This window comes from Pyrus communis, chromosome 3 (assembly GCF_963583255.1).
Source record: "Pyrus communis chromosome 3, drPyrComm1.1, whole genome shotgun sequence".
NCBI lineage: Eukaryota > Viridiplantae > Streptophyta > Magnoliopsida > Rosales > Rosaceae > Pyrus > Pyrus communis.
The window spans coordinates 20,773,674-20,834,621 of NC_084805.1; the positions used below are offsets into that span (position 1 = coordinate 20,773,674).

The following is a 60,948-nucleotide window of genomic DNA, read 5'->3' on the forward strand; positions in this document are numbered from 1 at the left end:
TTATGCATTAATGTTTAACAATTAGAGAATATTAAGTTTAAAAAAAATTGAAGAGATGAAAAAAATAAAAAAAAGAAATTGATTAGTCTGGCTCACCTAAATCAAACCCACATAAAAAATTAAAAGATCCAAGGCAATGTAGAGCGAATTTTGAGTTTCATAGAGCAAAGTGAGATTAAAATCGAGTTCAAGAAGGCATAGCTAAAAATAAGCCAATAATTAAGGAAAAATGTATTTCACGGTTTATTGCTTGAGCGAAGCTGCCCATCGTCTTGCTTAGGGGTGGGTTCGGTTCCAAACGGTTCGGTTTTTTGCCAAAACCGAAACCAAACCGAAATTTCGGTTCGGTTCATTTTTTTTTTCAATTTTTTTTCGGTTTCGGTTTTTTCCGGTTCGGTTTCGGTTTTTTTTCGGTTTTTTATTTTTATTTTTAAATGATGTAAATGGAAGGAACCTACCTATCAACCTCCCAGTTCTCATATATCAGAGAATTGAGAGCCTCAAAATCCTGCATATATTCAAGTAATTCAACTACTTGTGATCAAGCAGAACGAATTCAAATTTTCAAAAGTTAAGCAAATACATAAACATATATTCTTCAAGGAAATGTACATCGCCAGGATTCAAAATTCAAAAACTTTAAAATTTACAAAATCATGAAATAACTCAACAAATTAACTGATCGATGCAAATCGAAAAAAAAAAGAAGCAATTGGGTTCTTCTAAATACCATAATCAGACTTCAATAGCGCATGCCCAGTGCCCACATTCAAATTCATAGTCAAGTCCACAATAGATCTAGAAAATTCCAAAACATATTTAGAGAAAAATACAAACTTTTTCACCTTAAATTACATAAATTTCAAATGGGTAACCATACAATTAAAAACCTATGAACTGGCAAATAAATAAAACCACAACTTTGTTGCAGCGATATAGCCATGATCGTCACAAGCTCTTTCAATTCCTCTTTTTGTCGGATCTCGAAAAGGGCGAGGGAAAATCATGGTTTGGAAGAAGGAATCCGCAAGGAGGATAGGAGAAGATTGGAGAGAGAATGATTTGGAGGAAGAGAGGAAGGAGAGGGAGAGGGAGGGAGAGAGAGAGAAAGAGAGGAAGCAAAGGCAAAGAGGAAGCAGCGGACGGAACAGAGAGGTGTTTGAGATCTGAAATGAAATGGGAATGAGACAGCTAAGGTTTGTAAAGTTAAGAAATTTTATAAAGCATTAAACATAAGAAACCTATAAATAAATTACTGGTACAATTATAACAACATAAAGCCTACAGTCAAGTTGGCTTGCAACAACCAACCCCAACCCGTAGGGAAAGGGTTCAAACCTTGACGGCAACATGTAGTTTTTAGTATTTATATATGATTTTTTTTTTCGGTTCAGTTCAATTCGGTTCGGTTTCCAAACCTCAAAAACCGAAACCGAACCAACCAAATTCGGTTCGGTTCGGTTTTGTAGTTTCGGTTCGGTTTTTTTTTCGGTTCGGTTTTTTCGGCCTCGGTTCGCTTTGGTTTTCGGTTTTTTGAACCCACCCCTAGTCTTGCTCACTACTCTCTTACCAGCTCCATTGAGGTCTCTTGGTTTGAAGAGCCTCCAAACATTTTACTTGATGTTTTATTTAAAGATTGTAATCCTTAAGTGGTTGGTTTCTTTCTTGGCCAACTTACTTGCTATTATCTCTTTGGCTTTTGAAATATATCTTTGCTTTCAAAAAATTAAAAAATAAAAATATACTGAAGACCTCTTGTTTGGACTCGATTTTATACTATCGGCCCGAGTAATCGAGACCATTGAATGACAAAGTGGTTGAAATAATTTTCAATTATTATTAGGAAATTATGTTGTGATTTTAATCATGATATCTCTTAATAATATATTAATTATTTAAATCTAATATTTGTCTAAATACCCATTGATTTCAACATATGGGATATTGGGATACACACGACAATGAAGCAAGGAAGGATGGGATTATGCATGCATACAACTACAAATGGATGAATGTATGTGTGACTTAATGCGGTAGGGTGATAGGCTTGGTGATGTGACAAACCTAGGTGTTGTTTTTGTTGAAAAGTCATGGATAATCATAAAGGACCCTGAGAGTTTGTCATATGGGTTTTGATAGAGAATGGTCTCTTAAAGTGATCAGGTTGTGTTGCAAATAAAATGCAATTTAGTATGCATGCACGGTTGCACCTGGACTAACATGGTGGAGAAAGAGAAGTTTTAGTTGGAATAGGATGCTTTCATTTGGTAAGGTCACGTATGCGGAAATATATATTTATTTTTCCAAGGGAAATTAGGAGATAGCCTTTATCGTATCTTAAAGATATTTGATAGCCAAGATGATTAGAAACCAGTTTGACAGAGTTTGAGTTGCAAAGGAACTCTACACGATTATCTAGCCGTGCCAAGCAACTATGTCGGTCCTATAAATATAGGTGCAATGGCAACGGAAAAGCGACCTCCAATTCAACACACAACTGCCCTGCGCAAACCTCTCAAACATCTTGAGATTTTTTTTTATTTTCTTTTTCCACCAACATACCTTCAGTTTGGATAAACAGCACTGTGAAGGCAACCGGCGAACATCTTCAGTTTGGATAAACAACATTGTTTCCTTAGAATAAGCCGATCGAGGAGCACTTTCAGTTTGGTTAAACAGCACTGCGTCAAGAAGGGTTCCCAAATCCTTATTGGCAGATGTCATCTCATTAGCCATCTTGGCGAAGTGAGGTGTTACAGGTTACTGCATTCGGAACTGAAAGCCGAAATATTGAAATTCGTAAAACTAACAGCCTTGTCTTCAGTCTTGAGAACTTGAAGGCTTAGACTTGTTCTTTCCTCGGCCACAATCGCAAGATCGAGAAGTCAGCAAAGTGCTCAACGCAACATTAACAAATTTTACTCCTCGGTCGAGCTCGGCTGATGAGTTGGCATGCTTTGCATTCAATCGAATGACATAGTTAGCTCATTAGTTACTCGGCCTGCATGCCACGTAGGCTTTGTAATTTTTAAGGTCAACATTTTGGCACGCCCAGTAGGACCAAGTGCTAAAACTACGAAGTTCATATGATATATCAAGATGTCAATTCGGCTCCATTTAGCCGATTGCACGAGCTGCTTGTGCAATTGAAAAGAACCAATGAGGAGAATAGAAAACGCCTTGAGGAGGATAAAAAATCGTGGGAAGCGGTGAAAGTTCTTCGTGGTGTGAAAGCTAGGCAAAAATCATTCGCCTACATGTTGAGAATAAAAGCTCTTGTTACCCTACAAGAGCAATGAGTAAACGAAGACAGGGCTCGATTTAATGCCTGGTGAGATGAAGAACATTTTCCTTACGTTTCTGATTACAGATCAATTCCATTTGAAAAATGGTTAAGTCCTAAGGCCGAGAAGCAATTTTTTGCACCGGCCACAATCAAAAGTCTGTTTCAGGAAACTGCCAAGACGGTCGAAGAAACACCTAGGCCACTTGTTGTCTCGATCGAGACTGAAAGCGTGGTAGGCCTAGAAGAAAAATTTCAAGTTTCTGCGCCAAAAATCAATGATTCATCAAAGGAATGTTCCAATGATGAACAAGACCGATACATGGCTTCAGATGAAAAAACCACATCAATTGATATGGTCATTGAAGACATAGGTCTCGCCGAAAAAACTTCGCCAATAGATATGATTATTGGCGATAAAGTTGATATGGAAAAATCCAATTCGGCTAAGTTGTTCGAGTTAAAAGCCGAAATTAATGAAGCAATTATGCCTGGGGGGCATAATAATTGTCCGACACTTTCGGCGGCCGAAAATGAAAAATATTTCACCAAGTCAAAAATATTTGGAGAAAATTCTTTATTCGGCTTAAAGCGAAATCAATTTGAGAATTTTGATGTTAAAAGATCTCGACTTGCAATAAAACATCGTTTGCCTCCTCCACTTTATAGTTTAGCCACTTTTGTTTTCTTTTGCTAAAAAAAAAAAAAAAAAAAAGGAAGGGTGAATAAATTATTTTCTTAACCATTCAGCCGTTCAGGCCGATGCCAAGAAAATAGGGGTGTGACACTGCTATTTGTTGTGTGCATTGTGCTTTCAATGGTGCCATGCAAATAAAAATCTAGCATACATGAGCTTTGGTCGAAGTCGGCGTAAATCTGGCATACATGAGCTTTGGTCTAAGTCTGCGTAAATTGAATTTGGTGGTCTGTAGGCAGTAGGAGGGCCAAAAATGTGTGGGATTTCCTGCTAAGCGATTTGTCTAGAAACAGCCGAGTGCAACAACTAAGGATAAAATCCTCGGTCATTACTCGGCCTCCCAATTTTTCAACTAGTCATGATTACCAAGTTAGCAGTTCTTGTACTCGGCCATAACTTTCCTCGACCTCGGCCCAAATGAATTTTCTTGACCTGAAAGGCCAAGCTACCAATATTATTGCTTCTTTGATCATAGCTTTGGTCATCAAGTCGATGCGGCAACTTTTCCACAGATACAACTTTTCTACCATCACAGATGGGCTGCTGAAGACAAATGGTACCCATTAAATCTTAATAAATAGAATGCATGCACGTATGCATGTGCATGAAAGGGACAAGGGGATTGATGGTTGCATACTTTGTTAATAAAGTGGTTTTCCCATTTTCCTTTGACCAAAAGAAAAGGAAAGTGGGGGATTGGAGGGCTATCAAAAAAAAAAAAAAAAAAAAAAAAAAAAAAAAATATATATATATATATATATATAAGAGTTGGCCATAAGGTTTTATAGTGGAAGGTGGGTTGTCAAATCCAAGAGTCAGGATATTTAATAAGCTTCGGCCTTGGATCAGTATATATATACATAGGCAGGCCGAGCTGCCAAGGAAAATTCTTCTCGACCTCAGTCTAGTTTTTCTCGGCCTCAGCCTATCTTACACTCGACCCTAATTTCTCTCTACCCCTTTCCAAATTCTTCTCAACCTTCTGGCAAAGTTGCCGAGCCTAGTATGGAGTTGTGGCAATCGAGAAAGGTCATAATGTTGGTAAAACATACATGTTATTGTTAAGAAACAAAGTTTCTTTTTCGGCGGTACGATGGGATTTTGTTGGTTTCGAACAATTAATTTCCTTAATCATTTGGGTTACGAGCTGAAGCTCAAGGAAATTGGGGGGCAATGTTTGGACCTGATTTTACACTATCAGCCCGAGTAATCGAGACCGTTGAATGACAAAGTGGTTAAAATAATTTTCAATCATTATCAGGAAATAATGTTGTGATTTTAATCATGATATTATCTGTCACATCCCGGCCCAGGGTGGATAACTTCCCGGACCCGCTCCACCACCGTAGCACGATATTGTCCGCTTTGGGCTTACCATTTCATCACGGTTTTGTTTTTGGGAACTCACGAGCAACTTCCCAGTGGGTCACCCATCATGGGATTGCTCTAGCCCCCTTCTCGCTTAACTTCGGAGTTCCTACGGAACCCGAAGCCAATAAGCTCCCAAAAGGCCTCGTGCTAAGTAGAGATGAGAATATACATATAAGGATCACTCTCATGGGTGATGTGAGATGTCACAATCCACCCCCCTTAGGGGCCCGGCGTCCTCGTCAGCACACATGCGACCATGGTTAGGCTCTAATACCAAATTGTCACATCCCGGCCTTGGGTGGATCACTTTCCGGGCTCGCTCCACCACCGTAGCACGATATTGTCCACTTTGGGTTTACCATTCCCACACGGTTTTGTTTTTGGGAACTCACGAGCAACTTCCCAGTGGGTCACCCATCATGGGATTGCTCTAGCCCCCTTCTCGCTTAACTTCGGAGTTCCTATGGAACCCGAAGCCAGTGAGCTCCCAAAATGCCTCGTGCTAAGTAGGGATGGGAATATACATATAAGGATCACTCCCATGGGCGATTTGGGATGTCAAAATATCTCTTAATAATATATTAAATTATTTAAACCTAATATTTGTCTAAATCCCCATTGATTTGAACATATGGGATATTGGGATACGCACGACAATGAACCAGGCAAGGATGGGATTATGCATGCATGCATACAACTACAAATGGATGAATGTATGTGTGACTTAATGCGACAGGGTGATAGGCTTGATGATGTGACAAGCCTAGGTGTAGTTTTTGTTGAAAAGTCATGGATAATCATAAAGGACCCTGAGATTTTTTCAGATGGGTTTTGATAGAGAATGGTCTCTTAAAATGATCAGGTTGTGTTGCAGATAAAATGCAATTTACTATGCATGCCCGGTTCCACCTGGACTAACACGGTGGAAAAAGAGAAGTTTCAGTTGGAATAGGTTGCTTTCATTTGGTGAGGTAACGTATGCAGAAATATATATTTATTTCTCCAAGGGAAATTAGGAGATAGCCTTTATCATATCTTAGAGATATTTGATAGCCAAGATGATTAGACACCAGTTATGAATTGATTTTTGACAGAGTTTGAGTTGCAAAGGGACTCTACACGATTATTTAGTCATGCCAACTACGTCGGTCCTATAAATACAGATGCAATTGCAACGGAAAAGCGACCTCCAATTCAACACACAACTGCCTTGAGCAAACATCTTGAGATTTTTTTTTTTCTTTTTCCACCAACACACCTTCAGTTTGGATAAACAGCATTGTGAAGGCAACTGGTGAATATCTTCAGTTTGGATAAACAACACTGTTGCCGTAGAATTAGCCAATCGATGAGCACTTTCAGTTTGGTTAAACAGCACTGCGTCGAGGCCGACTAGTTACCTATCCAAGTCTCGGTTAAGAAGGGTTCCCGAATCCTTATTGGCAAAGGTCATCTCATTAGCTATCTCGGCGAAGTAAGGTATTGCAGGTTACTACATTCGGCACATTGAAAGCCAAATTTGATATTGAACTTCGCAGAACTAGCAGCCTTGTCTTTGGGCTCAAGAACCCGAATGGTCGAAACTTGTTCCTTTCTTGGCTGCAATCGCAAGATCAAGAAGTCAGCAAAGCGCTCAACGCAACTTCAACAAATTTTACTCCTCGGCTGATGAGTTGGCACGCCCCTCATTCAACCGAATGACGTAGTTAGCTCATTAGTTACTCGGCCTACGCACCACATAGGCTTTTTAATTTTTAGGGTCAACACTTCTAATAAAAGGGAAATATAAAAGAAATAATTTCAACACACTCCTTTCTCTCTCTCTATACACTTCTTTTTATTTCGAGAGATTTTTTAATGTGCTCGAAATATAGCATGAAACACCACATGTCATTAGAGCATCTCCAATGGAGATGTCAAATTGTCCAAATCAGCAATAACAGTAACAAAAGACAACATTAATGTTTTCCAACTGAAAAGCCAAATCTGATGTGGCATGATATGAATTGACATCTCCCCTTTTGCTGCCAAATTTGACAGCACCTTTAGATGTTTTTAATTAATTATTAAATGCTTTTTATTAATTTTTTTTATTGATTTAAAGCATGATCCTTTTGTTTCTTTTCATTCCCAATGCAAAGAAAATACATATGAATTAGTATTTTATGTTTAAAATTTGACATATCGGTTGGAGAGCAAAAGTTTAAAAGATGTTAAAGTGTCATGTAAGAGCATTTCTAAAGGAGATGTCAAAAGGTAAATGTAAGAGCATCTCTAAAGGAGATGTCAAAAGATAAATGTCAAATGTTAATTTGATGGCTGATGTGACAATGTCAGATTTTCTCATTTTCCAACCGATATGTTTCTTTGTTTTAAATGATATTTGTATGATCTATTTTAAAAAGAAATCAATTAAAATACATTTTTCAAGATCTACAATTGATGCATTAATAAGACCCACATAATAAAATAATTTTAAAAAATTGACATCACTTTTTCTCATATGTCAAATTTGACATATGAAAACTCATATGTCAATCCACATATGATTAACATATCAGTTGGAGCTCACTCCTACCTTCAAATTTGATTACATGGAATTCCGCCTAAGATTTGACATTGGAGATAGTCTAAGCCTTCAAATTTAAATTTTAGGTTTAAAATTTGACATCTCCTTTGGAGATGGTCTTATACAATCGGAAGAACATTTCAAAAAAAAAATTTTACTTCAATTATATAATAACATGTGGTGTTCCACTCTATGTTCCGAGCACACTGAAAATTTTCTCTTCTATTTGGCGAGTTGTAGTCTTTGTTGCATGAATACTTATGACAAGCTTTGACTTAAATTACATACGTACTCTTTACAATACACACACAATACGTAGTGTTCTAAAAATCTCCACTTAGCGCTGCCTAGACCCCACCTAGGGGTTAGGCAGCTGGCCACTGCCCCGATTAATGCCTAAGCATTTGAAAATTAAAAAAAGAGCGCCTAGACCTGCTGGGGCGCCCGCCTAAATCACCTAGGACCTAGGCATCCGTCTAAACCTGCCTAGGTTGCATCTCACTTAGATAGAAAATAGATAACTTTCATTTTGTATTTTATATTTTTAGTAAATTGTATGAGACTTGTTGAATATTTAAAAGAATACACATTATATGATTGTTCTCCATGTTTTCATTATGTTCTAATACTACATAATATATATGACATTTATTTTATAATTTATAATGAAATTATATATATTTTAAGTATAAACTGACACTTATTACACAAAATATAATAGATTTAGTTAAATCTGTCTCATCCGCCTAGGTCCTGTTTAGCAGCTTAAACGCTATACGTTAGGCTCAGCTCGCCGTCCGATTAATACCTAACGTCTTTTTGAAGATTGGCAATACGTACTCATTACAATACACATGCATACTTAAGCCCTCTCCAAAACGGCGACCGGAAGGCCGCCTTTCATCTTCGCGGTGAGGTAGGACAACAGCTCCGGCTGTGCCCCGCCCTCCCTCTCCCGCGGGACCACCTTAAACCTCTTCAAAACCGCGCTCACCACCCTCTTCATCTGCAAAAATGCCATCTCCTTCCCCAAACAAATCCTGGGCCCCGCCTGAAAAACCGGATAGCTATACGTGTCCCTCCCAACAAACTTCCACTTGTGGGCCCCCCTCTCCACTCTCTCCAGCCACCTCTCCGGCCTGTACTCCGCCCAGTCCGCCCCCCAGAGCTCCTCCATGCGCCCCATCGCGTACACGTGGTACATCACACTCATCCCCTTCTTCACCTTCGTGCCGTCCGGCAAAACGTCGTCGTTTGCCGCTTGTTTGCTGTCGGTGGGAACCGGCGGGTACAGCCTCATGCTCTCGCACAGCGCCGCGTGGGTGTACACCATCTCCTTCACCTCGTCGTAACCTTTTCCCGCTGCCGACTCAGACGACGCCGCTTCGTTGATCTCCCTCAAGATCTCGTTTTCCACACGTGGGTTCTGCGAGAGAAGCCAGAAGAACCAGGTTAGAGCCGCCGACGTGGTGTCCCGGCCTGCGAGGATGAAGCTGATGACGATGTCAGTGACGAACTTTTCGTCGGTGTGGCCAGAGCTCAAGAACCGGGAGAGCAGATCTACAGATTCCAACGCCTTCGCCTCGTTCAGATCCCGCTTCTTTTCTCTGACAATGGTTTTCGCGAACTCGCGGACTTCCGATACGACGGCACGGAGGCGCTTTTCGGACCCGATTCCGAGAGCCCGTTTGAGTTTCCATACTGGGTGCGGCAATCTGAACCTGTCGCTGCTGATTTGCAAGGCTTCGTCGAAAGCCACTGCGAATTTGGCTTCGGGCAGATAGGGCAGGAGGTAATCCGGGTCGTACCCGAAAGCAATTCGACAGATGTTGTCGAAACCGAAGCGCTGAAGAATGTCTTGGAAGTCCAGGACTGAACTGCTGGCGGCGGAGGCGGAGAGAATTGGAATAAGGCGGTTCGAGAGCTCGGTGTCGACCACCTGTTCGACAAATTTACGCAGAGACTTGGTGTTGAACTCGTGGCTGGAGACTTGGCGCTGGAACTTCCAGTTATCTCCATCAGCGTTGAAAATGCCGTCGCCGAGGAGCTCGGCGAGGGTGGTGCGGAAGGTCTCACCTTTTTGGTAGTTGGGGAAGTTGGTCTTCAGGATGTGCTGGACAACGGTGGGATTAGCGGTGACGACGAAGCGGCGGCCGAGAGAGTGGTGGAGAGTGAAGGTGTTTGATGGGGAGGTGCGGAGGAGGTCGGTGAACCACGGCAGTCTGCGGCGGTGGTTCTTATAGAGAGATGGGAATGTGCCGATTATTGGGTATGATTTGGGGAGCTTGCTTGTTTTGGGGTTCGGGTCCGATGAAAACCTGAAGAGGATGGGAAGGAGGAGGAGGAAGGCGAAGGTTAAGAGCTCAAGAAACATGGCTGGCCGATATAACGCAGAAAAATGAAAGGGTTTAAAGGTGTCGGACGATTTGCAGTGGTTGTTGTAGTGCTGCTGATTTGCGGATGATTTGGCAGCAAGATTTGGGGGTTAATTTATAATGTCTGAGTTTGTTCTGTTTAAGCAAATTATCAGACTAATCACTTTTCACTGGAAATTTACAAAAAAATATGGTCTTTTATGAACAGTTTTTAGTGTACTTTTCAATGAGTCAAGTCGATGGCGCAGCCGCAGGTACATGGATGGTGGGTCTTGGATTTAAAATAAAGGAAAGAAAATTTTGGAGAAACACCATCACGCATGGTCGTTGATGACCTCGAGAGAATATTCTGCTCACTTACGTGGGTTTTATCGGAGATAATGAAGGAGTGCGGATGTGTGCTAGCTTTTTGATGTAAAAATACTAATGTTTATTTTCTTTTTCTAATTTATTTAAGGACAAACTTAGAAGTTTAGTGGAAAATATTTAATCAACTCTTTTCCAGGCAGATTGATCTTAAACTTTGGATAAGATCTGAAATGACGTCTATTTGCAAACAGAATGAAACACGGTAACCACATTTGTAATATTAAGACCACGATGACCAAAATCGTTTTCTAACCTAATTGTCGCATTATATTTGGGTCAATAGCTCTTACCAAAAATTCCAACACCAAAGTACCCAAATCGGAAAAAGAAAAACACTAATTACTCTTATCTCCGCATTTTGTCCATAATATGGGTTAAATTATGCAATTTATTTAAGTGGTGGACCTAGAACATGGAAGACGACGTAAGCAAAACTGTCACCCAAAAAGACAATGAAGGGTGCATGTACGAAGGCTTCAAGGGTAAATCTACGGGCACGGCAGAATGGTCTTGTTGAAAGCCAAGATCCAAGGGTCCCAGCCCTAGGACGACACTATTTCTGGCCTTCCCGGAAGTGGGAAGTAGATGGAAATCAGAGGAAATCCAACTTCAATGTTTATGTGCATTCACACCCCACAAAAGCTTTTGTTCATACTACTCGTATCGATTCGTTAGTTTGATTGTTATTCACTATCGTATAACGACACATTACCAGATTAACTAGATCGTCTAATTATTTACTATCGTATATCGGCATAGTTATCAATTATTAATACATTGTTGATATTATTGATATTATCAATTTGTTATTCAAATTTGACGTGATAAGTAATTGATAATGTGACATCCATTTTATTAGTTGACTCTGCTTTTGACCTAAGCATTTCTCCCATGAAACAAGCGTATATGTGTCAACTCTTTCTCTGGGCTCGGAAGGGGTAGATAACCGTGACTTATCACTAGTTGCTTCTATTTTTCTAACTCTCTCATCGGATGAGGCGTTACATGATGAGATAGACAAAGAGGATTGACATTTGCCAAGTTTTTCTCCCGTGAAACAACTCAATCCTCCCTCTATATCTCTCCTCAAGTGAAGCAGTACATGATCACGTGAACCGCTACATGACCAGGGAGGCAAATAGACATGATGCACACACACAACAGGTAAAGTTACTCCATTGCATCCTAGTTGGTGTTAAATGATGAGTTAGTTAGAGAGACGTGTTGTACACGCTCGGCATGTAAGTTTGTGGGAGGATAAAATTCGGTTTCGATTCATGGACCAATACCAATCACCCAGAGGTGGTGTTGTGCAAGATAAACTGGGAGGAAAACACATAAGGAATATACAGATACACGTGTCTAGATAATTGCCTCCACTATAGAGGACCATTAAGGAAGTGGGAAAGGAAGTAACTGCCTCCACTACGGAGGACCATTGAGGAAGTGGGAAAGGAAAACATGACGTGGTACTTGTTCCCGAAGCATGTAGTCATATTACGAAGGACCACTAAGGAAGTGGGAGAGGAAGAGAGGTCGTGGTACTTGTTCTCTAAGCATGCAATCCTATAAATATGGAGAAGGGCCAAAGAACAAGGTATGCCATCAGAACCCTTGAAAAACCAGAGAATAGAAAATCAATCGACTGACTTGAGCGTCGGAGTATCTCTTGCAAGTACATCGCCCAAACAAGCTACGGGGAATGACTATTTGGGGACTCCTCTAATGAAGGATTCGGTGAACGTGAGGATTGCGGTCAACAAATCTAAGGAGGTATTTCTTCCCATAAGAAATTTCGCTCCAATAGTTGGTGTCATTTATAGGAACACGAAACAAAATCAAGCTACAAATATGACTGGATCCACACAAGAAGTTCGGAATCCCTTCTGAGATGCAGAGACTTGATCAGTGCATGCGAGGTCTCAATCCCAAAATAGTGAACCCAGTCTCACCATGGAATAATTTAGAAGGCTAATGAGGGAATTGCATGAAACAAAAAAGACAGTAGATGAGGCGTTGAAAAAGGCTGAAACGAGAAATGCAGTGGAAGATGTGACCAGCACCAAGAGACAGCGTGTAGAAGAGGAAGATAAGGAGGGAAGCTCTAGTAGTGCGTCATCCATCAATCGTGTTGAGGTGACAAAAAGTCGGGGCAAATAGGATCACAAGGGAAAATGATTGAAAAAGGTAAATGATGTTGATTTGTGAGAACAAATTGAGAAGATTGTGAAGGGATAAAATCCACAGACCTCGACAGAACTTGCCTTAAAAGCGACCAGAGGGATCCATAAATCGCCGTTCACAAAGGACATCCTAAAAGCTAAAAAACCTGCCAAGTTTACCCAACCAAAGTTCCGGTTGTTTGAAGGCATAGCTGATCCCGTCGAGCACATTTACCACTTCCAACAGTAGAGAACACTTGAAGGAGACGATGAGGCCCTCCTATGCAAGTTGTTCCCCTCAAGTCTTTCAGGATCATTTTTAACTTGGTTCAGATAACTGAAACCAATGTTTATTGGAAGTTTCACGGAACTTTATGAAGCATTCATATCTTAATATGTTTGCAATTGGAGGCCAAGAAAAGATGTTACGATCTTGTTCAGCACCAAACAAAATATTGGTGAAAGCTTCAAAAGCTATATGACTAGGTTTATGGAAAAGATGTCCACCCTAGAAGAATATGATTCTTACACTGCGTCTTTGGTATTCCGAGAAGGGGTGTTGCTCGGAACGAAGATACGTAGGTCATTAATCGAAACTCCACCACTGGACATGAGGGAGGTGGTGACCCGAGCTGATGGAATCATCAGACTAGAGGAAAAGGAACTTATCCGGTCAAAGCAGGCCACAACCACTATTGTTGCATATCCAGCGGGCACTTCCACACCTATTCAAGATAGGTGAATGGGTATTGAGAAAGGTTATGGAAAACACAAAAGATTTGAATGAAAGGAAGCTTGGATGCATATGGTAAGGACTATATGAGGTGACCAAAACCTTCAGAAATGGAGCTTGTAAACTCAGGCACGTTGAAACAAGTCAATATATGCCGCGCCCATGGAATGCAATTCATTTGAGAAAGTACCATTTCCTTTTCATGTTTATGTTTTCCATATTTGAATTAATGTTTCTAGCAATGTTGAAGGGTAAATCCCTTCTTGTCTTCCTTGCATGTCAAAGGGTGTATCCCTAGATGTCTGTTGACATCTCCTTATTGTATGATAAATAAAGTAGCACTTCATTCTAATCTTCGACTAAAGTCTAAAGCTGGATAACATAAACCATGGATTGAGGATCGAATCGAGATCGAAAACATAAGATCGATTGGGAAAAGAAAACCCAAGACCGGATAGGCGGAGACCCAATCAAGATCGAGAATCTAAGATCAAGTGGGAAAAGAAAACCCAAGATCGAATAGGCAAAGACTCAATCAAGATCGAAAATATAAGATCGAGTGGGAAAAGAAAACCCAAGATCCAATAGGCAAAGGCTCAATCAAGATCGAAAATCTAAGATCGAGTGGGAAAAGAAATCCCAAGATCAAATGGGCAAAGGCCCAATCAAGATCGAATAGGTAAAGAACTGATTAAGAGTAGAATCCAAGGATTGAACTGTTTTTGAGATCAATAACGAGATGAAATCTGATTTTCCTCCTCGAACACGTCATGTGTTTGTAGAGGAAAATGAAGCATTACATGTGCAAAAGTAAAAGCTCAAGCAGTGGGACATTGTTTTTCCAGCTCGTAAAAGGGAATATCTTTTATTTAAAAAAGGAAAACCTTTTGGATATTGGATACATAGTGCGATAAAAGATAAGAATGAAAGAAGAAATAAACCTATGGGTAGAAGGTGAAAACAAGGATAACATCACTACTAGATATTCTAATAGTGGTTGGACCTAAGGGCCAAACTTATTACAAGCAAAATAACATCTAGTCTAACGAGATGAGGAAACTATCCTAATTTATGGAGGGAAAGGTCGTTTTAGCCTTGGAGCAGAAATAGTGAATGCCTTGTTTAAAACCATCATGTATGACATCTGAGTGAGCAGTGGACACGGCACAATTAGCAGCCATCAACTCCCTCTTGAAACGATCCCCTTGGTGTTCAACATGTTGCAAGTATCCTTTTAAAGTTTCACGCTCGTCCAATAACAAGGAGTAGTCAAAACACAGGGGGCAACATGGGTGGCGAGGGGAAGGTGCACAGGAAGGACCCACTTCATCTCTTACATAAGGGATGGGAGAATGAGCAACAAAGTCAGGAGCTCGAGTTGTGTAACTCCTTTTTGGATAATTCAGCCTTGGAGAGATCCTTCCATCGACAACGGAATCTAGAGCCCATTTTTCACTCGACCTTGTTCGAGACCGGTACGTGGATTCACGAAAAGTGTTAGGAACTTTAGAAGAGTGAAAGGCCCTCATTGGCGAATGAGAAAAGGAATTAGAGCATAGCTCGATAACATTCCTAGAACCCCTGGAACCTTCCGAGAGCTTCCCTTTTTGGGAACATCAACACAAAGCCGAAAGTTGAGATTCACTATTTGATTGTTAGCCATGAGACCCAGGTACTACCTACTTGCTCTTAAACACCTCTTTATATAAAGACGTTTCGAGGTTGCTAGAGACAAGAATTCAAAATCTAGGATGATCGTATCTTATTGTGATAAGTTAATCTCTCGTTTGAAAACTCAAATTTAAGGATAAAGGATATTGATCTCATTTGGTTAAAACTGAAAATCAAAAGGAACGGCTAGGAAGGGTTGGGAAACAGAAGGGCGAAGGCCCAACTTGCAAACGACAATTACGCTAAGATACAAGCAGATATAATAAGTAAAATATGATGACGTAAATACAAACACAAATGGGGTTATAGCCCATGAGAACGGATCACAAACATAAATGGGGTTTTAACCTATAAGAACAGATTACGCGATGACATGAGCTACTGAGCGCCAAAACGAGGGCTTATATATATAGACATATATAAGATTGGATTGGGCGTTTGTCATAATCCGATTATTATGAACGCAGTATACACCAAAATATTGGTAGAAACCATTCACAACCAGACAAAGCACACTATGTACAGGTGGGCAAACTAAGCTTTGGAGCTACTATATATATATATATATATATAAACTGCAAGTTAAATTCATTAGCATCTTTATTATCTGCAAGTTAAATTCATAATCAGTCTTTCATTTTACAGTTTATCGTCCTCATAATTGTTTGTTTAAACTCTCCAACCAAACAGTAAGACGTGGTCCAAACAATAAGTCCCAGGTAGAGGTATGAGTGGAGCGCATGAGCGAGGAAAGGGTTTAGCGAATACGGGAGGAAGGTGAATGAGTATTAGGTTTCTGTATTTTGTTTGCTTGATTTGTGAATTCTATGAGTAGATTATTCAGATCTCATTCAATGGCCAGCACTAGCTTTAGATTCAGTTTAGGTGGAATACCTGATATTGTTAATGAAGAACAAAAACTTGATTTTCAAACTGATGATAGTATAGACTTTGGAGATTAGAACATCCCCAAGGTTTCAAGTAAAAACATTTACATTAAGAAATGGTCAGTAGCCTTATTTAGAAGTGAACATCATGTTAAAACAGTTGAAAAAGCATATGCTCTTAGCAAAGAACATGAAACTTGTCAGTTGTTTTCTCCGGAACAAATTAAATCTCGTAAGAAAGATGGTCATAACTATATCCACATTGGTTAGTTCAGATAGCCGTAAAACCTTTAACACGTAGAGGCCTTAACACCTTTATTTTGTTGTGTCTCCGAGATGCTAGATTCACTAACTTCAGTGATAGCATACTTGGAATGATCGAGTCAAGTCTCTATAATGGACCTATCCATCTTGATTGTTTTCCAGATCTCACCATAAGCCTTTCAGACCCCCACATGCTGAAAGCACTTACTCTCAACATCAAAACTTCAAGGTATCAAGTCCTTGAAGGCACACAACCTTTGGCCTTAATTTACAGAGTATCCTACAAAGTCACTGGCACAAACATGAATTTTCAAGCTTTAACCAAGAGTCCTAGAGACCATACATTTTTAATCTAAACTAACCAAGAAAATGCAAACATTAAAGTTCCCAGAACCATTAGGTGGTCAGATATCAGTCTACCTTTAGATTGGTGTTTGATTAATAAAAGTAAACCAGTAGCTATCCAAAATAGCCTAGTTAATTTAGACAACATAGAACAATACTTTGATGGAACTGTTAACATCAATTTTGATCATCCAGCCAGAAAATCTTGTCAGTTTCCCCAGTCACAAAGATCATTTGCTCATAGCATAAATTCTTTTTCTGGATCCATACCAACCGATAGAATGGGTCAAGATCAAGAGTTAATCAATTCAATAGCCAATAGGAAATTAAAAGTCGTAGCCTCCAGTTCATCAGTAACCCAACAAGAATTAATTAATGATTTAATTAATATCAAATTAAAATCAGTAGAAACAACCTCTTAGGTCACACATCCAGTTTACCAACCCCAAACCCAAGATCAAGGAGAACAATCTTCTCCAACAGAATCTAATTTTGACGCTTATCAGATTCATCATCAACTTTTAGTTTTGAACAAACCTTTTAAACCTGATAGGAAAAAGCTCAATGCTAATATTGAAGCTGAAGAAAATATTCCAAGAAGGAATATTTTTAGAAATAAATATACAACAGAAGAAAAATTAGAAATTCATAAAAAATGGAAAGAATTTATGCAAGCACACAAGCTTAAAGTATTTTTCTTCGATTTTATTGAAAATTATTACGAGTCTAAAAAGAAATTAGAAGTAATAACTAAAGAAAATTGGCTTAAGGAAGATAAGACAATAGTCTCCTCTAGTCATCCTCCACAAGAAAAGATTTTAATCACTACTACTAATACGCAAATCCCAGTAGCTCCTTTTAAACTTCCCAAGGAAGATGCAAGAGTAAAACCAGTCATTGAACAAAACAATTTTACTACCCAGAGTCTCCACACCATTGGAAAACAGTTAGATAAAATTGAAACAAAAGTAGATAAACTTTCTCAGCCAAAGTCGTTAATTAGGGAAAAGCCCCTGGTTAACTTCCCAGAATCTTCTTCAAAGGCAATAACTTTAAAAACAATTTCCACAAGTCAAAAAATTGACCCAATGTTATCAGAATTAAAACAAGAAAAGACAATTCATGTCTTACAACATCCCAATGATTCTTCATCAGGAATCTCTCCAACCTCCTCTGAGTCAGAAGATGATTCAGATTCCATACGAAAAGTTGAACGAGCTTTTCAAAACCTTGAACTCAAAAGGATTACCAATAAAAGAGTCAACCCTACATCCCTCACCAAAAATTGGTATCTCAGGCCAACACCTCCAGATATCCAGTTTGAAGAAAGAAATATCCAAAATCAATTCTCAGTCTCTTTTGATAAACTCTATGAATGGAACATAGATGGTTTGTCAAAACAAAAACTTCTAAACAAACTTCAACATATCTTCATGGTTGCTAATAGCTATATTACCTATCATAATCTCAGCCAAACACAAGTTGTCGAATTTTTGGTCACTGGATTTGCAGGAATGCTCCATTCCTGAGGGGAGAAACATATCACTGAACAATCCAAAAATGAAATAAAAAACGCTGTTAAAAAAGATGAAGAAGGAATACCAATCTTTGACGAGCAAATTGGACAAGGAGTCCCAGATGCAGTCAATACATTACTCTTCACAATAATAGAACATTTCATAGGAACACCTAGTAATGTTACTTCCAGAATCCATGATCAACTCAGCAATCTGAGATGTCCAACTCTAAGCGATTAGAGATGGTATAAAGATGTGTTCATGTCTAGTGTCATGCTCAGAGAAGATAGTAATCAGCCCTTTTGGAAAGAAAAATTTATAAACGGATTACCAAATCTTTTTACACACAAAATTAGAAGTGTCTTAGTTAATGAAGAGGGGTCATACCGTATAATACCCTTACTTATGGAAATATAATTAATATTATCCAGAAGGAAGGATTAAAAATGTGTGAACAATACGGATTACCTCCTATTTCTCCCTCCAACAAAAACAAATTCCAGGTTTGTCATAAGTACTCCAACAAGTACTCAAGTAGATCTTATCCCAAATATAATAAATACATATGCAAAAATAAACATTTCGAAGCTAATAAGTTTTATGAAAAACCTAAAACCAGCAAGTGGAAGAGGAAACCCTGTGGAAAAATCCACTCCAAGAACCCAAAACAAAAAGGAAATTGCTACAAGTGTGGCAAGTATGGCCATTACGCCAATGATTGTCGTGTTAAGAAAACAATCAGTCAGTTGAAGATCTCTGAGGAAAAGAAGCTTCAGTTAATCAGAGTCTTAGAGCTCAAGGACACAAACCATAGTCAATCGGAAGATGATTTGGAATTATCCTCTTCTGATAATAGTTCATCAACCAACCTTTCATCCCCCGACATCAAGTTAGGATGTACCGATGCTTGGTGTAACAAAATCTCAGTGCTTAATAAGCAAGAAGAACAAGAAGATCTTCTTATAGAACTAATAAGTAAAGTCGATGACCCTGAACTAAAATCTTTTTATCTTAAGAAACTTAAGAAGTTAGTTTTTTTCTGATGAATCCGGCACTAGCCAACCTCAACCAACTCCAAAAATCTCTCTTAGCACAACCTTGGAAAGGTTTAATAAGACTAAGAAAGAAATCACAATCAAAGATCTCCAACGAGAAGTTAATAAAATCAAATACGAAATTAGGTTTTTAAAGTCAAAAAACCTAGAAATTCGTACACATCTCAGTAGAGTCCTCACTCAAACCCTTGCTGACAACCATGATGAAGGACAAAGCAGTTCTTCTTCAGATCATCATTCTGATGCTCATTCGAGCAAATCATCTTCAAAAGATTTAATCTTAGGTCTTTTAGACAAGATAAGAATCCAAAAATGGTATTCTAAAATCAAAATAATAATTGATGATTTTCGTATTGAAACCATTGCTTTGATAGATTCGGGCGTAGACTTCAATTGTATTCAAGAAGGGTTAATACCTACTAAATATTATCATAAGTCCAATGAAATACTTAGTGCTGCAAACCAATCACCAATGCAATTAAATTTTGAAATCCCAAAAGTGTATGTTTGTCAAAATGATATTTGTTTGAAAACCTCATTTGTTTTAATCAAAAATATTTCTAACCCATTCATATTAGGTCTCCTTTTTATGGCACTCATATATCCTTTTAAGGTTCATCGCAATAGGATTACCACCCACTTCTTAGGACAGAAAGTCACATTTGAGTTTTGTAAGGAGACAGATCTCAAAAAATTAAAACACTTACAGAAAAATAGCGTTTCGCGATCCCTCAATTTAATCACTCGTAAAACACAACAAATTAATTTCTTAAAGGAAGAAATTAATCACAAAATAATTGAAGAACAATAAAAAATAAGTCTTTGTTAGAAGCCATTAATACTTTTCAAATGAAACTTGTTAATGACATATATTCAGATATTCCCAACGCCTTTTGGCATAGGAAACAACACATCGTTAAGCTTCCTTATATCAAGGAGTTTAATGAATCCAAAATCCCAACCAAAGCCAAACCAATTCAAATGAGTCAAGAAGTTTTGGAATTCTGCAAAACAAAGATACAAGAGCTTCTTAATAAAGGAATTATCCGTAAAAGTAAGTCACCATGGTCATGCCCTGCATTTTATGTTCAAACGAACGCAGAGTTAGAAAGAGGTACCTCTCCCCCCCCCCCCCCCCCGGTGATTAGTTATTAATTATAAACCTTTGAAAGAAGTTTTGGAATGGATTCGATATTCAATCCCCCAACAAAAGAGATTTACTAAAGAGACTTTCTCAAGCAGTTATATTTTCAAATTTTGATATAAAATCAGGTTTTTGGCAAATTCAAATCCATGAATCTGATAAATACAAAACAGCTTTTGTAACTCCTTTCGGACATTATGAATGGAATGTAATGTCTTTCGGCCTTAAGAATGCCCCAAGTGAATTTCAAAATATTATGAATGAAATTTTTAATCAATATAGTCATTTTTCGATTGTTTATATTGATGATGTGCTTATTTATTCAAAATCAACAGACGAACATTGGAAACATTTGCACATGTTTGCTATAATAATTAAGTCCAATGGATTAGTTGTATCTGCATCCAAGATTAAACTGTTTCAGACTAACATTAGGTTTTGAGGATATAATATCCATAAATCTACAGTTCAGCCTATTGATAGAGTCATTCAATTTGCTGATAAATTCCCATATCAGATTATTGATAAAACTCAATTACAACGTTTTTTAGGTTCTTTGAACTATGTATCTGAATTTTATCCTCATCTTCGTCAGTAGTGTAAACCATTGTTTGATCGTCTCAAAGATAATCCTCCAACATGATCTACCATTCATACTTCCATTGTTAAACGTATTAAAACTCATGTTAAGACTTTGTCTTGTCTTGGCATTCCAACTCCCAACTCTTTTAAGGTAGTTGAAACCGATGCATCTGATATCGGTTATAGAGGTATCCTCAAGCAGCAAACTTCTTCCATGTCTCCTGAACAAATTGTTTGTTTCCATTCAGGAGTACGAAATTCTGCACAAAGTAATTATAATACTATTAAGAAAGCGATATTATCTATTGTATTATTCATTAGCAAATTCCAAGATGATTTATTAAATCAAAAATTTCTAGTCCGTGTTGATTGCAAATCTGAAAAACATGTTTTACAAAAAGATGTTCAAAACCTTGCATCCAAATAGATTTTTGCACGGTGGCAAGCCATACTAAGTATTTTTTATTTTGATGTTGAATACATTAAAGGCAGCCACAATTGCATTCTTGATTTCTTAACAAGAGAATTTCTGCAGGGGAAGAATGGCAGGAAACAGCAGTAGCCAGAGAAGGCTTCTAGCCACTCTTCCACCTCCACCACCAGTAAAACACGAATTTATTCCCGATTCCTCATCGGCCTTAGCCATCACCAACAAATTCACTCCATTAGGATCCACTATAGGGAATTTATGACCAAATTACCAAACGGCTTTAACCAGTTCATATGATCCATATTCATCCATGCCAACCCCATCATCATCCAAACCACCTAGCTCTGCTAAAACATCCATATATGTCAAGAAAAACCTAATGGAATACCTATTTTGCATCCCCCATCACATTGACAAAAAACAACCCCCAGAAAAAATAGCCAAAACTACCCTCCAAATTCCCATCATCTCCTAGCTGAACATTTCAAAACCCTTAAATATTATCAGGCCATTCTCTCTAAGACTGAAAGTATTGCTATTAAGCCCATTTACAATACCACCCATGAACGCAAAATACTCTACCATTCTCTTCATATTGGTAGATTTCTTACCGAACAAGATTGGGGAATCCCCCTCTATCAAACCAAACAAATCCATTCCCAACATGCTCTCATCCCAAACAACCATTATAATTATTTTGATTACATTCAAGCTTGGACTAATATATTTCTTCATCAAACAGCTGATTTCAGCCATTCATGGTTTGTAACCTTTGACAGAAATTTCAAGCTAGTCCTTCAAGCATGGTTTTCCAATTGGTGGTCAGTCCATGGCCCGACAGCCAGCCTACTACCTGAAGAACTCATGCAGGTTTTATCATCTGGTTTCCAGCAAAGATTTGACAGAAGTCGGTTCGATGGCAATTACCCTTCTATCATTGTTCATGGCCAAATACAAGGTCCTCTGGATCTTCAGATGAAACTACGAAGCCAAAACAGGCCAAATCTACATGTCTCAGTGGGTCAAATGGTGGGACAAATTCGACTGTAAAAAAATTATCAGTTTAGTCTCATCGGAATTCCCCATTGTTCCTATCCCAATGGTGCCTCTACCAGCTCAGAAGGCATTGCTAGAAATCCTAGAAAACATCCAATCCTTATCAGACATTAGTCCTTCATCCTCCCTTAAGGGCAAAACTAAGTCATCCAAATCATCTAAGTCTACAAGTTCGAAGAAAATAGAGAAATCCTCGCAACTTCAAGATTTGGCAGATAAGCTTATGGTAGAAGCAGCCTTGCTACTCAAAGAAGAAGAAGAAGCAAACTCAGACTCATCAGACACTTCCTCTCAACCCATCAAGTGGTCCGATTATCAAGATTCTCAGGGTCCATTTGAAATTTGAATTTTTCAAAATGTAATAATTTGTAATCATTTCAAGGGTTTTACCCATGTAAATTGCACAGTCTCAGCCATGTGATCAACAGTAGCAGCAATCATTCCGACAAGGAACTATTCATCAGCAGTAGCAGCAGACAAGTCACTATTCATGAATAGTAAAATCACTTTTTACTATTCATCCATCATTTCGAAGATAGACGCGTGAATACACAGTAAAAGTTTTCATCATTCGCCAGCTTTAATAGCTAGCAGCACATGCAAGCTAGAATCCCAGCTCAATTATCTCAACCTCAATCATTCCTCTCAGCAGTATAAAAGAAGAGCTCATTTTCCGAGCAAAGGGACTTTAGTCGCCAAAAGCTAGAACTTCTCTTGAAATATAAGTGATTTAGCTCCATCCCAACACTAAATATCAAACATTTGTATTTTAATTTTCAATCAAGGATGCCTGCGAGCACCATCTGTTTTCTAATTAATCGTCAATAAATGAAATTGTAAGCTGGTTTCCAATTTGAAATAAAATTTATTTTCAAATTATATCCTTGCATCATTAATTTAAATTCACTATTTTCATTATGAAAAATATTTTCATCACCACTGATTTTAATTGGCATTTATGTTTATCCCCCAGTCAATTTATTGAGTATCTCAAGTTCAAGGTAAATACCGATTAATCATTTGTCCAATTCTTCTTATTTGTTTATCATAACTTGTATCATGGCATATTTAGCCCAGAAGTTTATGAACCTCATCTTCTTCTTTTCCATCTAACATCTCTGATGATAATTGTGATGGTGATTGTCTATTGATGGTGATTGTCTATTTCATAATCATATATAGCTTCTCCCCCATTTGGTATGTGTGTGTGTGTGTGTATTAGACTTTCGGCCTACACGTGCAGACTAGGTGTACAGCCTAGTATGGTGGATCTTATGTGTGAGGAGGAAATAATATTAGACTTTCGGCCTACACATGCAGACTAGGTGTACAGCCTAGTATGGTGGATCATATGTGTGAGGAGGAAATAATATTATGGGTCATATGTGTGAAGGATAGAGGTTTATAATATTTTTATATCCTGAGAAAAGCAGAACATCTAGTTTGAACGAGAACGAAGAAGGAAACAAACTAAGTGTGCAGACAAAATGGGATAGAGATCTGTAAAATAAATACGTATAAGTGTCAGTCAACTTTTGTCGGTCCTTGTTCATAAATTCTTGTTTGTAAATCATACGAAAGTGTCATTGCCAATCCTCATTCGAAAATCCTCGTTCGTAAATCATATGAAGGTGTCAATTCTCGTTTGTAATCATACGAAGGTGTCAGTTCTCGTTCGTAAATCATGTATCAGCCCTCATTCATAAATCCTCGTTCGTACATCATACAAAGGTGTTAGTTCTCGTTCGTAAATCATGTGTAAGATCTCGTTCGTAAATCCTCGTTCGCAAATCATACAAGGTGTCAGTCCGCTTTCGTGGGAAGGTGAAGCCCTCATTCATAAATGATGCAAAGATGTTAGTTGATTTTCGTAAAAGTATGCAAAGGAGTCTGTTGGCTTTCACAAGTTACGCGATAGTCGACTTTCATATATTGTGGTTTAGGTGTCAATAAATTGTGCATCAGTCCATGTTCGTAAATTTTGCAGAGATGTCTATTGACACTCGTAAATTATGCGAAGATAAGACAGGGCGAATAAAGCTAGTAGAGCATCCGTAAGTTAGGCGAACAAAACGAGGGCTTTGGTGGATTTACCTTCAATAAATTTATCCTTAGAAAAAAGTAACTTTCACAAATTTGGCCTTAGCAAGAAGTGCTTAAAGTTTCAGCTTGGCTTAAAGAGTATAGTTTCAAGGCCTCATGCGATCGAAAAACTTAGTTTTTCCCTATTTTACATGCGTAAAAAAAGGAAAAGGGGGGCATTGTGGGAGGATAAAATCCGGTTTCGATTCATGGGCCAATACCAATCACCCAGAGGTGGTGTTGTGCAAGATAAACTGTGAGGAAAGCACATAAGGAATATATAGATACACGTGTCTAGATAACTGCCTCCACTACGAAGGACCATTGAGGAAGTGGGAAAGGAAGTAACTGCCTACACTACGGAGGACCATTGAGGAAGTGGGAAAGGAAGACATGACGTGGTACTTGTTCCCGAAGCATGTAGTCATATTACGAAGGACCACTAAGGAAGTGCGAGAGGAAGAGAGGTCGTGGTACTTGTTCTCTAAGCATGCAATCCTATAAATATGGAGAAGGGCCAAAGAACAAGGTACGCCATCAGAACCTGAGAAAAACCAGAGAATAGAAAATCAATCCACTGACTTGAGCGTTGGAGTATCTCTTGCAGGTCCACCACCCAGACAAGCTACGGGGAAGGACTATTCGGGGATGCCTCTAACGAAGGATTCGGCGAACGTGAGGATTGCGGTCAACAAATCTGAGAAGGTATTTCTTCCCATAAGAAATTTTGCTCCAACAAAGTTCCTCCCGTCTTTTATCATCCATAGCAAGAAATTTTTAATGAGGAATATGCAGGTACTTGAACAATTTGGGAAAACTGGAGAAAACTACTCTAAACTTACTAGAAAAGACCTGCTTGAATTTACAATGGAAGTGGTTTGGCTAAAAATGGAGCCTTAACCTTGACAACAAAAAATATCAGCTACACAAGATGCTAATTTTACAGCCTTATCAATAAATTTGAACTTGAAAATTCCTGCCAGTTCTCCAAACAAACGATGGGGAAAATCGGACCTAACAGAGGAAAAAGAAGGCCGATGGAAAATTGTGCGCTTACGAGATGATAACGCCATGTCCTAGTATAGACCTTTTTTTGGTTTTTCCTTCCAAGAGTTTTGGCTGGTACCTGTACATGAAATCATTTTGATTTTTCATGACTGTGGGTGACTGAAGGAATGCAATTGATTTCTTCACTTTTGCACCGAAATGCTCGGCTGATGTATCAATACTTCTGCCTTCCAAATTTCAAATGTACCTGACAAAAGGAATGCATGAATGGTAAAGCAAATGTTGGAAAACACATTAAGCAGCCGAAAAAGGGAGGGAAACTTGAACAGAGCAAAAGCACATTTTAGTCCTTGTATAACATACGTACCGTGTAATTTTCCATTTGAAGTTAGGGAACAGACTGATTTCTGAAAGCTGCGCCAATTTTTCGCAGTTCTCGCAGCTCCTGAGCTATCTCTTGAACAAACTCTAGCCCTTCCTGTCCATTTTGAAGAGAGTAAAGCATGTGCTCAAGAAAATCATGATCAGTCTCGAGCGCCTCCAACCTGTCATTAAGGTCTGACATTTCGTTTTCCAGAACATCCAATTCAGAATCTTTTTTGTCTTCACAGTCTAAACTATCGCAATGAATTGGTCCCTCTTGTGGAGCAGCGCTTCCGTTAGATATATGTAAATCGTTTGGCGTCTGCACAACTTCCTCTTCAATCTGACCATTTAATAAAAGCCTAAATTTTTTAGGCGTCTGTACTTGATTTGGTTCATCATCTGTATGCTTTCTAGAATGCCCACCATTAGGCATGTTGGTGGAAGCCCCATTACAGGAGATTTCGGAAAGCTTCCTCTCCAAGCTCTTCAAACAATTTGAAATGTACAATTTTTCATCTTCAAACTCCAAAAGTGTTGTCTCAGAAAAAAGGCGTTCATTGCTAGCTTTAGGTACCTCGGTAACTGTTGAGTTACCAGTAGCTTCGACATCACTTTTTACTCTGGGAACAACAGCTTCAGGTACCAAAGTACTGTCCACTGTGTCAATCTTACCCTTCAAATCATAACTTTTTGCCGGCATTGGCATACTGTCCATTGTCGATTCATCTGCGATATTGAACTTAGAAAATTCTAGCTCTGCTTCCAAGTCCTGTATTTCTTTCTCCTTTTCAACCAGGAGATTGTTGGCTTTTTCGAGTGCATCTACATCAAACTCGGCCTGCTCTTCCATCATTCTTAAATACTGAAGGGCCTCCATATGGACTGCAGCTTTCTCTTCCTGTAGCTTTGTGATCATGGCCATTGCCTGATTTGCAGCAATTTCAGCGGCATTCCTTTCTTCGTCTAATTCCCTGAACAACTCCTTTATGCACTTTCTATAATAATCAACCTGTCGTTTTAACCAATCAACAATACTTTCACCTTCAATTTCACTGACATATCCTTCATCCAGAGATTCAAGACCAGATTCTACTGACCATGATGTTTTAAGCCCCGGATTTGGATTAGAATTGGAAGCATCAGTTACCTGTTTTTCATCACCACCACCACATACCCCTGAAATTGTATTATTTGATGATGAATTACTCTTCCGAGCAGAAGACTTTGAAGCATCAGGTACTGGCTTTTCGCCACCAACACCACGTGCCGCTGAAATTGTGCCATTCAATGATAAATTACTCTCCTGAGCAGAAGATTTGGAAGCAACACTAATCGGCTTTTCATCACCAACACCATGTACCCCTGAAATTGTACTATTGGATGATAAATTACTCTCCTGAGCAGACGATTTGGAAGCCTCAGTTACCGGATTTTCATCACCAACACCAAGTACCCCTGAAACAGTATTATTTGATGATAAATTTCTCCCCTGAGCTGAAGAATTTTGTGAGTCCGCTGGTTTCACTTCCCCATCAACTCTATCAGGTACCTTCACTGTAGGTTGTTCTTTAATAGAATTGGATGTATCTCCTTCCTCATCAATGCCTGCTGACTCAGACACAGCATTTACATTAATATGATTTGGCTTCGTAAGAGGTTGGTCATTGATGATAAGATCAGTTTTAGTAGGTGCTCCATCTGTTGCACTTAAAGACTTCAAAAGTTCATCATCCTTACTGATGGGTGCATCTCCAAAGTCGCTTGTCCCAGTAAAACCTGTTCAATAATTTCAAAAAAGATCAATGTAATAAGTAAAAAGTCATACAACTCATATTAACTGGAATCTGAAAAGCGGAAAGTTGAGCTTACTAGTTTCAACAACATTAAATGGAGGGATATCATCCAGTGAAATAAGCTCAGGGAATGCATAAGGGATGGAATTCTGACTCGCTTGCTGCCAGTTAAGCTCACCCAAGCCATTCTTTGAAGCAACATTCGAGCCTAAGAATTTTATATCAGACCTCGTGCTACCATCTGGCTGCACACTTGGATCAGAAAGTATAGGCTTGTGGTCGGTGGTAACGTTGCTCTGCTTTGCTGGATTCAAACCATTTAGCGGTGCTTTGAATGGTTTTTCTGAAGTATATTGAACTACTAAAGCTTCCTTCTTATGATCCCGATTTCCAATGATTATGCTGCTACCACCGTCTTCATCAGAAAATGGAATCTCAGAATCGGTATCAGAACTAATCTTCAACTCAGTGTATCCTACATGAGACAAGGGATCCCAGCCAAGTTTTCCAGCACGACGAGCGGATTCAGTATCAGAATTAATCCTCAACTCAGAGTATCCTACATGTGGCAAGGGATCCCAGCCAAATTTTCCAGGACGAAGAGTGGAGTCAGTATCAGAACTAATCCTCAACTTGCGTCCTCTATGTGGCAAGGGATCCCAGCCAAGTTTTCCAGGACGACGAGTAGTTACTGATCCAGAAATTTTATCCCTGGTCTTCTTTGAACCATCCCTGCGAGGTATACGACTACGGCTTGAAAAGCGTGGCAAAGGAATATTAGGTTTGGAAGCAGATGATTTTCGTTGTAGTCCTCGAGCATTTTCTCTAGGTCTATAAGGCCTACTGCAACAAGAGCATGGCCTTACACCCACAGAACTATGAACAAACTTTCTGTTCTGCATGGACCTCCTAAAACCGGAACTTCCAATATCAGAATCCGACTTGCCAGCCAAAAACATGTGCTTTTCGGGGTTTGACTTGCCCTTTTTGGCATATGACACGATGCAATCTTCACACATTCCATTGCCATCGTGCTTACCATGAATTTGACAAGACAACCATGACGAGAACTCAGATATGTGGTTGCTGCAAAGTAGATCCTGATAAAGTTGAGGTTTTGGTTTTTCACTGCCTATAACATGTTCAAACCTGGAGCAAAAGATGCAAGGCTTTTGCAAATTGCAATATTCTGCAAATTTAGTCAGCAGATAGGATAACAGTCCGTCGACAAGCAGAAGAAAGATCAAAACCCATTCACATGCTGCAGATGTTAGAATGTTTACAAACCCCTCTAAGTTCTTCTGCACACGTACAGATGAATTTCCCTTTGCTGCCATCTGCCTACCAATTGCTCTACAATCTCATGACCTTCCAGTTACAAAAACTCGAGGAGATCACCGGTCGATCAAGGTAATAGCTGCTCCTATCCACCCAAATCAGAACTAAGCATCCCATCTTCAATCACCACCCCAAGCAAAGAAACAAATGAAGCAATTAGGAGCATTCAAATAAAAATAATTGAATCACAGAACTGCAGTTAAGCTAGAAACTATACCAGATGAAATTAAAAACATTAAATAAACTCAATGCATACAGATGTGAGTTAGGCAGTGTGTCCGCACTATAGCACCCGAGTTCAAATCCCCCTCCCCGAAAACCAGAGTACTTCAGAATACCGCATTGTACGAAAATAAATAAACAAATAAACCATACCTAATTGTGCATCACCAACCATGACAGAAGCTAGCTACTAACAAGAAGTACCAGAAGACAATCAAACATTAAACTCTAACCATCCCAACTGTTCTTAATAATGACAAATCAACAACCAACGATATACCTTAAATAAAACGAAACGAAACTCACCTAACCTAATTCATGTGAGAAACCCAGATAGAGTTCAAGAACACCAATTCTGTGTGAATCAAAAACAAAGCAACAAACTTTTCTGCAAATTCTAATGCTTCAAGCATATGGAAGATTACCCAGCATATTAATTTTCTATAAAATTAAGGAATTTCAAACAAAACAAACAACAAAAAAAGGATCACGAAAAGGGCATCATCCAATCCATCACAACGTGCATTGCGATTTCAGAAAACAAATTAATCCCAGATTAGTGTTAATCTAAACAGAAATAAATTTTACATCTTTTATGCATTTCTCGGGTTTAATTAACACATGAAAAATGAAATGGGAAAAAAAAAAAAGATAAACAAAAAAAGGAAAGGGAAACAGAAATAGAGAATGTGGGTGGTACCTGGAAAATGGAGCTTGATGGAGGATCAAAAGGTGACGGGGGAAGAAATGCAACTATGGAATAAAAAACATTTTGGTAAAACTGGAAGAGGAAAATGAAAAGTTTGGGGGAATTACGAGCAGGTCCTCCGTTGCGTGGGAAAGTCATAGACCGTTGAAACCAACCGATTGAAGATTTGTTTGGATGCCAATAAAAGCGAACCTCCAAGCTTTAGCTGGCTCATGAATTAACACCTAATAAAACCATAGAACGTGTCAATTTGAAAAATGCTTCCAATAGGTTGTTTTTCTTTTTCTTTTTTTTTTATTTTATTTTTTTATTTTTTACATAAACGATATTGGGAGTTGCAGTTAATAATTTGGCATCGAATTTGTTAGTTTAAAACTTCTCACTAACGAGTAAAGAAGTACCAAACTATAATGTTAAGTCTAATGTTTACAAAAAGTTTAAAGTATGAACGCGACAATAATATAAACGAGTTAACTAGAACAAGATGCATTATCACCCCAAATTATCGCCAAACGACAAAGTTGAAAGTATAAGGAGGGGACTTGAACCCTGACAAGGCTATGTGTGAACACGAAAAATTTCTTGAAACAAGAAACAAGAATACGTGTACAAAATAATATTTTTGTGTTTAATGATTTTGGGGTTACGATCTCTCTCAAATTTGGTCCTCTGATTCTATCTTCGTAGGGTGTAGGTTTGTAGATGAGTTGTTGATCCAAAGGGCCGTCGGGGCTTGATCTAAGAATGAACAGTTGATGAACGGATCTTCAAGGGGCGTTGGGCTTGATCTTGAAGAATGGGTGTATGGATTTCTTCAAGGGCTTTTGGGCTTGATCTTGAAGGTTGATGGATGAGCAGATCTTCAAGGGCTTTTGGGCTTAGTCTTGAAGAACGATTGGATGTGTGGATTTGTTGAGGTTGTTGATCCAAAGGGTCGTTGGGGCTTGATCTTAGGATGAACGGATGATGAATGATGAACACTTTCTTCAAGGGGCCGTCGGGGCTTGATCTTGAGTTGGTGGGAGTTCTTCAAGGGCCGTTGGGGCTTGATCTTAGGATGAACGGATGATGAATGATGAACACTTTCTTCAAGGGGCCGTCGGGGCTTGATCTTGAGTTGGTGGGAGTTCTTCAAGGGCCGTTGGGGCTTGATCTTGAAGGAGGATTTGACGAAGAACGAAGAGTGCTTTCTTGATCCTTCGGGATTTTCTTGAGAGCTTTAGAACTTTAAGGCTTCAAGGTTTTGGTCCTCTTGGTGATATCAATTCCTCTTGATGGAGAAGCCTATTTATAGGTTTTGAGAGTGAATCACCACCATTCATTTTTTTGGTGAAGTGAGTGGAGGTTGTAGGTGAAGTAAGTGGAGGTTGTAGGTGAAGTGAGTGGAGGTTGTAGCTGAAGTAAGTGGATGTTGTAGGTGAAGTAAGTGTGTGAGGTTGGTGAAGTAAATAAATGTTGTAATTTTAATACATTGGTTAACATTTATTTTACTGAAATTTCGATGTCTACAAATGCCCCCACTTCAAGGCGCGTCGTAGACATGTGCTTGTCACGTGTAGAAGGTGCGTTTTGAAGTCCCTTAATGTAGATGTCAACCCAAGGGCCGTCGAGGCTTGATCTTGAATTGGGCTGGAAATTTCTTCAAGGGCCATCGAGGCTTGATCTTGAGTTCGACTGGAAGATTTTCTGGTTTCCTCCAATCGTTGATTTTCCACAGGCTTAATCTTGAACTGGGCTGGAGGATTCTTTTGGTCTCCCCCGAAGGTCTGAACTTACTCCTTTTATCTGGAGTTGAATTTGATTCAAGGGTGGTGAACACTTGATTTTGAATTGGACTTGTGATTTCTTCAAGGGCCATCGAGGCTTGATCTTGAGTTCGACTGGAAGATTTTCTGGTTTCCTCCAATCGTTGATTTTCCACAGGCTTAATCTTGAACTGGGCTGGAGGATTCTTTTGGTCTCCCCCGAAGGTCTGAACTTACTCCTTTTATCAGGAGTTGAATTTGATTCAAGGGTGGTGAACACTTGATTTTGAATCGGACTTGTGATTTCTTCAAGGCCCATCGAGGCTTGATCTTGAGTTCGACTGGAAGATTTTCTGGTTTCCTCCAATCGTTGATTTTCCACAAGCTTAATCTTGAACTGGGCTGGAGGATTCTTTTGGTCTCCCCCGAATGTCTGAACTTACTCATTTTATCTGGAGTTGAATTTGATTCAAGGGTGGTGAACACTTAATTTTGAATCGGACTTGTGATTTCTTCAAGGGCCATCGAAGCTTGATCTTGAGTTCGACTGGAAGATTTTCTGGTTTCCTCCAATCGTTGATTTTCCACAGGCTTAATCTTGAACTGGGCTGGAGGATTCTTTTGGTCTCCCCCGAAGGTCTGAACTTACTCCTTTTATCTGGAGTTGAATTTGATTCAAGGGTGGTGAACACTTGATTTTGAATCGGACTTGTGATTTCTTCAAGGGCCATCGAGGCTTGATCTTGAGTTCGACTGGAAGATTTTCTGGTTTCCTCCAATCGTTGATTTTCCACAGGCTTAATCTTGAACTGGGCTAGAGGATTCTTTTGGTCTCCCCCGAAGGTCTGAACTTACTCCTTTTATCTGGAGTTGAATTTGATTCAAGGGTGGTGAACACTTGATTTTGAATCGGACTTGTGATTTCTTCAAGGGCCATCGAGGCTTGATCTTGAAGAATGGTTGTGCGGATTTCTTCAAGGGCTTTTGGGCTTGATCTTGAAGGTTGATGGAAGTTTCTCCAAAGTGTTTGTGTTTTTGTTGATGATGTGACTGTACTTGAAGTTTTGAAGTTTCAAGTTGCCTACGTACCCTTGGTTGAGGAGGGATCAAGTCATGACGTAGTTCAAATGAATGATGGTTTTTTTTTTTTTTTTTTTTTTTGGATTTTAATGGTGATTTTGGTGATGATTTTGCCGTACACAGTTTATGCTCTTGCGGGCTAGGAGTGTTTGGTTGTCACCTTTTAGGCTCGTGCGAACGAGGAGCTTTTGATGCCGTTTGCAGTTTCAGCTCGTGCAAGCAAGGAGTTTTTGGTTATCGCCTTTTAGGCTCGTGTGGACGAGGAGCTTTTGGTGTCGTTTGCAGTTTCAACTCGTGCAGACAAGAAGCTTTTGGTGCCGTTCGCAGTTTCAGCTCATGCAGGCAAGGAGCGTTGGTTGTCACCTTTTAAGCTCGTGCGAACGAGGAGCTTTTGGTGCCGTTTGCAGTTTCAGCTCGTGCAAGCAAGGAGCTTTTGGTTATCGCCTTTTAGGCTCGTGCGGACGAGGAGCTTTTGGTGTCGTTTGCAGTTTCAACTCGTGCAGACAATGAGATTTTGGTGCCGTTCGCAGTTTCAGCTCATGCAGGCAAGGAGCGTTTGTTGTCACCTTTTAGGCTCGTACGAACGAGGAGCTTTTTGAATTTGTCAAACGATCTTAGAGAGGCATTCCTTGCAATCTTCATAGCAAGGAGTCTTGACTGAGTGATTGAAGAAGTCTTTGGGGAAGAAATCGCGCATCGTGATGGCAACGGACGATCTTTGTGTCATAATTTCATCATCCTCAACATTTTCATGTAGCTTTGAAGGTTGACGGTAGCTGCTTTGCCCCCTTTCCGATTGGTGAACTTGTGGAGAAGACCTATGTTTCTTGTGCACTTTCTTTGGAGTGACATAAGTCCATCCTTCAACTTGACTTGACTTGACTGACATGGTTTTGGAGCATGCCTCCAGCGGTTGAGGTGAAGATTTTGAGTTCAAAGAGCCAGAAGTGACGGTGGTATAGTTTGACTTCACCATATCATTAAGATCTAACTCGATGATCCCTTTCTGAGCCAACTTCATGATGAGATCTTTTAGCACAAAGCACTTTTCCGTCGGATGACCAATGAAGCGGTGGAATTTACAGTACCTTGGACTGTCAGTACGGTTCATATCTTCCGGCCGTTTGCACTCAGGTAGGTCGATCACCTTTTTGTCAAGCAAGTCTTTCACCATGGCAACCACGTCAAAGTCGGGGAATGGATAAGTCTTCTCCTCAAGCTCCTTCAAAGTGCGTCTACGTATCTCTTGATCACGAAAAGCTTCGGTTTGAATCGCCTTGCCTCGTGTATGGATTTTGACTGGAGTTGTGTTGACCGTCATTGCTTCCTTGGTGGGTTTCCATGCAGCCTTATCCACCTTTGGCCCCAAAACTTTGTCATTCTTGTAGTCGGCGATCTGTTCTTTCTTCCCATGACAGGTGATGCTTAACTCCATATCATGGGCGCGGGTGGCTAACTCCTCAAATGTTCGTGGTTTGATGCCTTGAAGGATGTAGTGTAGTCCCCACTGCATGCCTTGAGCGCACATCTCAATGGCGGAGGTTTCAGAAAGCCGATCTTTGCAATTCAGGCTTAATGAACGCCATCTATTGATGTAGTCGATGACAGGTTCATCACTCCACTATTTCGTACTGGTCAGCTCCAGCATGCTTACAGTGCGACGAGTGTTGTAGAAGCGGTTGAGAAATTCCCTTTCTAGCTGATCCCAACTGTTGATAGACTCAGGTTCGAGGTCAGTGTACCAGTTAAAAGCATTACTTTTCAGCGAACGCACGAACTGTTTGACGAGGTAGTCTCCCTCTGTCCCAACATTGTTGCAAGTTTCAATGAAATGGGCGACATGTTGCTTCGGGTTGCCTTTTCCATCGAATTGCATGAATTTTGGGGGCTGATAACCCCTTGGCATCTTCAAAGCATCAATCTTCTTAGAGTAGGGCTTTGAGTACAGTACAGAGTCATGTGAACTTCCTTCGTACTGTGTCTTGATAGTGCTTGCAATCATCTCCTGTAGTTGCTGGATAGAGAGAGATCCCATGAACGCCGTTGCTTGGTCTAGCTTCAGCTTCTCTTCGACTTTCTCTGCTGGAGGCTCCTCTTCGTCGTCGACTTCTTTCTTTACTAGGCTATCATTTGGGTCGACTTTCACGTCAGGCCGCGCATCTAGTTGGTTGACGAGTGCGGCAATCTGCAAATCCTTCTCTTCCACAGTCCGTGTAAGCTTTGCAATTGCTTCGCTCATTTGAGCAAGTTGTTCTTCAATAGAGGTGACGCCGATGGTCATGACTTGTGCAACCAATAGACACGACTTTCCTTCAGACATCCATAGTGCTGATGAAGAACCCCATTGGCCATTTTGGGGTGTCATCTTGTGCGCCTCAATAGCATGTTTCGGTGCCCCCAGCATGGTCAGGTTGATGACCGACTTGCGCCTTTGGTGCTGCTCTTGCTTGCTTAGCGGTATCAACTTTGCAGCAGCATGTTGAGGAGTGGTTGTGGCACCAATGGATGCTCTATTCGTGACGGAAGTGCTCATGCTTCTTCCCTTGGTGGTTGCAAGAATGGCTTGTCCCTTGCTTGATGCCATTGATTTTGGAGGTGTGCTTTGGTTTTCTTGAACGGAGAAAGAGATGAGAGGTAGAGATGGTCCCACTGGGCGTGCCAAATTTGTGAACACGAAAAATTTCTTGAAACAAGAAACAAGAATACGTGTACAAAATAATATTTTTGTGTTTAATGATTTTGGGGTTACGATCTCTCTCAAATTTGGTCCTCTGATTCTATCTTCGTAGGGTGTAGGTTTGTAGATGAGTTGTTGATCCAAAGGGCCGTCGGGGCTTGATCTAAGGATGAACAGTTGATGAACGGATCTTCAAAGGGCGTTGGGCTTGATCTTGAAGAATGGGTGTATGGATTTCTTCAAGGGTTTTTGGGCTTGATCTTGAAGGTTGATGGATGAGCAGATCTTCAAGGGCTTTTGGGCTTAGTCTTGAAGAACGATTGGATGTGTGGATTTGTTGAGGTTGTTGATCCAAAGGGCCGTTGGGGCTTGATCTTAGGATGAACGGATGATGAATGATGAACACTTTCTTCAAGGGGCCGTCGGGGCTTGATCTTGAGTTGGTGGGAGTTCTTCAAGGGCCGTTGGGGCTTGATCTTGAAGGAGGATTTGACGAAGAACAAAGAGTGCTTTCTTGATCCTTCGGGATTTTCTTGAGAGCTTTAGAACTTTAAGGCTTCAAGGTTTTGGTCCTCTTGGTGATATCAATTCCTCTTGATGGAGAAGCCTATTTATAGGTTTTGAGAGTGAATCACCACCATTCTTTTTTTTGGTGAAGTGAGTGGAGGTTGTAGGTGAAGTAAGTGGAGGTTGTAGGTGAAGTGAGTGGAGGTTGTAGCTGAAGTAAGTGGATGTTGTAGGTGAAGTAAGTGTGTGAGGTTGGTGAAGTAAATAAATGTTGTAATTTTAATACATTGGTTAACATTTATTTTACTGAAATTTCGATGCCTACACTATGCTCTACCATTAAGTTAGAGCATCCCCAATGAGGGGCTCTATATGATAACAGAAGTAACCCAACAATTCATAGCTAGGAAGATCAATGCTTGAAAGGTAGAGAGAGAACGCACTGGTATTGAAATGAATGATGAAATGTGTTTACAAAGCTTTTATATGCTAGCTATTTCTTAATGACTAAGCAACCCTCATTATACACTAACAGATTCTAACTAATTACAACCAACTAAAACCATTTCCAAATATATAAGCAAACATGGCAACACCCATTGTAGTACTGCTGAGGTTGAATAAGTGAGACTGTAGTTGATAGTACCTTGCATATATCTTAGGATTATTTTGACCAGATCAGAGTGCACATCAGTAGGATTGTTCATATATTGACAAGCAGCATTAACAGCATATGCCAAATTAGGTCTTGTAAATGTGAGGTATTGCAAAACTCCTACCAAACTCCTACATAATGTAGGATCAGATAAAGGTATCCCTTCTGAATCAAGAAACTGAGTATGAGGTCTACACGATGTATTCACAAACTTGCAATTGTCCATACTTTCCTTGTGCAGCAAGTCTTTAGCATATTTAGACTGACTAAGAAAAATATCCCCATTTGCTTTGTATTTAACCTCCAGTCCCAAGAAATATGACAGTTTGCCCATATCCTTGAGATCAAACACATCCCTTAACTCTTGAATAATTGTTTGAACCTTCTCATGACTAGAACCAGTTAGGATTATATCATCAACATAAAGTAATAATGCAATAACATCAACTCCATCATATTTCACAAATAGACCGGTATTCGATTGAGAAACTATGAACCCCATTGTAGGTAAATAGCCAGTGAACTTAGCATTCCATGCTCAAGGTGCATGTTTTAAACCATAGAGAGACTTTATCAATTTGTAGACATGATTTGGATGCTGAGAATCAATAAACCCTTGTGGTTGTTTCATGTAAACCTCTTCTTCTAAGTCACTATGCAAGAATGCATTTTTAATAACAAGATGTCTCAATTCCCATTTGTGTTGTGCTGCAAGTGAAATGATTAGTCTCACAGTGGTATGCCTAACCATAGCACTGAAGGTCTCAAAATAATCCAAACCATGCTCTTGAGAATACCCCTGAGCAACCAATCGTGCCTTGTATCTTGAAATTGAGCCATCTGGGATCTTCTTTAGTTTGTAGACCCACTTACTTTCAATAACTGCTCTGTGACTAGGTAGAGGTACTAAAATCCAAGTACCTTGACTTCTGAATGCATCATACTCCTTTTGCATTGCATTCTGCCGGTTTTTATTTATTGCAGCACTTCAAAATGATGTTGGCTCAGCAATATCATGAATCTTAGCCATTAAAGAAAAGGCATTTTAACAAGTATCCGTATCATTCAATCTCAAAGTAGACAATTCTGGCCAAAATGCAATATAACTAGAGTAATCTTTTCTAACCTGGTTTGCATCCTATGAGTATTAGTACCACAATGTGAGTTATTACCAATTTCAGAGGTATCAAAAGGAAATCACCTCCAATTGTGCAGGGTGAAGGATAGGTAACACAGAGGCTATATTTGGAGATGGGATAGTTGTTTCAAATTGTTGAGATAATGTAGTACAATCAAATTCAGAACTTGAGTCTTATAGTTGTGACTGTAACATTAGAGTGATAGACTCAGAATTCGAAAACTGCACTTCATTACTAGAGGACAAATTCACAGTATCTGGCACTGAGAAGCAGTTCTAGGATGTATTGGGAGAACAAATGTTGCTGATTAGTGGTTATTTGTAGCTTCATGAGTGTATGATATAACCTGAGACTTCTGCAATTTCTCTAAGAACTGATCTTTTGAAATTCCAGAACTTGATTTGCAAGGAAACAAATCTTCATTGTATATGACATATCTAGAAATGATAAATTTTCTAGTCTGAGGATGATAATAGATAACACCTTTATATCCATTTGCATATCCAAGAAAAATACATAACACAACTCTTGGTTGTAACTTGTTGTCATTATAAGGTCTAACATATGGATATACTACACTACCAAACACCTTCAATCCTTGCAATGGAAGAACAACACCAAATAGCATCTGATAAGAGGATTGCAAATTCATAGTCTTACATGGTTAATTTAAAAAAATAGTCTTACATGGCATTCTGTTAATTAAAAAAAATACAAAATGAACACATACATGAAACCACAAATCTTGAGATAAAACAGCAGCAATCATGAGTGTTATAGCTGTCCCCACAATATGCCTATGTTTCCTCTTAGCAATTCCATTTTGCTGAGGGGTATGAGGATAAGCAACTTTATAAATTATGTCTTTGTGTTCTAGAAAATTCTGAAATCTTTTACTCATGTATTCTTCTCCTTCATCTGTTTGAATGCAAATAATACCAACATTAAATTGAGTACACACAAAACTGTAGAACTTGAGGAAAACATCAAACACTTTTGATTTAGTAACCAATGGGAATATCCAAACATATCTAGAGGATTCGTCCACAAAGCTGACATAATATCTTAATCCTTCAATGAATTTAGTAGGTGAAGGACCCCAAAGGTCAGAATGAATCTTTTGAAAAAGAAATAAACATTTGTCTTTCTTATCTAGAAAAGGTAATCTAGTCATTTTTCTTGAAATACAATATGAACACATATGTTGTGCATCATCAACAGTACTAACTATCTGAGATTGCTTTAACACTGTAGACAAGACTTCATTGCTTGGATGTCCACATCTCTAATGCCAAATCACATGCTTCACTTCCTGACCAATTAACCCAGTTGACTTGATCTTTGACTTCACTGCAGCACTTGTAATCAGTTTGGTAAGAATCTTAAACAACTCTCCATCATTGCTCATTCCTTGGTGGATCACAGCCTTAGTTACCATGTCCTGCACAAAGAAATTATGCTCATCACATATGAACCAATAAAAGTTATCTTTACATAGCTATTTAACAGATAACAAACTGACTGCAATAGTAGGAACATGTAACACATTTCTCAAAATTAACGAATGAGGTAATGTGTGTAATTTTGCAGATCCAATGTGATGAATTGGCAAACCTTCCCTATTGCCAATTGTAATTTGATCAGTACCCTCATAAGTAGTAACTTGCTGAAGAGCATTCACATTTGCAGCCATGTGATGTGATGCACTCGTATCAACAATCCAAAAGTCATTTGGCAAGAAAGTTGGCTGAGCTTGAGCTTGCATTGCAGTTAAAGATGCAGATAGTATATTGCCATGATAAGCAAAATTGTTCCTATGATAATAGTCTAATGCACTATGATCCTTCTTCCCATATATCTAGCATTCAATTACTGGACCACTTAAACTAGCATTTATAAACCTTTTCCAACAATTTGAAGCAGTATGACCCCTTTAAGAATAAATCTAACACTCTGGGACAATGTTTGACCTTGTTTCAGTACTACCAGACCAAGAATTCCAATTTCCATTATTCTTCCTGTTACCAGAAGATTGACCTCTGCCATTACTTGTGTTATTTCCACTTTGTGAAGGTCTGAAACCACCATTTCCATTGCTGTTGTTGGACCTGAAAGGCATTGGACCATTATTTTGATTTGAGAACTGCCTTTGAGCACTAATATTTCCCACAAATCCATATGCATTTGGAATCTCAAAATATCCTGAGAATGAAGGTGGTGAAACATTAAATTGAGTTCCAGAAACTGAGGATACATCAGTGGCATATTAGAAGGAAATGGCATAGAAAGTGATGGAAATGACAGAACCATTTGAAGCAGTGCCAAGTGGTGAACCAGAAGATTGCATTCCAAAGGATGAAGATCCATTTAGCATCTGAGTTAAAATACCACCAGTTGTACAAGGAACTCCCCCCTCCCCCAAGAATTGCTAGTAGATCCCTGAGATGAACCTTGTGATGATCCTTGCATATATAATCCAGGGAGATTATGAGACAAACTATTCATGATAGATTCAGCTTCTCTTTCAACACATAACAACTGTTCATGAAACTCTCTCAATGTGATAGGTGTATCTCTAGTAAGAATCACAATTTTGATAGTAGAATACTTTCTAGGTAAACCAGATAAGGTAACCAAGATAAAGTCATTATTGGAAACAACTTCACCTGTAGTGAGTAGTTGGTATTTGATATTCTTTAGCTTTGACAAGAATTGATCTATTGAATCTCCTCCTTTTTGCAGAGTTTGAAATTCAGTTTTCAGAGTATTTACTCTAGCTTTAGACACTGATGCATACCAATCTTGTATACTAGACCAAGTTTCATGTGCAGTTTTGCAACCAAGAACATGCTCAATTGCTTCATCAGACAAAGTGGCAAGAAGTAGACTTAATAAAGTCATATCAACATATTCCCACTCCAAGAAAGTTTATGTGATTTCTATAGTGACCCCACAATCTGTATGAATGACATACTTTGTAGGACACATAACAGATCCATCAAAATGATCAAACAACTTATACCCTTTCAAGACTTGAAATGCCCACTTAGAAACATTTCTATCATATAGCTTGATTGTCAACATTCCCAAAACTCCTTTAATTTTCACACCAGGAACTGTCATTTTTCACAAATCAAAGTATTGCACATAAATGATTGCAAATAACAACCAAGAATTGCAGAAAAACCTTCAAGAATGGCTTCGTGCCTCAACAATTATAACAGATAATGGCTTCGTGCCTCCACTAATTCAACAAAATTATGGCTTCGTGCCTCAGTAAAAAAGATGGCTTCGTGCCCCAAGAAACATAGCAAAAACAAATCATGACTACGAATCAAAACAAGCCACCTGAGATCGACATAGTTGTTGATGGAAAATGCCCAGATGAAAAATACCCAAATTCAGAGCTTCAAATCTTGATTCTTGATAGATAGAACTTCAACACAAACTCATCAAAATCTCATACTCCGATACAAAATTTATGAGCCCAAAAACATTCACAGAACCACAGCGGATCGACGACTCTTGATACCATGATAACAGATGTAACCCAACAATTCATAGCAAGGAAGATCAATGCCTAAGAACACATAAAAGAAGGAATTCGAAGAAGAAGAACTAAGAGAGAAAAAAGTTTGTAAGGTAGAGAGAGAATGCATTGATTGTATTGAAATGAATGATGAAATGTGTTTACAAAGCTTTTATATGCTAGCTATTTCTTAATGACTAAGCAACCATCCTTATCTATTAACAGATTCTAACCAACAAATTCTAACTAATTACAATCAACTACAAACCATTCCCAACTATATAAGTTGACATGGCAGCAACTATTGTAGTACTGTCATGTGTCTTCATTCATCACTATATGGGGCTAGAAAAGTGGTGGATATAGCTAAATTTAGAGTTCCGAGGATTCTTTGGGGCTCTAAAAAAGAATCTCTCCCAATAAGGGGCTATATATATTTTGGGCTCTATATGAGCATATATTTTATTTTTGTAGTAATTTGATTATGCGGTAAATTTATTTTTGTCTTAACTATTCTTCACTTGATTTTTGGAGTGTTATCTTAAATTTTAATCTATGCAATTTTTAACCTAAAAAATTCAAATTCTGACAAGTTAGATTTCATCACTTATGCACTGTTGTAGGCTTTCTTATCTCAATCTCATAACAACCATTGGGTTTGTTTCTATGAAAACAGACAAGATAAAATTTCATTTCATAATAACCATTGGATTTGATTATCTTATCTCAATCTTATCCGTTGGTTTATTTCTTTGATTGACACATTCTCCGAAACCAAACAAGATTTGCATTTCATAACAACCATTGGATTTTATTACCTTATCACAATTTAGTTATGTTATTTGCTTATATTTTCGGTTTAGGTCTCTAAATTACCAATGTTAAATTTCATCACTGTTTAATGAATTTTTCAACCTAGAAAATTAAACACAAAGCACAACATTTTTTTTCTAAGCAATCACACAAAAAATAGTCATTGTTTGTATATGTTTTCTTAATCAAACAAACGGTTGAAAATAAACCCTTAAAATCCTAAAGGATTGAAAAATAACCCTTAAGATCGTGTTTCGGAATTAAAAATAGGGCTCACCTATTTCTAAACTAAAAAAAAAAAAAGAAAAAACCCAAGCCCTCAATTTGGTGTGGATCCCCCAACTTTCTAGGACTAGATACAAACCAACTTTTTGCTATTTAAGGATTGAAGTTGCTAACCGATCTTCATTTGACGGAAACTTTTCATTGGGAAAAAACCAAACACAAGCCCACCACCACATGCAGGACCCAAAGCCCCAATTAGTTGATTTGCGGTCCAAAGCCCGCACTCCGAAGAGTAAACTAAAGAGTTAAACTCAGAATTGGAAGGGGCCGCGCGAACGCAGGCCCCCACTGGCACAAATTATGACGTTGGCTCTCCCACGTTGGGGAGACCATAGGCGGGCACCCCTCCTGAGTGCAATGGAGGTCACCAACCCAGGCCATGGGCCTTCTTGATCACCCATTGACCCCGTCCAGGTAAGTATGGACAACGTTCCCTCCCCCTCCCCTTTTCTACTCTTCTTTCTCTCCGCACTCCCCTTCCCTCCGTCGATGTGGGACTCAATCATTCCATCATCCAACAACCGACTCGAACTCTAAATTCTAAAACCCCCTCAAAACACAAAACACACACTCTCAGTCTATCATTTGCTGAAGAAGCTTGGAATTGATGAAGGGACTGCTCAAGTCCTTCACTGTAAGTCTTCTGCTTTGTGGGCATTTCCAAAGTCGTCTGCTTTATTTTGTTTTGAAGTTTGTTGAAGGAGCTGATTGTGCTGTGTGATTGAATGAATTCTGTGTGTATGCATAGAGGGTTGGAGTAGGTGTTAGGGGTTATAGCGCGGCGAGGAAGGACCTTCGGATTGAGGGGGTTAAGCATGCCATAGCTGTTGCTTCTGGTAAAGGCGGTGTCGGCAAGTCCACCACTGCAGGTACCATTGTTTCTTCACATTTTTCGAGTTTTTACCTATATGGTTTTCGTTTAAGTGTTAATATCTAAAAATGGTTGAACGTTGTGGAGTTTTTGAGTATTTTAGCTTTCTGGGTTATGCGAAAATTATGTAAAGAGGCATCCTTTTTGTGATTACAGTGGTCTCCAGTAGGGTAAGTTTTCGGATTGTGGTGAGCTGAAGACTACGTTCCTGATCTTCTTTGATTATTTTCAGCTGTTTTGGTTAATTTTGTCATTAAAAGTTGAAGAAAACAATGGATTTTTTACCTTATTGGGTGCTGGAGTTGTGAGGTAGTTATAAGCGATTCCAATTTTGGATGGTAGAATAGACATCAAAGTTTAGGATTTACCATCTCACTGATTTCGCATTTTGAATATTTTAGTGTTGCAAATGAAATCTAATCTAATGATGTTCAAAATGGTGACTTTCTGATTGCTTACTCAAAACAACATATGCATAATGGTGGGAATTGCAGTTAATCTGGCTGTTGCACTTGCTAACAAGTGCCAAATGAAGGTTGGCTTGCTTGATGCTGATATATGCGGACCAAATGTTCCTATAATGATGAAGCTTGATAGAAAGCCAGAAGTGACTGAAGGTATATGTTAAGTTAATTTTCTGCAGATTTCACTTAAGAGATGTAGAATTTATTTGGTTAATTGTAAGATTTGTTCTAAACAGAGATGAACTGGTAACTAAACTTTCCAATCAGTTTGAGTGTTTCGATTCCTGTACGAGTCTTTGCACTTCACATTTTAAGCAATATTACCTCTTCATTTTGCTAAACAGTCCTTCGGAAGCAATACGAGAATTTAGGTTTTCAAATTTTGTGATCAAACACGATATAAGGTATTAACTTCTGTGTGTCATTTCATAGTCAAGTCCACTTGTGGACTCTGCAGAAGACAAGTCATATAAACAAGTATCCCTTTACATTCGTCACACAGACACACTAGATAATGACTTCATGATTCTGCATCTTCTTTTACATCTTGTAGCATCTCTATTGTGAAGGCAACCTATAGTAACTCAGACATGTACAAACACCAGACGTATACTCTCCTTACCATTTACTGATTCCATAATGCTAGACTGGAGAATATTAATATTATGGTTATCTTCTACCAGATAAAAAAATGATTCCAATCGAGAGCTATGGAGTCAAGTGTATGTCAATGGGACTTCTTGTGGATAAGGATGCTCCGCTTGTTTGGAGAGGTCCCATGGTATAACTTTGATGTTATAAGTTTTATTGCTTAATTGTTTATTTAATTTCATGTTCCTTGCATAGTTTGATTGTTGGCGCTAACTACTAACAGTTAGTGCTGGTATGCAGACTACATCATTACCTTTTAAGAGATTTCATTTCCAACTACTGATATAATTGTCCTCATAATCATGAAAGAATGCAAATTAGTTAACTGAAGTGAGGTTCCTATTGAAATTTAACCAAGCTGGTACTTTTCTTGTGTTTGTGTGCATGTGGACGAGTCTTCATATATAAACATATATATCACTTATTTATTAATTGTTAAACATTTGGTTGCTATGAGATTGAAATTATTGTGCTGGGGTTTAAGAAATTTTGTTATTATTGAGAGAAAGTAACAAAGCACCCAAAAGTAATAGAAAATTTGAAAAAATTAGAAAGGCCAGGGTAAAGATAGCATCAACATCACTAATTCAAGTCGGATAGCATCAACATCGCTTGTGCTAAGAATACTGTGCTGTTTCCATTCATATTTTCTCATGATTTTTTTGTTTAATTCTTGCAGGTATCTAGCGCTCTTGAAAAAATGACTAGGGGCGCTGACTGGGGAAATCTTGATATTCTTGTGGTAGATATGCCTCCTGGCACTGGTGATGCTCATATAACTGTATCCCAAAGGCTGCAATTATCAGGTAGTTGAAGAACATAACCACAAAATGCTTTGTATTTACGTTCAAATTTCCCGCATTTGGTTTGGGCAGTATCTTCTTTGATAGCTGAGGTTCGTATCTCATGCCTCAGAATCTTGTGCAATCTTCGATCTATGTTAAATGCATTTAGCAAACTCTCAAAGTACCACAATCGTTTCTCCCACCTTCAGCCTCTAAATGTCCTGTAATGTTTCAGCATGAGCATGGTTGTTCAAATTGGTCTAATCATTAAAACTGGAGGACTGATTAGGTTCATTCATGAAACTGTACAATAGGCACAACTGGTAGATTTCATATAAGAAGGAATTTATATGTAAAACATAATGCTAGTATATTTATAGATATTAAATATCAAAATTAAAATTTTCTGGTTTCTGAAGACATGCAGATTAGTGCCCCTAGACCCCCCTCCCCAAGAACATCCGAGTAATATTCCAGTTTTACCTTTCCATTAACTTGGTTTCACAACCATCATTTGGTTTTCCATAACTATTACTGGTTTGTTGGTAGGTGCATTGATTGTTTCAACGCCTCAAGATGTAGCGTTAATGGATGCCCGTAGAGGAATTAACATGTTCTCTAAAGTCGAAGTTCCTGTATGATTTTATTATTCTTCAGAACCCAGATTGTCTTTGAATATGTTTGCATTGGCATTGTAAGTTTGTGGAGATCATCAGTGACATAATTGTTAAGATAATTAAATTTGAATTGCTGTTGTAGATTTTGGGAATTGTAGAGAACATGAGCTATTTTAAGTGTCCGCACTGTGCCGAATGTTCCTTCATTTTCGGGGAAGGAGGATCTCGTAAGACAGCAACTGAGATGGATTTGGAATTTGTTGGCGAGGTATGATTAGTCAGTTTCATCTGTTTCATAGTTTACTGTAATATCCGTAAATTCCTTTTAGGTTGCATCAGTTTGGGTCTCGATTCTTATCTTTTATCTCCTTCCTCTCCATCTCTCTTCTCTTTCACGCAGAGTCATTTATTTTCATTAGAGTAGGAGGGTAGAAATTTTAGATCTCCATAGTATTGAGACTCCTCTTGTCACTTTCTATAATCTCTGCTGAAGGCATTATGTTTTGCTGCAAACCAGATTTCTGTTCTTGCAAAGATACCATGAATGCCAATCTGCATAACAAACATACCTCATGTTAGTTTAATGGAACCTGTATTCGATATAATTTATGAGTGCCGTGGTGTGTCGCGCACACGCCATTTGAAGGAGCTTTCATGACCTCTTTTGTTTTCGTTTTTTCTCCATTTGATCCTATATTTATACAAAATTCACATAATTGGATTTTCTTTTTACGTACTCCAATAAGCTGAGATGAGTTGCACGTTAATTAATCTTTCTTGATCAAAGTGCTTAATGTTTCAGATACCGTTAGAAGTGGGGATCAGAAAAGGCTCCGACAATGGCGTCCCAATAGTAATATCAGCTCCTGATTCTGACGTCTCGAAAGCATATGTGGACGTGGCTCGGAAAGTTGTAGAAAGACTGTCGAAGGAAGAACAATCCCGTCCACAGATATCCCTCTGATTCTGTGTTGTCCAATTCACAGCAAATGAATGGAGTCTCTGCTGTACTTTCTGCACTAATGGCAGATTCCCTTGTTCATGCCTTTGTAATCTTTCCTCAGCATTGTCATAGAGTACTATTAGTACGTCGGACGAGTACCGCGGCAGTATAAAGTCGAAACAAAAAAACAAATTATCAGAAAACTCTTTATACTATCGGCTTATAATTTATTAGAACATATTCTGATCATCTGAAACTTGTAGTGAGCAGAGCTATTGGAAATTCAAGTTTTGAAGCATTTTCCATCTCTTAACATCATTGAAGGAAGAAACATTTCAGTGTACTCGGAATTCAAGCTGTATATTAGCGCGTGCCATAAAAGAGAAGGGATACTAAAAAGTATAACATCTCTATACTTGTATTATTACATTTGATATACGGGCTTGTATTTTGAGCTACTGTATGAGGAGCAAGGAGGGGTATCCAGTTTTTGACTAGTGTCTCCAACCCATCATTTTCATGATGATGGAATAAGTTTCATTTTCTCAGATGAATGGGAGAGTTCAATTCAAAGGAACATGTAGAAGAATATGCATCTTCCACATGGACCTCTAATAGTGGCACCTATATTTTTCTAAACCACTGCTATTAGGAAAGGGATCATATCTGAATTCCTTGCACCAAATCCAATAAGTTTGGAAATCCGGACTATTGAAATTTGATCCAATGGCAAACAAGAAGTCCTTTTAAAAGTTATAATAACTGTAGCCATTAAATTAAATTTCAAGGATCCGGATTTCGAACTTTAATAGATTTGGTGAAAAAGATCCGGTGGATCCTTTCCAAAATAAAGCTAGAAGAACAAGTCAAACCCACTTGACTGCATCTAAATCATTTTCAATGTTTCCGCCATTTTTCCACCATCTCTCAGTTCTTCGCTTCCCCATCCACTCATAATCTCTCTCTCTCTCTCTCTCTCTGAATGCATCACTGCACCGTAACCCTGAAACCCCCACCTCCACACCATGTATCCTCCTCTCGCTCCCACCTGATTTTTCCCCCCAGCCCTAGGCTGACCAAATCCCAATCCCACCCCATCTTCACGCCAATTTACATTCGTGCTCATTCCGTCTCCAACCGCACCGCCAGAGGGCTCGATGTCTCCGTCTCCAAACACTCCCCAAACGCCAGCGCCCCAAATGGCTCCCTACACGATTGGAAGCCGAAGAACGTCGGCGTTAAAGACGTAGATGTCGCCACTCTCGGCAATCTCTGCGTGGATATCGTGCTCAATGTGCCCAAATTGCCACCGCCCGATGTCCACGACCGCAAATCTTACATGGACCGGTTGTCCGCCTCGCCGCCGGATAAGGTTCGCTTCTCTCGCAGCCTCTGACTATGCCCAAAAAAATCGTTCTGTAATTTAATTTCTTGAATTCTGTGCATTTTCTTTACAATTTTGGACCCATTTGATATTTTTCTTTAGAAGTGAAGTAAAAGAGTTGAATTTGTGACAGAGACTGCTAATTTCATCTCTCTAGCGGAATTTGGAGTATTTTATTTGTTGGGATTCTTTAATTTCAGGTTGCTTTGTGATCAAGTTCATAACTTTCGACCCATTACAATGGTTATGACTTTTGCTTCTTAATACTTTCGTTTCGTCGTAATTTGAGTTTTTAGTTTTTCCTTTTGTTGATGTTGTTTTGCATTGTGTAGTAGTTTCTATGAAGAAAAGTGTAAGGTACTTAATCTTATATGATATGCATGTCTGCCAATAAGTTTTCCGAATTTGATTATATGGTTTGAAATGTAGCAATACTGGGAAGCTGGTGGAAACTGCAATATGGCCATAGCAGCTGCAAGATTAGGACTTAAGTGCATCGCAATTGGGCACGTGGGTAACGAAGTATATGGACAGTTCCTTTTAGATGTCCTTCAAGATGAAGGAATTAGCATGGTTGGAGTGAGTGACAACAATACCAATGTTGACAGTTCAAGTGCAATGTATGAAACACTTTTATGCTGGGTACTCGTCGATCCATTGCAAAGACATGGTTTTTGCAGGTAAATGTTTTCACTTTTTGCTTTTCTTTTAGTAATTCCATCTTCTTTGTAAAGAACGGCAATTTGAATCGACCTGGTTTGTTTATCAGCCGAGCTGATTTCAGTAAGGAGCCTGCATTCAGTTGGATGAGCAAATTATCTGGACAAGTAAAGACAGCTATTAAACAGTCAAAGATTCTGTTCTGCAATGGTTATGGCTTTGATGAGCTCTCTCCTGGTGTAATAGCTGCAGCTGTAGAGTATGCCGTTGACGTTGGTACAGCAATTTTCTTTGACCCTGGACCACGTGGAAAAAGCCTTTCTGCTGGTACAACAGATGAACGAGAAGCACTTAACCTGTTGTTGAGGATGAGTGACGTTCTTCTCCTAACGTCTGATGAGGTTTGATGTATTGTTAACCACGATTCATCTTTTTTCTAGTTTATTCCATCTATTAATGTGCAAAGTTTTCCTTTTGTCTTGCTGCTTGCAACCGTCTAATACATTTTAATGATATTAATGATTTCCAGGCTGAGTCATTGACGAGCATTAAAAACCCAATATTAGCAGGGCAGGAGCTGCTCAAGCAAGGGGTGCACACAAAATGGGTGATTGTCAAAATGGGTCCAAGGGGTTCAATTCTAATAACTAGGTCAAGTATTTCTTTCGCACCGGCTTTTGAGGTATCATTTTCTAACTTTACATTTTCTTATGACATTGTCGTGAACTTGTAGCTTACTTGTTTTATGAAATCATACTGGTACATATTTATTAATTCTTGCTAGATTTTTTTGTTCTACATCTAACTTTGGATCAAATTCAGTACATCTTGCTTCTTGTTTGCCATCATGCACACCATTTCATGCCAAAATCATATTTGTTAAATAGTTTTAAGCACAACATTGGACAAAAAAAAGCTATCAAAAGTGTTATACATGCTCGAGATATGTCTGTTTGCTCTGTGTGCTCGTGCTTGTGTATGTTTGTTGTAGCTTGAAGCTTCCTACAAATAAGAGTATTAGGTAGATCATATCTTTTGGCCAGAAGAAATTCTGCATTATAGAAGTAGTTTCATATTCTGCTGTATCCTGTTTGAATTCAATTCCAGCTTTCTTTATTGGCTGATACACCAATGAAACCTTAGTTGTCATGCTGAAATGTAACAGGTAAATGTCGTAGATACTGTTGGATGTGGAGATAGTTTCGTGGCTGCGATTGCATATGGTTTTATCCACAACATGCCGATGGTTAACACATTAGCAATTGCAAATGCAGTAGGTGCTGCAACCGCCACAGGTTGTGGTGCTGGTAGGAATGTGGCAACCTTGGAGACAGTAATAGAACTTATAAGGGCATCTAATCTCAAGGAGGATGACAAGTTTTGGAATGAGTTAATTGATGAAAATTTTGGGGTCGAGGAAATTACATTGCTTTCAAATTTGGTCATCAATGGAAGTGATAACCGGTTAAATTGTGTATCCTTGCAGAAGGTGGTATCCGAATTGCTTCCTAAGCTCAAATCTGCACAGTTAGAAAGAAAAGTGTCTTTTTGATAGATCATAACAACGGTAGGTTTTTAGCAATTGGAGTTATGTGATTCTCTGGGTTTAATTACACCCTTGGGGTTCTTCTTCTATGAAATTGAGTACTTTCGGGGAAAACATCAGTTTTGAGCAGGAGTCGGTAAGCTTGCATAGCTTGAAGTTCGTCTTGGATTTAGTGAAATATTGTAGGTGACGGTATCGATTTGGTTCTTCTAATATATGCTTTGGCAATTGGCATGATATCGCTTTGCTTTCCAGCTTTCTGCAAGCATATTTTTTACTCTCCTGCGCGAAGATGTTTCATTCTTTGCACCTTTTCAACATATTGTTCGGGAAGTAATTTAACACGCTCTTTTTCTCCTCTTGCACTTTCTTGTGTGTTTCTGGCCCTTGGATTGAATGAATCAAAAGGGAATCAGGAGACAAAATAAACACAAGTATGCAGAAGGGAAAAAAGGGTGTGGCGATTTCATTTCCCAATTGTTATTGATGAGGCATCTTATTGGTGCTTTTTAGCCTGATATGTGGTGTAAACAAAGAAAAAGTGAATCTTACATGTTATGGTTTTTCTGAAATTGCAAAATTCATTGGCAGTTGGAAGGCAATTCTAGAGATTGATTGTCACTTTTGCTCTTCTTTATTCATGCCACTTCTTCACCATGTCTTTTTATGCATATCCTTTTTAAACGAGAAAAATCAGACCAAATTAATTACGGAAAGTGATTTTTGCACTCCCTTTTATACTTGGTGTACTTCCCCTCTTTTGTTCTAACGATTCAGTAGAATGGAAAAACATAATTGAGAAGATGGGTGCGTAACGTAAAAGATGACTACGAAAATCACTCTTCATAAATAACTTTACCTCTCCCCTCAGTTTTTAAGTGGCAATGCTATAAGCCTACGACCACAAACACACACTATATAAGATTTAGCATGGCCAATTGAACAAGACAGATAAAAGTTTGGCTAGTTGGACAAGGCACTGTGCCAGACGTTTTTAACTCGAACTAGAATTGTCGTTCTTGTCTCAAATGAAATGAGTTGAACACATATTTATATTGATCAATTCACTAAACTCACGTTCAAAAATAATATTTTTTCATATTTAATTTGTAAATTTAATTTAAAATTTTAATCTCTCTAATTTTATTCTTCAAAAAATGTTATTAATAGTGTACGTGATGATAAACATTGACTCATCGAGTGTGGTAAAAATTAAAAAAAGGGATTTGATAGGTTTTTTACGTGGGAAAAAAGGTAAATTACCAAAAAAGCCGAGGAGAAGAAGAGAGAACTACACAAGTGCCCCCGACTCTCTCCTAATTTGCAACTGCCCCTATTGGTCGTAGCCCCCATCTTCCACCAAACAACGCCCATACCACTCCTCCATCATCTCTTTTACTTTTATGCCCTCCCACGGTCCCACCCCAACTCAATTATTTCTCAACCTCTCTCTCTATCTTATGTGGGTGAAGATGAAGGCCCCACACAAAATAAAAATTAATAAAAACACTTTTTTTTTCTTGATATTTTAATATTTATTTTTATGTGGTTTTTTTTTTTTTTGAGAGAATGTTTTTCAAAAACACTTTTAGTTTATCACTTCTCTTTATTCATGATCGTCGGATTGAATAAATCAAATGAAATAAGGCACATGATTAAATATAAAAGTGTGAAAAGCTAAAAAGATATGTGTTTATCATCTCTCTTTCTTTTAAATAAAGTGAAGATGTTTTAGTGTGAATATTGTACTATGGCACTAAGATTCATGTGGATTTTGTGATTGAATGTTATCGCATTTTTGTAGTTGTAGGTTCACCTGCAATTTGTAATAAATTTAATTAAGACATTCTTTTATAGTAGTAGCGTTTACCTGAACTTTCTAATAGATTGAGTTATCATATTCTATAATAGTAAAGTTTACGCGAATTTTATAATGGACCAAGTTATCACGTTTGTTTTTATGTTATTTTTTTAAAAGAAAGTGAAGATTTTATAGTAATGGTACAAAAAAATTTCTAACATTTTTTTATAGTAAAAAGATTTACATGAACTTTGTAATAGATAAAATTATCACATTGTTTAATAACGGTAGAATTTATGCGAACTTTGTAATCAACTAAATTATCACGTTCTTTTATAGTAGTAGATTTTACGTGAATTTTCTAACAAACCAAATTATCACTTGCCTCTTCATATCTACTTATTCTTCTAATTAATTAATTGTTAAATTCTACAAAATCCAAAACAGGAAAACCCAAATTTAAATGATATTTCAGCTACATTTCTCAAAAGATAAATGAAAAGAGAAATGGGGGCAATATCGGAATACCAAAAAGTTGGACGAGAAAGGAAAACAGGATGACATAAATACCCTCCAAATTGGCTAACCCTAGAATTTGCCGAAGTCCAGTCGCTGCCCTCGGTTTGCCCCTGCAAAATTTCTGTGCCTTCCCCTTCTCTACCCTTCTTCCCTCTCAAGTTTCTCTCTCCCCTACCCGCCAAACTCAAACACCTCTCTCTCTCTCTCTCTCTCTGCTCTTCCTTTTCATGGTTTTCTTAGAAACAATTATTTATATATTTTCTTTTATTTAACTGTATTAGATGCAATCTCTACTGATTTCTCGTCCATCTCTGAAGTTTGTTGATTGATATTTTTTAAATTTTGATTAATTTTTTTGTTGTGATTTTTGCAGGTTCAGTTTGTAACTTCTGCATGAGCTTCTGGGCGGACTTTGTTTCTGTAAGTTCCGACGCACTTCAGCTTTGTTTCTGTAAATTATCTGTTTGGTTGCTGAGAAAATATCAGAAGCTTTAGGATTTGTGAGTTTTAAGCAGCCTAATTAGAGTATAACGTAGCATGGTAAGTTTCATACTTCAGTTTAAAGCCTTTTTTAGCTTATTCGTTAGGAATTCCTGCACCAGCGGGTACTGTGTGCTGATCTCAATCTGCACTTACTGTAATTTTACTGATTCCCGAATGAGTTTACATCAAAAAATTATATTTCGTAATGAAATAGTGCTCTAGATTGGACTGTATGTCCGTTCTTTCGGGGTCAATGGTAAAAAGAACATAAATTTGATCCAAATGTGCATTCTTTGTGACACAGGTCTACTCAGAAACGCATATTGGGCAGAAATTTTCTGTTTTAAGTTCTGTGTTTGATTGTATTGGTGGGGGTTGGTTTTTGGACCTGTAATGGCGGACCATAGTTTGGTTCTTGGGCAGAATGGTGATCTGCCATTGAGGCAGAATTCACATCCAGGACAGGGGCTGAATCACAATCTGGTTCCGGGTCAAAGTCATGGCCTTGCATTGAGGCATGCCCCTGATCAGGATTTGGAATTAGGGCATGGTAGCCATGATGATAAGCAGGGTTTTAGACATCCCCATGATCATGCATTGGCTTTCGATCAGACAAATGAACATGAGATAGCCCTTCAACATAGGCGCATACAAAATCTTGAAGAAGAAGGTTTGGAGTTGGAGCAAGATATTGGTGTTGAAACTGATCAGGAGAATGTTGATGTCGATGAAAATGACAATGAGCTTGCTCTTACTGTGGCGACTCATGAGTTGGGTTTATCAGATAATCATGCATTGTCATCGGTGGAGGGCCATGATCTTCACGAAAATTTGGATTTAGCAATGGATCAAAATCAGGAGATGGGTATTGTGCCTGACTCAGACATGAATTTGCAGCAATCCCAGCTTTTAGATACTCCTCCTGTCCTTCAGTATCGATCTCATGCTATGACAACTAATCACCAGCTGGCTGTTGGGCAAGAGTTTCCTGATGTTCATAGCTGTCGAAGGGCACTGAGAGATGCTGCTATTGCCCTTCGCTTTGAGATGCAGACTGTCAAGTCTGACAAAACTCGTTTCACTGCCAAGTGTGCAACAGAAGGATGCGCTTGGCGAATTCATGCTGCAAAGCTGCCTGGTGTCCCTACTTTCACAATAAGGACCATCCACGAGGAACACACCTGTGGTGGAATCACCCATCTTGGTCATCAACAAGCCTCAGTCCAGTGGGTTGCAGAATCTGTGGAACAACGTTTGAGGGAAAATCCTAATTACAAGCCAAAAGAGATACTAGAAGAGATTCACCGAGTTCATGGCATTGCATTATCGTATAAGCAGGCATGGAGGGGAAAGGAACGCCTCATGGCAGCTGTTCGTGGATCCTTTGAAGAAGATTATCGACTCCTTCCTCAATACTGTGACCAGATCAGAAGAACCAATCCTGGAAGTATTGCACAGGTTTATGGGAGTCCTGATGATAGTTCCTTCCAACGCCTATTTGTTTCATTACATGCATCTATATACGGGTTTCTGAATGCATGTCGACCTCTTCTTGGGCTCGATAGGACTCATCTGAAAAGTAAGTATCTTGGGACTTTGCTTTTTGCTACTGGGTTTGATGGAGATGGAGCTCTGTTTCCATTAGCGTTTGGGGTGGTTGACGAAGAGAATGATGAAAATTGGATGTGGTTTCTCTCTGAGCTGCGTGTCCTGCTTGAAAATTATGCAGAGTACATGCCTAGGCTTACCATTTTGTCTGATAGACAGAAGGGTATTGTTGATGGGGTGGAACTAAACTTCCCGACTGCTTTTCATGGGTTTTGTATGCGCTATTTAAGTGACAGTTTACGGAAGGAATTTAATAATCCTCTGCTTGTTAACCTTCTCTGGGAGGCTGCTTATGCTCTTACTGGCATTGGGTTTGAACAAAAACTTATTGAGATTGAAGCTATATCACAGGAAGCAGCCCATTGGATTAAACAAATTTCTCCTCGCCTGTGGGCAACAGCATATTTTGAGGGGACAAGGTTTGGGCAGTTGACTGCTAATATGGTTGAATCTATAAATTCTTGGATAGTAGAAGCATCTGGGCTTCCAATAATTCAGATGATGGAGTGTATCAGACGGCATCTGATGACTTGGTTCAACGAGCGTCGTGAAATGAGCATGCAATGGACGAGCATACTTGTTCCTTCTGCCGAAAAGTGTGTTTTAGATGCAGTTGCGCTTGCTCGTACTTACAATGTGATTCGTGCAAATGAAGCCGAATTTGAAGTTAGAACCCATGAAGGATCAGTCACGGTGGATATTCGTACCCGTTGTTGTTCATGCCGTGGATGGCAGCTATGCGGGCTGCCATGTTCTCATGCTGCAGCAGCCCTCGAGTCTTGCAGGCAACATGTCTATCGGTTCACAGAGAGTTGCTTCACAGTGGCAAATTATCGGAAAGCCTATTCAGAGACAATTCATCCAATTCCAGATAGAACGCTGTGGAAGGAGATGGCTGGATTCCCAAATGAAGGTAACCCGGATATGTGGATGGTTATTAACCCGCCAAAGTCGCTTCGACCACCTGGACGACCAAGGAAAAGGCGAATTCGCACAGAAGATGGTAGTCGCACGAAACGAGTTGTGCATTGCAGCCGCTGTAATCAGACCGGACACTTCCGAACAACTTGTGCTGCCCCCATATAGTCGCCAATACCCAAGCTGATACTGTGCAAAGAAGATATAGGCTTCTCTCTTTTAGTAGTGTCTTGATTTGTATCTTTGCGTGTTCATAGGCTTTCATTAGACACAGGATCTTCCCGTAGGCTTTTTATTTTCGGATAGTCGATGTCCAGTTGATGCTTCAGTCACATATTTCGATCGTTAATTAGCAACATAATCAGTTAATTAAACATTCGTAGTCAATTAGTTCTATGAGCTTCTAATTTAGCGATAATGTTGTTCATGTTGTGGGTTAAGCTTCACAATAGGCTTGTTCATGTTACGAATTCTTTTGAAGTTAGCTCGAGACACGAGTTCTAAACCCTAAATCATAAGCTTTGGTTAGAATGACAACTCTAAACCATGAGTGGGTAACTCTAATTAAACCCTAAATGACAACACCAAACCCTACAACCTTTATGACTCAAAAAAAAACCCTAGTAAGTTGGTTTATTTATTTTCAGAGGACTGATCCTTGTTCAACGTTTGTATCTTTTCCAGTATGTGTATTATACCAAACTCAGACATTATCCTCCATATAACAAAGTTAAAAAAGTCAGACAAAATTTTTTTGGTTAAATAGCTTAAAAATCAATAAAAAATACTTATAAGATTCAATAAATGGTAAGACTGTTTTTTAAATCTAAAATATTTTCCTCACTTCATCTTTTTGTGTTCTTTCTCTTTGACATAAACCATTAAAGCTTATAGAAAATTCCAAATTGAATAAAAATACTTACAGAAAGTTCAATAAAAAATCTCTTTTAAACTGTAAGACCGCGTTTAAAAATTTAATAGAAAATTTAAAGAAAATTTCAACATAAAGCCTTAAATCTCATGCAGATTAATTCATGTATTTTATGTCCAACTCCAAGAAATTCTGCAACAAAATGAAAATGGAAAAAATGCCTACTTTGTGTGAGATTGTGTTTAGGTTTTCAAATACCAAGTTGAAAGTTGGCACCACTTTTTGAAGAGAACATGCTCGAAATATGGGAACAGAATGCCTACTCAGGAAAAGGCACTTTGACTTGTCATAAATCTTTCAAATACGCATATAGTATAGAGGTAATGATTCCATTAGCTATTGGTATTAAACTTGATTGTGACTTTTTATTTCTATCTTTCTGTTACGTGATAATATCACGGTTATTACAATCAACGCTCTGTGTTTATTATACTGTAGAGTTACTTGCTTTGTGTTTGCACTAAACAAGTTGGTCGGTAAAAGAAATAAACTTTTCTTATTTATAACTGTTGGAACATAAGTTGTTGAAGAAAGTCGTCTAGGGACTAGAGCACTCGCCCTGATCAATCATAGAGTACTTAAAAAATCATGTAAATCCTAATTGGAAAGTTGATTTTGATTCCAAAATATCTACTAAGGACTTTATTAATTTGTAGTCAAGCAAAAATTATCTTAATAATTTGTGTACACATTCCTCTCTTTTCCATTGTACATAGATGTGTGGGCTAAGTTTGACTCAAATATGAAATTAAAACTGTTTTTGCGATTTCAAATAAAACTCTTTGAGGGATATCAAGATTCCATGCAGGAAATTATTTTCAAAGATACAAAATTAGGAAAATTTTAAAACTAGACACCGAGTTAATAATAATTATATTCTAAATTGGTTAAAAAGGCTGCCACAAAATTTCCTTCTTGATATTATATATGCAACTGACTGACAAAAGATTTTTTAATATCTCTAACTTGTGACAAAATAGACCAAAAATATATATGAAATTGAAACATGGATGGGAGATCTTAAACTTATGATCATCAAGTCAAGACAAAAATAAAATAAAATTAGGGAGTGCATTATGCATAATGCGCTTTATATTCCACTTTTCTTTTGTCCCTTTTTCCTTTCTGCTTTAAAATTTGTTGGTTGGTTGTCTCTAAATAGCTTTAACATACCAATCTGTGTTAAGCTTGGGATTTAAGCTTGGCATAAATCACATATGCATGCCATCATTGATAACTGAAGGTTCTCCACCTTCCGTCACCGTCCCTTTACCCAAGTGGCAAGCAAAAGACATATCCTTTGCTTGTGAGCTGCAATCAACACCAAGGTCAAGATCCTTGCATGAAAGCAACGCACCCTCCTCAAAACTATTAATCACTTCATCAATTATTAATCAATCTCAGTAGACCCAGTTACAAACTTTTAATCACAATACATAGAACTTGAGGGACATCAATTTAACAGACAATAAGAGTACTAAATCGTGGTGTTTGTACTGGTTTTATTTGTGCATATTTTCGCTATTTTAGGCATTGGTGCAAGTTTTACATAAGTTGATTGTTAAAAAGCAACTACAAAGTCTGGACCATATACATTTATACATTGGCCTTTGCAAAGGTTTAGGGCCATTTTGAAAGTAGAGGGTAGCTTGTTCCTTAATCTATTTTTAAGTGCCTAAAGAAGCTATTTAAGTTGACTTTAAAACTATTAACTAATATATTTTCTTGAGGAAAGAGAAAGAAAATCCTGACAATTTCCTTTTACTTTGGATGTTTATTATTACAATTTGATATCCACAAAGAACCTTTGGCCAGCTATGTGTGAAATTGAAAGCTAGTTTAGCAGTACTAGTGTAGAAGGTGCTCCATGCGTCATGTGACATGGGGAAAGAATCTTGTTTTCATCCTTACGTATATAAGGACCCAATGAAAATATAATGCATGGCCATATGAAATCTCTCTCTCTCTCTCTCTCTCTCTCTCTCTCTCTCTCTATGCCATCTCTCTCCTCTCCTCTCCTCTCCTCTCCTCTCCTCTCCTCTCCTCTCTTTCTCTTAAGAACAGTTGTGGGGAATGTTGTCTGGTTCGAGATCTTTCGATAAAACTTGAAGATCGTTATCATCTGAATGATCTCGGACCAGGCTTCATTCCCCTCAACTTGGAGGAATATACAGAGTCTAGAAACATATCATGCATTAAAATGCAACGAAGAATTATACAGGTACATCAATTTGTTGTTTTAGTACACTACTGCCTAATGATTCCTGTTTGTGCAGAGAAGCTGGCTGCAGATTTTCAATCGTGGCCGGAATCGGCAACCGGAGCAACCCAGCATCAGGTCTGTAATGATATATAGTTTAATTCTTTCTTTTTCATGCTTAAATGTTGACAAAGATGTATAGTGCCGATGCGAACTGCAAATTAAAGCTTTCCTTCTGTCCTTTTCGTTTATTTATTTCTTTGATGTTCTGATAAAGGATATAAAGATCTCTCTCTTCCATGCCAAACCATACCTTACAAGATAAGTCAAACCTAAATTGGAAGAAAGACTTGCATGAAACTGAGACGTTATGTGAGAAAGTTAAAACGTATAATGACACTGATAGACTTGATATATTGACACTTTGGCGGCCTCATTTCATATAAGTATATGCTCAGATTTACATGTGAAGTTCATAATTTCAGATCTGCTAGATATAGATAACTATATAGCTTCTCAATTGGCTGCTTTATATTATTTTACTTTGTGAGATGAAAAAATTAAAAATAAATCATGTCCAAAAGAAAAATAATGCAATTGAATGTGGAGCATGAAGTATGCTGATACGAGAAGAATACAATATCAATGTCTTGAGAGTTATAAGTGTGGGTTCTGATTTTCATGTTGAAAGTAAAGGCTAGGTTGCAAAATAGGAATCAAAGTACTTATTTGTTTTGTGGGGCTTTTGATTGGACTTCAGGGGGATAAAAGAACCTATTTGGGGGGTTGAAATGAAAGATTGCAGGGAGAGAAATGGAGAGGGGGTGCCAGCTGCCTACCAGTGCGATCTTTGTCTGCTTATGTGTATTATATTCTCATGCATATGCTATCCTGACTCTTTTTTCATGCAACATTGTAGGGTATTGTCTAATTTTCAACAAATTATATGTGGATGGAGGGATTTCTTTTTCTTTTTCTTTTTTTGAGAACTGGTAACTTCAAAATACGGTAAAATTGTTTGCTAACTGTTACAAAGTTTTTTAGAGAGAGAGAGAGAAGAGGGGGGGTTGAGAGGGAAGAGAGTGTCTGTTCTCCTTTAGTTGACATCCATCAATCTAAATTCATTTGGAAATGTTGTTTCCTTCAGAAACAGAAACTAATTGTATGTTTGTGCATGTTTTCAACCTTCATGGTGGATATCCAATTCTCCTCAAGAATGAACAGCTGATGGTACAAAGTTGAAGTATTGTATAAGTATGCAGACTTGGGCGTAGCCAAGTTGGCTCGAGGCTAGAGCAATGCGCTCTAAACTGTGCACCCAAGCTCGAATCTCCTTCTCCGCTAATATGTTAGAATATGGTTCAAATAAAGAAAAAGTATTCAACAAGTAAAAATATATACAGAAACATTCATAGACATACCCTTCACAATATGACCCTCATAGAACAACTAGTAAGGCCAGACTCAAACCATTTCAGTTCGGCTTTTTGACATGGGGGTAGATGTTTTTTCGTTCTATAAATAAATGGAAAATATTTTGAGGTCATAAAAAAGAAAGAGAACAAAAGGCACGTAAAGTATTGCAGCAGAAAATTTTAGTGAATAATTTGCAGTTCTTTTATTTAGTTCTCAACATTAACATTTGACAGAATTTAAGGTTTCATGAAGTACAAACAAGTTTAATATCTGTATTACAAAACTATGGAGTAGAACGGGAGGCGGACTGATTACAACACATTGGCGATCATGTTCTCTCATACTTTGACGAAAGATTAACGCTGAAGCGACGTTCATAGAACAGTACCTTTCAGAGGTAAACTTCTCTTCTTCTTTGACACCATGTCATAATCTACGAGACCGGGAGAAAAATGCAACTTTGACATGCATGCACAAGCACGCTGCACTAGGTCTTGTTTCTTTGCAACCTTGATTCAGGGGAGTCACGCGCACTGCAGTTGAATGCATCTTCAATCCTTTACTCCATCGATGTGATCTCCTCTTGTACAGACCCCCGTCACCCCACCACTGAAGATTTTGTTTTGAATACAATAACGATCAGCCATTTAAGACCATAGCAATGCACCTTCACATTTTGTAACTTAGAAGATA

The 60,948-nt window shown here is 38.5% G+C and overlaps 6 protein-coding genes and 1 non-coding gene across 7 annotated transcripts; 3 read left to right on the forward strand and 4 right to left on the reverse strand.

Moving 5' to 3' along the window:
• Positions 1-8,514: 8,514 nt before the first annotated feature.
• LOC137728698 (cytochrome P450 94A1-like) lies at positions 8,515-10,526 on the reverse strand. Its single transcript, XM_068467438.1, has one exon. It carries the CDS (start codon positions 10,292-10,294, stop codon positions 8,783-8,785), a length of 1,512 nt encoding a protein of 503 aa, XP_068323539.1. The 5' UTR covers positions 10,295-10,526; the 3' UTR covers positions 8,515-8,782.
• A 15,057-nt stretch (positions 10,527-25,583) lies between these two features.
• On the reverse strand, positions 25,584-29,126 carry LOC137727346 (probable myosin-binding protein 4). The gene is made up of 3 exons (XM_068466212.1): positions 27,839-29,126; positions 25,968-27,748; positions 25,584-25,847 (listed from the first exon to the last, which is right to left on the reverse strand). Exons 1-2 carry the CDS (start codon positions 29,094-29,096, stop codon positions 25,989-25,991), a joined length of 3,018 nt encoding a protein of 1,005 aa, XP_068322313.1. The 5' UTR covers positions 29,097-29,126; the 3' UTR covers positions 25,584-25,847; positions 25,968-25,988.
• A 7,453-nt stretch (positions 29,127-36,579) lies between these two features.
• Positions 36,580-37,194, reverse strand: LOC137728404 (uncharacterized mitochondrial protein AtMg00810-like). Its single transcript, XM_068467199.1, has one exon. The coding sequence runs from the start codon at positions 37,192-37,194 to the stop codon at positions 36,580-36,582; it is 615 nt and encodes a 204-aa protein (XP_068323300.1).
• A 5,524-nt stretch (positions 37,195-42,718) lies between these two features.
• Positions 42,719-42,880, reverse strand: LOC137730358 (U1 spliceosomal RNA). Its single transcript, XR_011068122.1, has one exon. It is a non-coding gene; the product is annotated as a U1 spliceosomal RNA (small nuclear RNA).
• A 38-nt stretch (positions 42,881-42,918) lies between these two features.
• On the forward strand, positions 42,919-47,208 carry LOC137729907 (iron-sulfur protein required for NADH dehydrogenase, mitochondrial-like). Its single transcript, XM_068468959.1, has 8 exons — positions 42,919-43,092; positions 43,207-43,327; positions 43,824-43,946; positions 44,477-44,574; positions 45,124-45,250; positions 45,779-45,864; positions 45,989-46,114; positions 46,649-47,208. The coding sequence occupies exons 1-8, from the start codon at positions 43,066-43,068 to the stop codon at positions 46,808-46,810; spliced, it is 870 nt and encodes a 289-aa protein (XP_068325060.1). The 5' UTR covers positions 42,919-43,065; the 3' UTR covers positions 46,811-47,208.
• Positions 47,209-47,690: 482 nt separating this feature from the next.
• Positions 47,691-50,953, forward strand: LOC137729524 (uncharacterized). Its single transcript, XM_068468496.1, has 5 exons — positions 47,691-48,161; positions 48,603-48,853; positions 48,943-49,234; positions 49,363-49,515; positions 49,999-50,953. Exons 1-5 carry the CDS (start codon positions 47,772-47,774, stop codon positions 50,383-50,385), a joined length of 1,473 nt encoding a protein of 490 aa, XP_068324597.1. The 5' UTR covers positions 47,691-47,771; the 3' UTR covers positions 50,386-50,953.
• A 1,921-nt stretch (positions 50,954-52,874) lies between these two features.
• On the forward strand, positions 52,875-56,119 carry LOC137728966 (uncharacterized). The gene is made up of 2 exons (XM_068467783.1): positions 52,875-53,119; positions 53,487-56,119. Exon 2 carries the CDS (start codon positions 53,576-53,578, stop codon positions 55,874-55,876), a length of 2,301 nt encoding a protein of 766 aa, XP_068323884.1. The 5' UTR covers positions 52,875-53,119; positions 53,487-53,575; the 3' UTR covers positions 55,877-56,119.
• Positions 56,120-60,948: the final 4,829 nt, after the last annotated feature.

Bases quoted from the DNA above. Each gene is read 5' to 3' on its own strand.
- LOC137728698 (XM_068467438.1), bottom strand. From the start codon at position 10,294: ATGTTTCTTGAGCTCTTAACCTTCGCCTTCCTCCTCCTCCTTCCCATC.
- LOC137727346 (XM_068466212.1), bottom strand. From the start codon at position 29,096: ATGGCAGCAAAGGGAAATTCATCTGTACGTGTGCAGAAGAACTTAGAG. The intron at 27,749-27,838 runs CTAGTAAGCTCA...TTTGAAATTATT, and splicing joins TCCATTTAATGTTGTTGAAA to GAACAGGTTTTACTGGGACA.
- LOC137728404 (XM_068467199.1), bottom strand. From the start codon at position 37,194: ATGGGGTTCATAGTTTCTCAATCGAATACCGGTCTATTTGTGAAATAT.
- LOC137729907 (XM_068468959.1), top strand. From the start codon at position 43,066: ATGAAGGGACTGCTCAAGTCCTTCACT. The intron at 43,093-43,206 runs GTAAGTCTTCTG...GTGTATGCATAG, and splicing joins GACTGCTCAAGTCCTTCACT to AGGGTTGGAGTAGGTGTTAG. The intron at 43,328-43,823 runs GTACCATTGTTT...TGGGAATTGCAG, and splicing joins CGGCAAGTCCACCACTGCAG to TTAATCTGGCTGTTGCACTT.
- LOC137729524 (XM_068468496.1), top strand. From the start codon at position 47,772: ATGCATCACTGCACCGTAACCCTGAAACCCCCACCTCCACACCATGTA. The intron at 48,162-48,602 runs GTTCGCTTCTCT...TTTGAAATGTAG, and splicing joins CCGCCTCGCCGCCGGATAAG to CAATACTGGGAAGCTGGTGG. The intron at 49,235-49,362 runs GTTTGATGTATT...AATGATTTCCAG, and splicing joins TTCTCCTAACGTCTGATGAG to GCTGAGTCATTGACGAGCAT.
- LOC137728966 (XM_068467783.1), top strand. From the start codon at position 53,576: ATGGCGGACCATAGTTTGGTTCTTGGGCAGAATGGTGATCTGCCATTG.